The 72089-nt window shown below is 42.9% G+C and overlaps 2 protein-coding genes across 8 annotated transcripts; both read left to right on the top strand.

Annotated features, from left to right (window-relative positions):
• Nucleotides 1-26389: 26389 nt before the first annotated feature.
• LOC120951433 (uncharacterized) lies at nucleotides 26390-40275 on the top strand. 7 transcript variants are annotated; one of them, XM_049605411.1, is made up of 10 exons: nucleotides 26390-26555; nucleotides 27604-27837; nucleotides 34858-34977; nucleotides 35150-35379; nucleotides 35619-35757; nucleotides 35988-36137; nucleotides 36311-36454; nucleotides 36598-36828; nucleotides 36985-37274; nucleotides 38491-40275. In XM_049605411.1, exons 2-10 carry the CDS (start codon nucleotides 27765-27767, stop codon nucleotides 39241-39243), a joined length of 2130 nt encoding a protein of 709 aa, XP_049461368.1. In that variant the 5' UTR covers nucleotides 26390-26555; nucleotides 27604-27764; the 3' UTR covers nucleotides 39244-40275. The 7 variants fall into 7 exon arrangements, with proteins under 7 accessions (XP_049461368.1, XP_049461367.1, XP_049461365.1 ...); XM_049605410.1 differs by having other exon boundaries at nucleotides 27570-27837; XM_049605408.1 differs by having other exon boundaries at nucleotides 27191-27837.
• A 1642-nt stretch (nucleotides 40276-41917) lies between these two features.
• Nucleotides 41918-49202, top strand: LOC125906846 (uncharacterized). The gene is made up of 3 exons (XM_049607513.1): nucleotides 41918-46085; nucleotides 46869-47413; nucleotides 49128-49202. The coding sequence occupies exons 1-3, from the start codon at nucleotides 41918-41920 to the stop codon at nucleotides 49200-49202; spliced, it is 4788 nt and encodes a 1595-aa protein (XP_049463470.1).
• Nucleotides 49203-72089: the final 22887 nt, after the last annotated feature.

Below are 72089 nucleotides of genomic sequence, written 5' to 3'. Positions count from 1 at the left end.
ATTATTTTCCACGGCATTCCAGCAACCCGTACCCGTGGGCAAAAAGTTGGCAAAGCCCGCGCGAACAGAAGGAAGTAATCTCCGATCGTCAGCAAACGGTACGCCATATATCTTCAGGGTTGGGAAGATTTATAACTACTACACTATGTCGGCCACACTATCCCGTGACTGGCAAAGCGGGGTCGCATCGGCCGCGTGTTCCGTTTTCCCACGATTTTCTTCCTAATGGGAGTTTTATGGTACAGAGCGACAAACACGTTTGCCGTAGCGTTGCTACTCGTACAGCGCCGCGGTAGGATCAAGCCGGCATCTAACCCGTGTAGTACCTGTGCGACAAAACATCAGTAGCAACAGTGGTAGAAGAATGGAGAAAGTAAAGAAAAAACACCCCCCACCAAACACACACACCTACGAAGAACTGGAGCTGAAAACTTCATATCCGCCAGGCGACGAGGGTCTGGAAAATAAAACCCACAGTGCTCAAATGAACCCGCAACGCGCGAAGCCGGAGATTCGGAGGTTTTACAACTGTAATACTCGTTGGAGCACAATCATTGTCTTGATTCAGCGGTGTAGCAATGAGCAAAAAAAAAAAAACAAACAGCAACAACAAAACTAGGGAGGAAAGTAAAAAACCACAAAACTCAAAACTGTACCAAATGGTAGGACGTAATGGTGAGTGTCGTTGTGGTGGGAAGCAAATAGCTTCCCTTCCTTACAAAGTCTTCGCCGGGAGCAACGGAAGCGAAATGGACAAAACCACTGAACACCATGAGTGACCACCAGTCCAGCCCGTCCGGGCTTGACAGGAGGCGAATGCTTTCACGAGCATTTCGTCACCATGGTACAGGTGTTTCCTTTGCTGAAGGAAGATGGATTATCGTCTCCTGTGGGCCGGGACGCCTTTTTGCCTTTGAATAAATAATTTTTCTTTCCAGTGCAGTGGATGTAACACAAAGAAATGCTACGCTGGAATGGGATGGATGGAGCAACGTCAACAAAACCACGAAAACATATTGCATTCTTCTGGCATTTGTAGTATTTTTGTTCAGTCGTGACCCTTTTTTATGATGCTCGTTTTGCTGCAATGTATGTTCTTGGGAAAAAATGTTTGTCCAATGGGTCGAAATACATTTGCACAGGTCTATTAATGCTAACTACTCGTATTTATAATTGGTATTTTTTTAAGCTCCACCATGCTCCAAGCCGGTACTTACTTCACAACTTTTCTGTCTTCAATTTAAAAACGAAAGCACCCACTTTAAGCACATATTTCTTGCACAGCTTAAATTATCGAACCCTCCGTTGCTTTCTGAAATGTAGAACGGAAAAGTTTGCAAAAGATACTTTGGCTACGCACTGCCACACGTATCCTGCCGCTTTACTGTCTTTAAGGATAGAAAGATTAGTCAGAAGAACCAAAAAAAAAGAAACATTGCAAAGGGTAGTGATTGTACCATAAGTATTCCCCTGTCGACAGTTGGTGGTTCATTTGCGCATAAAACTGCACGAAACTTCTGCCGCGGTCGTAAGCTCTCGATGAGCTCGTAAATATAGCAATTAAATAATCCTCTCTAAACAGATTCCGGCTCACCCCGGCTGAAACCGTTGTGCTTAGGACTCAGACGCGCCACGTTTCTCCTCCCTGCCACTGCAGCAGGGGCCAGACAAGGAGAGGTGTTCCATCGAAACGGATCGGCACAAGTAGGTCCCGCTGCGATGCAGCATAAAGTTAAACTTCGTAATACAGGCTTGGTGGCTGTGGGTAAGGCAAACGGATATATAACGCGGTTAACCATCTGCCCAATAACGGGCATCGTACGCAGCGGACCTAACGTTAACTTGCTGATTATGGTCTAATTGAAGTATTTTTATCGGCTTAGAATTTTTATGAAAGCAGCAAAAGGGGCCTTGTTGTAAGGTTTTCGTCCACCGTTTAGGGTAAAATGTTAAGCGAATGTTTGTGAAGTTCGTTTTTAACTTCATTTAATTTAAATAATTTATCGTAAAGAACAGCAAAACATGATTCCAGCTCGATGTTGAGCAATTTTTACTCATTTGTTATACGTGTATCCTTATCACATTTAATTTACTAAATTTCAACTAAATTTTTTTTTACTACTAAATTTCAATACTTTTAATAGAAAATAGTAACTAAAAACTATTTTCCTAGCTTGCGGTCAATTGTTAATATTTTGGATTTTTATTTCGATTGTTTGAACAAAAAAGTAACATGTTATTTAATTAAACAGTTTTATCCCGTGGCTCTACCTGGTCGCGTTGGTGATCCCTTTTTTGTCATAATCGACTAAAAATTAAAATACAATATAAGCGATTAAAAATATTAGGCTTGTATATAAAAAAAAGTTCAATGTCTGAAAACCTACGCTTTCAAATATTTCCCAAAAAAAAGTCCTAACATTCAATCAAACTTTACGTTTTTGCTTCCGTACAGTACAATATCAATTCTGTAACTTAATTTCGTAACGCTCTCCTAAATGAATGTCAAAATATGGTCATACTTGTTCCTGTTGAAGCTGTACGCAGCTCCATTGTTATTCTGTAAACTGATTTCGCTCCACAGCGTACGGGACATGAAACAACAGAAACCAATTTCAATAAAAACATACTTTTGCCTTGCCGAGGTCTCATACACATTCTTTGAAATTTGCTTACGTCTGGTACTTTTCCACGCAAGCCCTTAACTGGAACGACACAGTGAAGAATGGGTTTTGCGCTTGCTCCAACGTGGAAGGTTACTTACTCATTTATCAACAAAATTCCTAAAGATCGTCAAACTGGGCGTACTTAGTTTTCGGTGGTTGCCAGCAGGCTCCCTGCATAAGATGAATTATTTAATATTTTTGAGCTCAGAAGCGGGCACCATGGTTTGAAGTATGCAGACACTCAAAGATTTGGTAGAAACTTTCTCTTGAGGTTCGCATCATAATGAATGTGTATGCTGGAAAACTTGCCAAAAATTTACTTATAGACAACATTAAACTATTAAAATTAACCAAACAAATAGTCATCTTCTTAAGAAAAACAACGAAAATTAAAATATACATTAACACATTAAAATTAAATTTAACATATTAAAAGTACCGCAATAAAAAACACCGTATGAAAAGTGAACTACACATTTGATTAGTTAATAACAACAACATAAACCGACAGACAGACGGTTTGTTTTGCAGTATAAATACATACATACATACATAAATACAGAAAACCCCTTATGTTTACCGTCCCGACCGTCATTACAGATTGCATCATTAAGGGTGTACGATTCTTAATAAATGGGACGATGTATTTTTTGCTTGCGCCTCAAACCATTCACGGCGTACAATCATAAGCGAATACGTCATGCGACAAAAAATGCAAACGAGATATAAAGCCAAAAAAATTACCCTTTAAGGGTAATGAGTCGGAATCGTAGACTGAATGGCGAACGCGCGAACGTTCGCTGCGGTTGTAAGTTGTAACGTTACACCGGAGTGTAGAAAAGCATGAGCTGTATGGATCGGTATGGGTCGTCAGTGTTTGAGCCGAGCAGCACCAGACCGGACCCTATTCAATGGTCTCCGCCAATTTCACCCATTCTATACCATTTTCTGTGATGACTGCCATATTTCCTTTGCCTAGCTTTCCGGTGCACACACACTCACACACACACACTATTTCCTTCGGTGGCCTGTTTATGAAGTACTTGTTTTGTGCTTGTCTTTCGGTTTGGAGCCGACCTGATCCTGCCTCTCCAGCGCTAATTACAAATGCATTATACTGTACTGAAGTTGAGCATTTTGTTGCTTGCTTTGTTAGTCTCATCGCTTTTGGCCCTTGCGCGCTTCCCATCCCATGAGCAGCCAGGACACGGTAGCGGCTGCTGGTCAAAAGGTGATTGCTGAAATTAAAAGCAAATGGAAAAAGTTTCACTATGAAGAACTATTAATTTTCCTTACCGAACGTATAATTAAAAGAAATTGGAGACCGGCTCGCCTCGCCGTCCGTCTCGGAAGAAGTGTTGGCTTTGACAAAATACGCTTTAAGCTTGCCTGAAGCATATTTGATACTGATGATGGTAATGATGAGATTTATATGTTTTCGTTTTATTTGGAAAGTTAAACAACAAATCATAGAAACGAAAGGTTTGATTTTCTGCAAACTAAACAGGCTGAAATATTGTTTCATTGGTTCGATTCCCAAAAACGCATAATTCTGTTCCCGATACTTTATGAAGGACGATTTACGAATTATTGATCTCATTTAAACTCAATTCGACTGAGCAACTCTCAGTGCATTAGAAATGTAAATAAATGACCATTTTTCCTGTAAGTTATGAATAATTTCATCCATACCTAAGGGCAGAATATGAAATCATTGAAGCACCGTGTCGTCTCGTAACGCTCCTAGCTGGCAATGTTTTCCTTTCCAGCATTGTTTATAAGTTCAATTCTTCTGCACCCACGTTATCGTGCGCTGTCCAGCTTCTTCGACGCTGATAGACTAGCATCGGCACATTCAGTGGTCAACCAAAAGCCCACAAGAGTTCTAGCAAAAGTTGCAAATTAAACCACACAGCTCCTTCGCATGCTGTGCATTCAACCTTCGATCCAGATTTATGGTCTATCATGTGCTGCTGGGTGAAGTTATCATTCATATTCCCCCCAGGCCAGGCTTAGAGAGTCTTACCAAAAGGACGATGGTGTGCGAGTATGCGGATGTAAATGCTGGCGAGAGGGTGAATTTAACGTGAGGAGAATATTTCATCATGCAATCATTTGCGGTGTAAAATATTGCTAGACGTTTGTGTTCGAGATATGACCATGTTAGGATAACAATGATCGGTAAAGTAAAGGGGGGGAAAAGGGGATCGTCAACTCACTCAACCTAAGAAAACTGTACATGGGTATGTGAGAAGAACTTTCTGAGATGCATCATCGTTCCTCCAGAAGTTCTTGACCGACAAAGGAGGATTAAAGCGCTGCAGAAGTTTGAGTTATTTCAACAATATTTATTGATGCGTTTTTGATGCTGTGGAACACGCCAAGCTGTGGGTGTAAAACACTAAAATTTATTTCATTTTATTGGTTATGTTAATACAATGATTCTACATCATTTGAATAATAATAAATTATTTAAAAAGTGTTTAAACTCATCGTTTTACTGCGCTGAATCTATGTACTGAATTAACCTATAACTCCTGGGGAAACTAAAACAAACTGAAAGCTTTACATCAAAAACATATTGGGTGGTGTAGTCGCGTTTTGGGCACCACCAAGCACACAAAGCCGATATCATTTAAAGCAAGCGAAAACTTGTTGTCATTACTCTCACAATTTTATATAAACAGCATCGTGCACGCGTTGTTTGTGCAAATGAGAATGAAATTAACCGAATGAAAATGAGTACTCTTTTAATGAGTGTAAAGTGGTTGGTTGTTGGCTTATCCACACTCAGCAGAACATAGAAAGCATTTTCATATATTCCTGTCCGTGTTATGAGCATACGGTTCAGGTGCGACATGTACACACGATGAGTATGTTGTAAAGTCGTGCGAGTTGACGACAGTACCACGGGACAAAACCCGGCAAGCTATTTCTTACCATCTCTTATTAAACTGAGTTATTTTCTAATTCGAGATTTCCCCTTCGTGTTCTCTTCATTGAATTAGAAGAGGAATTTCAATCCTCACTGTGGAACGTATAATATATTGTTCATACATATAATTTTACACTCATTTCAATGATTAGTAATGTACTGTGTTAGTTATAATTTGTATTTTGTATTAATTGTTTCAAACCAAATATTTATTTATCTTTTAAACAGAATAACACAGCTCAACTTGCAACATTGCAAATTGATACTCAATTATAATGTCGTATTTCAAACAAAAAACAGAAATATCAAATGCCATACAAATGCCGTAACAAGCTCCACAAATCACACCACACAAAAAAACAATTTAGTTTCCATAAAATACACTAAATACATTCGACTAATAACCACTAGATCGTTTGTCAGTACCTCATTCTGTCAGTAAACCATAACGCCATAAGCCGTACCAATGATAAATAATTATGTCAACCACATAATTCCACCGCAGTCGGTCGCCTTTTTTACCTCGTGCAAAATGCAGACTTTATGCATTAATAACATCAGCAAAGCAAAACAGAACTGGCCGTTTCTCATGAAAAACAAAAAAAAAACCATCAGCCGGTAAACATATCGCCCTTATTAAGCATGACAAATGATTGGATGAATGACAGTACTCAACAACATTTTAAATTGTTACATTGGTTTAATTGGATTTTGTGTGCTTATTATTAATAGAGAAGGTATAGTTTAAAGCATCACGGAGCGAAACATAAAGTTCACTACATGCGTGTTCAGTGATTCGCCCGTTTCTTGTAGTTTTCATGGTCTCAGGTGCTTTATGTTTGCGAATTTAAGCTATAAATAAAGCAAATAGTTTACAATTTATGAACATTTACAAACAGATGATAAATACTACTTATTAGTCTCAGGATCATTCAAATAAAGTTAACATACAAATTGATAGGATGTAAAATTCAACACAAGAAAAGAAAAATATACCATAAATGAAAAATCAAAAGCAAGCATGACCATGACCGTGATTAATGAAAGAAAGCAAAATTATGTCAACGTCACAAACGTCTTGAGACCATGGTTGACCCCGCGTTCCAGAACCCTAGGAAAATATCGAATGGAATGACCAAATAATGATGATTACGCTCGTACAGCCACCGATAATGATTATGATGATGCCGATGACGTGACGTACTGTGGAGCGTTTGGCATTCGACGGTGACAGAAAGCGGTTCACAGTGTGCCAATTCATCGTCGACCAACTAACCTTCTGGGTGTGATTTTCTGCATGATTAATTGCCTTGGTGAAAAATTTCCGCAGAATCCAATTGTCTTCAAGTCGGCGAACGATTTTACGACACTGCTGAAGCCGCACAGCCACCAGCAAACGAAAGACGGGCTGCCGAAGAAAACAACCAGCTTATGCTCACCCGTCCAAAGCTTTCTTTGCATCATGCTGGCCATTTTTGCGTAGCTCGAATTGCTTCATTCTTTTGCATTTCTAAACCATGTGATCAAGCACAGCAAACTTTCCGTAACATTTGTCTTCGGTCGAAAGAAGATGGTTGGATGGAGACGATGGCCGCCGGTACGATTTGCTCGTTTGCTTTACATTAATCATTTGTCGGACGCAGCACCACCGTGGGTCCGTGGAGGGATAGCACAGCCGAGCATTAAATCAAGCAGGAACTTAAAAACACATTCAGTTATTCATAGTTTAACGTATGTTAAATTCATGTTTGGTGGTTAAATCCTTCACTAGAATAGGGGGAAGCAAACATGCTGATCGATCGATAATGAAGCACAAATAGGTAGTGTACATACACATCCAAGGACATTGTAAAAAGGGACATACTAGTATGTAAATAATTTTCGTCTGATGCACTAATATGTTGACCTACATTGCTAACTACAATTAAAATCCTTCATGTTTTAAAAACTCTCGATAACAATTCAAACTAGTTTCAACCTATGAAATAAAGGATTCATTTTTTATAAAAAATTTTTTTAAATCATTATCATACGTATACATGAAGTGAAAACAGCACTGTGTGTACAAAAACGCGTATGTGTTTTGCGGTTACCTGTATAGCATTATTTACTCGTACGTACATTTAAATACACTCGCATGAGCCTTTATGAAATTGAACCGATGGGTCACAAATGGGACAGATGGGAATATGGGCTCTCGTTTTTCGACGTACGGCTTGCGGAAACCTTTCACAAAAACGCGTTGTCTCACTTGCTGGGAGTTTCCGGTTTTTCTGCACAGATTTAAGCAGAGGTAAACCGATAAGCTAACCTATTTTTTATGACAGTTTTCATTCTATCTACATGTTCCATCGGACAAAACCTTCGTGATATCCGTGCTTAGGTGTCCTGCATGCGTAAACAGAGCAGGACTGTATCGTCCCAAATTATGCTTTGGCAGGTAGTCCGTTCGGGTACTTCGTTCTGTGCGTTAATTATGTAGTTTGCTTTAGTATTTTTTGTTTGTCGCAATCGGGCCAGGCATAACTAGGAAGTGGGTTTCGGGGCAGTAAAATTGAATTATAAAGAGAACCTACACAAGCGCAGGATTGTTTTCAATTAACAATTCAGGTGGCTGAAAAACGTAGCTAAAAATGTTGTTTTATATGCAAAATGTGTAGAAATCTCAGACTTTTTCTAAAATCCTTACCAATTTATTATCATACTGGTGTATTTTATTTCAAACACGTAAATTCTCATCACAGATTGCCTGAAATATTGTGATTAAACATTGCATTGAACTAAATATTATACAGTATGTGACATATACCTTCCCTAACCGAGGTCAGTCAAACATGTTATTTAGACTAGTTTAGCATACCGATATTTAAGAAAGTAATATAACTTTACTTACGGTAGTAAAACGTGTTTGTAGATATGTCGTAAATGCAAATTCCTTGCGTATCGCATGAACCTACCATCCCTTTATAAATGATCCTACAATGGCAGGAAAAAAAGAAAAGCTCAGAACAACCCCGTGACCGTATAACAGTACACTCAGGGACAAAATTCTCCCGGGACCGATAAGCCACAATCGTAGCGAAGTGAAAAATCATCTTCTAAAGATCGACGGGCTCACTTCAAAGGCCAAAAAAGGGTTGAGAGTGCCGAAATGTGTTTCGGGGCGTGAACGCCAAAGTGGGAATTGATATTTCACCGAAGTCTTTCGCCGAAAAAAGGACTTGTGCTGTGCGGGCTAAAGTTTGGCGCGTAAGTACACCCATTCATAGGCAAATGTTTTGCAAAGACTGAAACCACTTTTCAAGCGGTTTTCACTAGTGGTATACAGTGCTTCCCAGAAGCCACTGGCTGACAAAGGAATATGAAGAAATTGTGCGGCACAAATGTGCCTAATGAAATGGGCACACTCACGCTAAAGAGATACTTTAATGCTGGCGAGCCACATTTATGCTGGTACGATTGGCGCGTCAGAGAAGATGGGTAAACAAAGCACTGGGCTATCTTTTCCTACTCTCTCGATGTTGGTAGTGGATAAAGTGGTGTTTGGGAAGTATTACAAGACTATCTTAACTCTCGTTCAATTTAATCCTTCAAAATTTTAACATTTCGCCAGCTGCAACACTGCTATCTGTTTGCTGTCAAGGCCTGTTGGCCTGTGCTCAACATCGATATTATTTTGAAACATCTTTCTTCGAATCTTTATGAACCATGTTTGGAAACTTTTGGGCCTTACTAAACTGCTCTGAGCTTGGACCTAAATGATGGACAGTTTTCTCAAAGCTTACTTGTTTTGACAGTATTTCAACTCAAAATTGCTCTGGTGGATGAAAGGTTTGACGCGAGTGAGTATTGTGTAATGATTACTTCAGATTTGTATCTTTTACGTGGGCTGAAATTGAAACTTTTGAATTTGAGCCCAGTTGAAAGTGTCAGAAGCAAATGGCCATTACAATATTGCGCAAGTTTACCGGAGGATAATCTAATGTAGCCACCAATAATTAAATTTGAAAACTGATGGAGTTGAAGCAATAAAATTGATTAATAGCTATTTGTAGAAACGTGTTCCATTGAAATTTGTAGTAAGAAGTATTGTTAGTAGTATTTCGAAAGTATCGGTATTGCTTCAAGCGCTACTACAAACAGTTGATGATTGTTTTTCTATTAAATTTGACTATAAAAAGATGACTTTAAAATTTAATAAGATATGTGTTTAATTGAATCCATCCTATAACAAAGCACTAAAACATAACTCTAGAATTGCAAAACATCTGAATGAATCTGTATTAAAATGCATATCAATAAATGTTATACATAAAATAACAAACATGGCAAAGTAATGCCGTTTTTATCACTTTTAGCACACTTTTCCACTTTTCCAATATTTCCACTTTTTCGTATTCTTCTTCTTCTTCTCATATGGCACCACAACCGTTGCCTTCACCACCAATGGGCTATGCTATCAGCGACTTATTGATTACACATAAGCAGCATAGTCAATGCTTTGTATGGAGGTGTACGGCCCATACGGGATATGAACTCCTGGCGGGCATGTGGTTTAGTTGGGAGAGTTGACGACTGTAGTGCTACAGATCGACTGTTTTTTTCGTATTACTGTATGAAAAGCAAGGAGCTGAAAGCATTTTTTAAATCCTAAATAACGTTTATTTGAAACAAAAAATTATTTTTGCTGTCATATATATTCCAATGGCTGTAAGTGAAATATTCCACAGAAACAAGCTGTGTTAGAGATTAAGAGCATCGTAACTTATAAATAATTTGATCAAATTTTTCAACCATAAAACTTAAAGCATCCCACCCAATAACATGATGATGCTGTCAAGGTTTTAATCTTCACATACGCCATTTCCCAACCAGGCACACTGTGCCCATACGCAAATGATGATAATTTTTATGGCATGTTAATCCTGCAACCCCGGATGTGCTGTGAAATCAGGCAAACCAACCAACACATGCACACATACTCATATATATAAATACTACGTATCTCCATCATTCACATTTGCGTAATGCGTGCAAAATGGAACGCCATGTACGTCGTAAAATAATTATCATCACGCAAACAAATTGATCTAATGCCCCGACAGAATTTCACACACACACACACACACACACACACACTCGGGGTGGAGGAATAGCGGTAGTAAAATATTTAAGACATCACTTGCATGTCATTGTTTGTGCCGTAGTAATGCATGCTCACCGCAAAGCACCGATATCACATCGTACGCTGAAGCATCATGAAAGCTCATGAAACTGGATTTAATCAAGCAGGAAGGATGGGTGGATTATCCTGTCAGCACTGTGTGTGTTTGTGTGGCATTGAGGGATCCGGTTTTAGGGTGATATGATTGATGGGCCATTTTTAACAGCCAAAAAACATCATTCGTTAAGCGTTAATTTTTGCTTCCGGTGCTGCAATTAATGTGTGCCTCGCCTCGGTCGAGATTTATTGATAGCGACAGATAATAGCGTTTGGCAACATATTAACAACCATTGCTAGACTAGTATCGATCTATTATCAGCATTAAATGGTAAAGTAAGTGGTTGTTAAAATGATGGTGGGTTAGCCGCAAAATCAGAATCATGACTTAGCTATTTGTATTTGATCGGAGTTGATTGATCCTGGTTTCAGTTTGGGTGATTGTTTTGAAAGCGAAACTGTTAACATTTTGTCGTGGTTGGATTCAATGAAATCGCAATATGGCCATCCAGTTCCCAATAACTCAGTTTGTATTCATTTTCATCCCCTTGCCAAGAAGGCACTCATTCTCTTTCAAAGGTATATCGTCACTCACGAGAGTGTACTATAACGTCGATTTTTACAACTGAATATCATTGGATCCAAAGCATTTCTGGGCAAATCATGAACAAGTTTTTCGTGTTAAATATCGTGTAAAAGGTAACAATCCAAATGACTCAAATAATAAAGAGCAATCGCAGTATCGTTCTAATTTAGGTCTAATTCTAATGCATTCTCCCATTTGCTGTGACATTTGTGACTTATCATTTTAAAGGATTTTTTGTCGCCTAAATTTCACACAAACCTACACGTAATCTCAACACGTGCACATGCATTAGTATGTCGTTGAGCAAAAGCAGAACGATCGTTTCGCATCACTTTGATTTGGCCGGTCGGAGTTTGAGTATCTATCAATTAACTACCTCTGAACACATCCGCCTCCCTTAGCAACACGACCAATGCATTTGTGTGTCGCTGAAAGCTGCATGATAGAATTTAATTTAAACCATAATTATTTCATTTTCTGCTAATACCCCGTAGAGGAACAATGTCACTACCAATTAACGTCAATGACTAATGAAGTCTTGCCTGGCGGTAGAAGACCCGGCACACAATGGGTAGAGCAAGTAATATGGTTATGTCACCTGGAATTAACACGCTGAACCCTGCACTTACTAATGACTTTTCCACAACTTTTGCTTCACAAATGGACCGAGCGTATGGAGCGAGCAGTGCGATAGCGTGCGAACAGACGGCGTCCACGGGCCTGCCCACGCCCGAATGCAGAGCCGATGGAATACGATTCTATCTTCACCATTAACATGAGAGAGGCAGAGCTTATACCACGAACGTACCCAAAAGGTGTGCATGCTTCACTCATCAGGATCTAAAGGCAAGGACAAGGCAAAAGAGACACAGAAAAATTTCTCACATTTCCTTTTGATGCGTTGTCTATGCGTCTCGCTCGGTATCACAGCGGCATACGGCAGGTAAGCAGTACAAATGCTGCTACCTGATACGCACACATGTTTATCGAACACAACTATTCGGTTTGGCTCGGTAAACTTCACGAGGACGCCGGAACAAAAGGGCGCAGACTTTTTCATGATTTTGTAAGACTTCGGCTGTTTTGGACCTCGCGTGTAGACGCAGACATAGAAGCCGTGTGCGAAGCAGTTTGGTTTGTCGCCTTTGTACTACCTGTTTTCCCTTTTCCATGTACGAGAGACGCCGTTGGTTCGTGGGGATGCTCTCCGTTTGGGAAATATCATTTTTAGGTGGAATGTGCACAAAGTTTACTCACAAAAATGAAGTTGCTAGGGTTGAATATGTGTCGATGGGAATGGCATTTTGGTGGTGCCTCGAGGGGAAGTGAAACTTTCCCGATAAGCTACTCGTATCGGCGTATCGGGAAAGAATGATCAAACATATTTGTGGCTCGATTAATGCGAAATAATCAAAGCTTTGGGCAGGAGAACTCGATTTCGTCGATGGTTTGGGCGATGAGCGTATTTAAAATGATAACGTTCAATGTAACCGTGCCCGGACATTTTCCTATCCAATATCAGTTAGTTTAATGATTCGACAATGCGATTACTTCATCACAGCTGACAGTTCATTTAATTACAAATTACTTATGCTACTCTCTATCTAGACTTACCTTCTGGTAAATCATCATTGTTCCCGTTACAACGCGTATCATGCGAGGTTATTAAGAATGCATTAACATTTCCACCCGAAAGCAATTAAACGGGCTGGACATTCTCGTCCCCCACCATGTTTGTGAATATGTATATGGTGTGTGTGTTTGTGCATGTAGGGTGTGTCGATAGACCTTTTAAACTCTAATTAGAACTGTGAATGCTCACCCGGGATTAACGAGGTCACGTAGCTCTGCATGCCCGTATTCCGGCACGTTTGGAGCGTGGCATGTGCCTCATTTCGCACAACCCCCTCCCCAACGACCCAATGATTGTCCTTCGGGGAATTCTTTGCTTTGTGTTGCTGTATTATGAATTACGAGCATTAAACTACCCGCCCCGGCAAAAGGTGCTGTCACGATGTATGACATCTGTATTACCGCTGTAATGGTAAAGCTTGTCCCTTGCCCTCTCTATCTTTCGTTGTTTCTTTCTCTTTGGTGCACAACTTCATTCCGAGCATAATTAAATTATTCTTTGTCTGCAAACTTAAACGCCCGTGTCGAACAAGCGGCACCTCTCATTTGCTGTTTACGCAAACCGCACGTAAGATCATTCACTACGGTACGGTGGCTGTGTGTGGTTTTTTATCTTCACTTTTTCCCTCCTCGTGGTAGAAGCTTTTGTAAGTAAAATGGCTTCGTAAAATCGGCCCCGTTTGCTCGATTGCCGCTGACTGAAGCTGACAGCTTTATGTGTGCTCTTTATTTTAGCTTTTCAGTATGATTAATTTTATTTCTTAAAGCTCTTGAGTCACTGCTGGCGAGCGGCCAGTCGTGCTGGCTGCAGCGTGTCCTAGGATCGTGCCGAGACGGAAAGCTCGGAAAGGCAATTTGATTGCATGTGGAGGAGGGGGAGGGGTGTAAAAAGTGCACCGCCAGCCGAAAACACAAGTGCATGCCAAACTGTTTTGTAATCCTGTCCCTTTCCATGTTTGGTTCGGTTTTGGGATGCTGTGAGCTCTCCGCTACTTCCGGTTGACTGGATGGTCTTTAAAAGTCCTAAACTTTCTCTTCTTTGTAGATGCTGGACTGTGCTGGGCAGGGCAATCGATAAGTTAGGATGATGCTGCCGGTCCGGCACAGTGTGCCTTTTTATGCGTTATCTTACGACGTTTGTTCGGTTGTTTTAAAATTAATATGCTCTGAGAGTGGGTTCGTGTGAGCGTGTTTAGCTAAAGAAAGATGGCGTAGTGCGGCTACCATCGTTCAAAGGGGTATGCTTGTTTTGGCATGAATATCCTCGTTTCGGGTCAGTGGCCAAACACAATGTGGTCAAATTTTGTACTGTTTGCAAAAAAATCGGTGGCTTTATTTTCTCTCCCACATGCCTGCCGCATGCACGATTGTTGAGTGCTTTTAAGATTGTAAAGTTATTAATTTGACCCCAGAAAGGCAAGGATGCGGAATAATTCCAAACGAAAATTTCTGGATTTCTTTCAAAAATAGGCTTACATTTTGTGTAAGCCCATGAGCTCATCTCTACACCTAAACCGGTCGCTGCTGCATACTAGAGTGGAGTAAAAAAAACCCACCCGATAAGCTTGAAAAAGCGGATTAAACTTAAAGCGGAAATTAAAGCACGCTCCACATATCACCTACATGCAAAACACAACACATATTCCGCTTCGGAAGGCGTGCTTGCACGTGCTTGCGGGAGCATGTAGTGTGACAATGAAAAATTATGTTTATTTCTCCGTGTCGCTACAGCCCCGCGCGCATAATCGCTCCTCTCGGCTTTTTTTTCGCCCACCCTCGACACGCTGCTACACACAAAGAGTGTCCTGGAACGGCACTAACTAGCGCCGTCATGGAGTCTGCTTTTGTAAACGAGCTCATACCTCTGCCAAGACACGGGACCAGGAGTGTTATGATAATTCTATGGTCACGTGCTGCGTCAGTGTATTTGCATCAGCTTCATCGAGCGTTGGTCGGAGGGCCATTGTGGATAGCAACTTTACTTTGCTCGATCGTTCACAAATACACACACACGCATCCCGATTCGCAAACATCTGCGGGACAATGAAATCATCTAAGCTATAGAGAAGGACATTTTTTAACCTAAGGTCGTGTTGATAATCCAATAATTCTGTATGATAGTAAAAAAAATCAGAACCTATGAATTTTGTATTTCTAACGCTGCAGCAATATTGCAAGAAAAACTGAAGTATATTTAATTTAATTTTATCTAATTTTAAATTTAGGACACTTTTGAATCAAATTTTACATTTTATTATTGAAGTTTTTAATACATTTAGCATGGTTTTTTACTGTTTCCCAATTACTCGTGAATCTGTGCATGGGTTTAATTGTCAAACCGAGTCTTTATTTATTGTTATTGCCAAGTTATTGGACGATAGATAACATTGACGTATTGCAAAATGTTTTTGGTTTGTCGAATTTTCTATGACATTTTGAAATACCCTTAAAATACGTCAATATAAAAAGCTCCGCAAATAAACACATTAGTTTTTACAGGACGGATTATTCATTAGCTCAAAATATGCTATAATCAATATTAAAAGTTATTAATTTATAAAAAGTTCTGATTCCGTTATACGTAAGCAATGACAATGGTTTGAATCTCATTTGTACCGAACTTTCAAGTGCAACACAATCTGTCCCGATATGTGACTACATCATTGAAAAGAGCTTGACCTTCAATACACGGCGAGTCCGGAATCAATTACGTTGTTTTAACATTTATGAGTTCAATTTTTATGCTTAATCTTATTTCAAAAATTATTCTTTTTTTACTACTAAAATATGAAATTAAAGAAGGTTGACATCGTTGAAACTCTAATATTGACATTGTAAACCAAGGATAGTTAAATGTTAAAAGCTATACACTCTTCAAGTCAATGTAAGCACAGATCAGCTTACATTTGTCTAGATTATTCCATGTAAAATAGATATTTTCAGATAAACTTTTGAACATCAAAAAAACATTTGTTAAGATCCAATTTTATATGGTAATGTATAAAAGACGTTTACCTATTAAGAGCATTGGAAAAGATATGTCCAGTTTTATTTTTAACGCCATCACACTGTGGGCTGAAACAATGTCTTGAGTATGATGAAGATGACACTGGGAATGAAAAAAATCCAATAAAAAGCACTATCCAAATCTCTCATCGAACCAACTCAATCAACTCTCTCCATTTCAAGCAACAACGGACTATTGATCTCTTATTGGCACCGTGGCCGTCCCCGTCACCGTCTGCGTCTGTTGGAGCGTAACCTTCTCCGACGAGCCACTTACTCAAGCTCTGGACTCACTGTCCCCTCTGTATCATTGACTTTTTATCATGCAAAACTAAGGACTGCATTTGTCACCGTGAAAAAGGGTTCATCCTACTGTGCTCACCCCACGATGCTTCCCCCGCGGTCTTTCGAGCTGTAACTTAGCTGCCATGCTTCAAGGGTTCCAAGTGGCTGTCGATCCATGTCTTTGGACGCAGCCCTACAGCACGTACTCGTGACACAGGTGACCCGAGACTGCTTCACCAGCTTCTGCAGCTCGAGCTTTAGTCGATACTCGTCCATTCGGTTGCGTTTAAATGTTTGAATTGAATCCATAATAAAATATTGATCCTGTCCTTAATGTACCCTTCCCTGGTAGTAGGACGGGGTCGGTCGCTGGATGGCAACAATTCTTCTCTCTAGAGAATCATTTTCTTGTTGGAGTTGTATGCTTCTCAACCCAACTCGACCCAACTAGTAACAAGAACAGCAACGTTCGAAAGCTTCAAACCATCGCAACTCACTACCACCGTTTCTCGTCTCATCTATCACTGCCTTGTCCAGGCTTCTAGAACGAGTGTGTCTGAACACTGTAAAGTGGCACGTATTTAGATTGGAGTTTTTATTACCATCATTCTGCATGTGCCTTAGCGCGGGCTAAATGAACTGAGAAAGAAGATAAATTTGCTTTCTGTTTTATCGACCCGCTAACGCTCGCTGCTGTGTTGCTTCAGCCGGAATGGCCAAAAAGACCAAACTGTAGCATTACTGTCGAGCCCAACTTCACCGATACATCAAATTGCCATAAGATTCGTCCCTCCGCACAGCGTTTGCCTTTGCTGTCCCGTGTGCGTGAGTGTTTTCCGAGACGAATCTTGTACCATAAGCTGCTTAGAGGAGAGCTGCTGATACCACTGCCGTTACACTTTCTGCCACTAAGACTGACGCTGCTGATGTTGCCTTTGCTTCTGGCACTGCCGCTGCTGCTGCTGCTTCTACCACTGTTGGTGAGCAAAGTCATATTCGAAACGGTCAAACTTTCGTCATTCAGATTGTGTACCGTTTTCGAGAGACGATGGGAGACGGGCAGCTGAACCGATGCTGATCGTTGGGGTGTCCTTCCTTCATTTCGCTCGTAATGTTTGTTTCGTTACGGTAGGGCATTAGAGATTTGGGCAAGGGCAAGGTATTACCCGACCACGATTATTCCAGCTTGCAAAAGTTTGACATGCGGTTGGTGGCCTTTTCCGAGCGTTTCGGTAGTCGTAATCCGGTCGATCGAGGATGGTTGGAAAACCAGTGAGTAGGGCCGAGAGTTGCGGTGCCTCTTGCGCAATGCATGGTGCGTGTGTCCTGCGAGAAAGTTTCGCAAGCATCGGTCTGGGAATTACAATTCAGTTCGAACGCGCGTTCCTTTATCGGTCAATATTGTGGGCCAGAAATTTCTCAACTTTTCCGTTTCCTGGTTGAATTGAAACTAATCTTTGACCGAGCTGCCATTATGCTTGGTTTTAAGCGCGTTATTCAACCTTTGCGGTCGTCTTGTTTATGATACTTTCTAATGAAAATCATTCAAGTGGCATAAAGGAACGTTTATTTTTAATAATCAACCATCATAACCTTACTGGCATTTGCTGAAGCTCTTAAAGGCTGTTCTCATAAGCAGACGAAGGTGTAGGAATTAATGAATGTTGTAAATATCGCTTTCATAAAGTATAGAATCAATGATTGGCAAACAACACTACACTTTATGTGTGTGCGTTTAACTTGGTCAAATTTTCCCAACATAGAATATCTCTGGGCAATATTTCAATTAAGCCTCTTATTTATCTAAATTATAATGACAAGACACTTCACCGTTTTAAAAATCCTTCATAATAAATTGCCGACAACCCAACAATGGCATTTGGACTACTATAATCTTTTATTTAAAACATCACACTGGAAACAAAAACGTCGATAAGATGAAGAACATTACATTGAAGAAATAGTTTTTAGATAAATTCTAGAGGAGAACGGAAAACCAAAGAACGGCCTTATTTAAGAGCTTGCTCTGAAATATCTTCAAGCAAAACTGCAAGCATTTTGAAACACATATGAAAGCATAGACGTAACACACTTCGAAACTACTTCCCGGTCTGTTCTGTCGTCTTAGGGCAAACATCTGTTCATCGAACCGTTCGCCTAGTTTTGGATAATCACATTCTACCGGCAGAGCCCGATAATCCGAAAAGCGGCATAAGCTTGCGTGCAAAATTGTCGAAGTTGACCGATTATTGGTATTATCAGCACATTTCCGGTATCATAAATATTTATGAACGAATGCGCACTTCACCAGCTACCTTGCGAGGACGATCGCCGGCAACATCTTCGCAAGCTAGGCATGATTTAGGACATGACTAAAATACGATAAATGATAACCGAGGGCCAATCAAATCTGAAAGGTTGCCGGGCACATCGTTCGTCACGCGGGGGGAGAATGTCAAGCAGGCAAGTCGTTCGCAGCCGGATCCCTGCCGATACTAACCAGGCTATTGATTATTCAAATAGATGCAGCTTAACGGTTGGCGAAACTGATTGAATTGGTCCGTGAAGGTCGATGTGCACAAGAACCACCGCACCTCAGCAGTTTGTAAGGAATGTTAGCACAATGAAGACCAGTTGGTACATCGCGTTCCATTCAAAATCTCACTCGGCATTTGTGACGAGCCGGGCGTTCGTGCTGGCTTCTGGTAGGTAGTGCTCATTTATCGAACTTGAGATGAGTGATTGGAATCTCTTACCGTTGAAGTGGATTTTCCATCGGTGTCACTCACCGAGGCTCGATACAGCAACGACCGATATGGCCGCGTTTGATCGATTCATTCCGCCCCGCCGGCTACGCCCAGGCACTCCCAGTCAGCGAATATTTAAGCACATGTCCTTTTATGAATTAATCCACTCTCAGCCATCTGCCGTACTGACCCCGGTACCCGGTTCGTCCGCCGGTAGGGGAAATTGATTTTTCAACTGCCCCGCGTCACTCACCGCGACCAGCACCAAGTCAACGTTAATTGACATAAATGGCGTGCTTGAGCTGGCAGCGCTTGCCGGCGCACGGATGTGAAGTTGCGTTAAGCGCCCATCGGATCCCTTTTGCCGCACGCACTGGCAAAGCCGGTACAGTATAAGGCCATACATAAAATATGCTCCATTTTGGGCTTCAATTTTCATCGAACCGAACATAAACCGTGAAGATGCGAATGGAAATGCCACGATGCCAACGATGACTTTCTGGCGTTTTGGCTCGGTTGAATTGAACAACGCTCGGAAGGCGGAGGTCATGGCGAGGACGCCCCACCGCGTGAGAGGCATCGTCGCACTTGCAAACCATTGCCAACTGCCACAGCTCGGAGGGAAAATTTATTGACACCATTTCTCGATGGCATTCTACCGCCCGGGTCGTACATCAATTCCTGCCATCATTTGGAAACCAACGGCCACAAAAGCAGAGGGACGAGAACAAAATAGCGAATAAAACAGAACATTGTGACCATTTTTTCCCACTGTTTATTTGCTATTTATTTTTGGTAATTTTATGACTTTTCCATTTGACTCGACGACTCGTGCTTTTTATGAGTGCTCTGTGATCGATCAACGGTTTTAAGCAACGGTTGTGCGGGAACCATCTCGCTTGTACTACATACCGAGCTGTTACAAGAAGGAAAGACACTCAAATCGTAAGATGGAAGAGCTGCTGTGTAATAAAACTGCGTATTCAATTATGGGGACATGCTGAAGAATGCAAAGCGATTGAGTATGTGTGCAATATGAAATCATGTGTAAGTGTTTGTGCGTGTGTGTGCGTGTGTTTTGAATCATCAGAACCATACACATGGTTTGTTTGGATGAGATTTTTATAATCAGATTTTCTATTGACGGTTTTTTAAACGAGTGGTGTGATTTAATATTAGCATTACGTTTCAAAACGGATGTAACAAAATGCATCATACTTTATTAAGAAGTACAGTAATACTTTATAGTTTTTGGATTATTTTTAAAACTGTACCTTTACAGTGAAACACATATAGGTTCCGTTTAAAAACCTAATTTTAATGGTGACATTTTCTGGTTCGTAACATATCTGCAAAATAAGAAAAAAAAACTAAAAAAAAAACATTTTTACCATATCTTAGCTTTACATGCAAATTTTTTTAATCAAAAATTGCTCAATATTAGGTTTTTCTAAAAAAGATACAATAACCCTCCATTGAAGCAACAATACAGGGGTTTTAAATTGAGTGAATTGCTGCACTTATTTTCTACATTGAGTAATAGTTGTCGAAGTAGTATTAGAAGTAGTAGTAGTGTACTGGTAGTAGTAGTAGTAGCAGAATTTTTAATACATCATGATGTTTGCTTTTTACGCTGTACATAAATTCGTCTTCGTATTTGGTACGATCTAGTCTTTGGCCGATCTCTTGGTACAGTCGTCAACTCTTAACAACTTAACAACAAGCCTGTTGGGGTCAGGCTCCCAATAAACCGTGCTGTCATACGTGCCGCCATAGGACTGACTATCCTGCTACTGGTAATCAAAAAGTCACTGAAATCCACGCCTCTTAGTGGTACAGACAGGCTTTGACTAACAACGGTTGTTGTACCAAAGAAGAAGAACAATAAATGAAACGTGTAAAATATATAGCTTCTGGTTTGTTCCCGCTCATTTTTATTTCTCACTTTTTGGTTTCTTTTGCAAATCAACTGATGGTTAACGAATAAAGTAAATTTTGAAATAAACAAAGTGAAATCGATAAAAACAGCAATTATTGTCACAAACTATTAGCAACTGATACAACTGAAAAAAAAGTTTTATTCTTCAAATTTATTAAAATAATCAATTAAAACACAAGTGTTACTGATAAATTAATGTTTCAGCAACCTTTAAATATACGTGTACTATGAAAAAGGGCTTCGTACTATCTCACAGCCAATTTAAGGTTTTACACATTATTTCCATTTCTCATTTTACACCTATTGTAGATTAAGCTTTTTAAAGCCGTTTCAGCTGTTAAATTTTTTCACATTTTTTTCTTACGCCCTCATATATCGCACCCTTCACAGTGCGTATAAAACTCATTTTCATCATTTCTCTTTTGCATTGTATGTAGCGACAATAAACACCTGCATGCACACTCTGACGCTAACGCTCATAAATGCGGCCACTGGCAGACCTTGCCCTTAATTCATAAAGGCATAGATCATAATTTTCAATCAGTTTTTAATTAATTTTAAGCAGAGAAGTTATTGAAACCGAGAGACAATCGAACCGAAGTAAAAAAAAATAAAAGCACGGTGACATCAGCAGTTGCAGTTTGTGTGTTATGGTTGCGATGATAAAAAAAAAAACTGTATGCTCACTCTCAGGCGACCAGCTGCAACCGATTAATTGAGGTGAATTCTGTCGCTGGTTAAATGAATTATGAGTGTATGTCACTTTTATTCAACGGCACACAATCAACGGTTTGATGAAGTTGCGCAATATTTATGCGATTGCCATTACCGGTTGGGACACCGGTGTGATGGAAGCTGACAGGTTCATCGTGTGTCTAATAACCGCTTGATGCATGTGCGTGTTTGTGTGTGTGTATGTTTTATCTCCACTACAGCACCAATTGGCACAAAACATATGCAATCAAACCGCTTTGGTAAATCGAAGGGAGGTTAAATCGTTTGTATGTGGCTTTCGTGTCTTCGCCTTCGCAGTAATCATCTCTGCTTCTTCCATCGGCACCCTTTCTTAACCGTTGCCGATCAGTCAAACGATACCGACACTATTATTTCGTGCAGTAGATAGTCCTCCGCATGTACACACGCTCTGCGCCAGCACACATTATGTGGCGAAAGACGACACCAGGACTGCAAAGGTAGAGAACGGTTCGACGTATTTGGTTTCAATTAACATGAGATGAAAAATTAATACGCATTCAATGGCAGTTTGCCGACGTGTTTGCATACCTACCCTGGTTTCCTGTTGAGTGGTTGAAGCATCCCCAAGCACGTTCTAACCGAGCCAAGGTGTGTATGGTTGTCTTTCCCTCTGCACACTAGCCACCATCTCCTGCTATGCCACACCAGGGCTGGATCTGTAATTTAGGAACGGCTGCTGTAGTTAAATTCCAGCAAAGCTTACCCTCGAGAGCAGGACCTCCCAACTACATTAGACGGTATAGTGCGTCTGCTTTTCAAACACACTTACCACTTAACGTTACCCACATACACACACACACACACACACACACACACACACACACCAACACACACCCACACACATACACGCGCACGCTCGATGGTTGTACCTTGGTTCGTGCTGGCGTTTCCCCACCGACACGACGGCAGCGAGGTTCGTTAGGCGAAAGATGCTTGGCTTGGTATAATTTCTGCCAGAGATTACATTAGCCTAACCAACCGTAAGCCGGCTTTTTCAATCACATTGTGGCATGCGGGATGTCCCCACCGACCCGGCTGGCAGTGATAGATCCTATCAGCTTCCGCCTGCCTGCCGGCTCAGCGTGAACGCATTGAATCGTGAGCGTGAAGCACGGGCAAAAATAAATCACATTCTCCGTCAACCGAACGCAAACCACTATCACCGCTCACCGCACATGTGCACGCCAATTTTTAAAAAGCTTCCTAACTCCGGTCACTGATTTTCCACTGGCTTCAGCTGCCCTAATCGCGATCTGACCCGGGTTAATCCCTGGACCCCACAGGGCGTTTGATGCTTTCGGTTGGGTTTATCGATTCATAAAACATTCACGCAAGGTTCGATACATGGTGGTAATGTGTTCAAAGCACAATGTTGGTCTATTTTGCTGCAGGATTACATGCTTTGTACGTTTGGCAATAAGGACAAAACACTGTTAATCCTTTTGGGTAGCAGATCGATACGGCAATTAACTATGAACAATCGAAATGCGGATGCAGCGCAATGTGTAAATTTCCCTATTTGTAGAACATTTTTACCCTATTTCAATTTATTGGATTTTTTACAGTTAGTTGAAGTTGACTGCCCGTTGCCATTTGGTGTCATATTCCCCCTGGAACAGAATTTCCCCTCAGCAAGAGCACATTAAATCAAATTCAACATTCGCTGGTACTCATTAGTCGATTCCGCGAACGGCATGAGATGAGCGTTTGCATGATACGTGTAAGCATGTTTTCGCACCGCCACATCCACTTATCTACAGTCGCCAGTGAAGCTCAACAAGTATGCTGTCCCTTCCCGAATTCCAGCATCTAGCCAACTATGGGTGTAACATACCCAAGCGAGTGTCGTGTGTGTGTCGAGTGCCTATTTGCGGTTTTGTGGTGACGAAGGGCACAACACTCTAGGCCTGACAGGCAAATGTTACGCGTGAAACAGCATCAAAGCGGCTAAACAGTACACGAACCACCGATTCCAGTGTAAAAATAACCGCCGGCAGTAGCCCGAAATCGAACCGACTCCATTTAATTTGGGCCCTTGTCTTAGAACGCGGGAAATGGAAAATCAATTACATTAAACCAAACTGTTGCTGATTCGTGCGTGCGGAAGGTGTGGGCTGAAATTGTAGAGGTCGAATTGTGTTAACCAGTAACCAGGGCACTACACGGTTTTCAATCAACACGGATATATTGAATTCCGAGGAGGTGAAATTTATCCCCAGCGCAACTTGTTCTCCCTGTTCCCTCCCAGTACCCGAAGTTATACGCTCAATCTAACCGATTGATTTCGCTTCGACTTCAGTCAGCAAACCCGCTAGCCAGCAGGTAAATCATGTTGAAACGGAGCGAGATTAGCTTGGCTCCGTGTCGCCGTATCGAGTTTTAAGTCCACCCTCCCTCACTACACCGCGGGATTGAATTGAAAATTCTAACACAGCCTGCGGGAACTAAAACAAAGCTTTCCCAACATGGGGTTACCAGATTCGGGTATCCGGTTGTCTTTTTTTGTGTGCCCCCGTAGGCAGGACTTTCAAAAATCTAATCTCACAGTTGCCGTAGTCGCACCTCCGTGGCAACCAGCGATGTGGCAGAATGCGGCAAGCTCAAAAGATAGAAAAAAAGCTCAGACAGCAGGTAGCATAAATAATAGTCTCCGTCTTCAAGACTATTTGCACCATCGCCTTGGGACAGTGGCACGCGAACGCACCCGGAACCGCCGGAACGAGCGCTGGGGCGCAAGTACACACCTGAATTTCGGTGGTCGGTTCCAATTCCAAGTTCTGAGTTTTCGCTCTCTTTCTCTCGCTGGATGGTCGTTACTGCTTCTGCTACGGTAGCAATATTCATTTTCCCGTGATCACATCACGTAGTTGGCTTTAATGCTTCGCACGTTTGGCTTGAAACGGTGTCACACGTTGAATGTCGGTTGCTGCTTTTTTGCCGGTAGAGTTTACTTCACTTCCTTCTGCCTTCCTTCGTACCCTTCCGGCACGTCAAATCCTTTCCGATCCGGTATTATTGTATCCTGGGCATGGATTTACTGCTCGTCAGTTTATCCTACCTTTAGCGGGGCCTGCGAAAAAAGAAGAAAAGCTTGCAGACGCTGGGTCGAGAGATTTGTGTGATCCTGCCACTGCCACTGCGTGTGATGTGCAGTACCTGAGTGAGTGTAACCTTTGTAGCCCACGGGGACACACACACCGTCCACATTAGCTGGGATGGCTCCCCTTTCCGCGCGTTTGATTGTAATTTAATGATGCAAACATAAAATATTGCTCCCGAATTCGGCACCCATCTATGGGGCTTAAGCGTTGCTGCTACTCGCACTCACACCGGCCCACGGTGGTACGTTAGAAGCATTCTGCAATGCGTTCCGTTCCCGCCCTTCCCCATGGGTATTCTTCGCTGGCGCGATTCGTTTGTGAATGCAAAATGGCTTATGCGATTGGATGCAGCCTAGAGCACCACGCAACGGTGCAAGGCGCAAGCGAGGTGTTAAACGTTATCCGGCGGACTGAATCGAGTCTGTCGAAAACTTCGGAACCCACCGTCGGGGAGTTACGGACTTTCCAGCTCATGCTGACACGTCGGAAAGCTTGTCGCGTAACTGCGCTTGCCACGCTCGAACCAGCACGATGTAATCCGATCCGGCAGCAATTACTCTGCGCCATGCGATGCAACTGCAATTAACGAGCACGTAATTTAATGTGCACGGGTACCTCGCCCACCAGCGCCCTGTGTTCAATATTTGCTGGAATTTGATCGCTGCAGCAGGTATGCTTATGAGTTCTCGGTACGCGAGCGCATCCAGTGGCAGAATGGTTGCCTGCACAATTTGCCCCCCCCCCCCCATGCAACCGATACATAATTGTGGCGTTTTGATGTTTAACTATAACGATGCTAAATCAACATATTATCGAGCAGAGCAATAACGCGCCAAGGACTTTGCCGGCGCGCACGATTTGGTAAGCAATATTTTAGCGTTTCACATTTACGAACCGTTTACGTAGCGGAGGACCAACGACGTGGGAACGAGTGTCGATTTCACCGATGAAAATTGTGAGTCGTTGGTGAGCAATCGCTTACACCAGCTCTATCCAGTAATTAGTTATTGATCGGGCAAATGAAATGCAATGTTACAACTGCGGCAGACCGAGCGAAGGTTTGCTCGAGTTTTGTCGTCCCAAAATGTCCCTAAAGCAGTTGGTTTGTTTCGTTTGCTTTGCGTTTGACCTCAAAAGAGCTTACTTGTTTGTGTGTGTATGTGTGCTGGATCTCATGAAGGAATTCCCCACCGGGAAACAGAAAAGCTTTTAGTCAGTTTTTGTTTCGCCTTTTTTCTGAGTCTGTGTAACGTTCAGCAAATCACAAAGAAATAATTCAGCTCCACAATATTCCACCACTCAACCTACTTTCGACCGACCAACCTCCAACTGCAATTGCACCGGAAGCTGCAATTTGTTCATTTGCCGACAGGTCCGAGTTCATTCCGGGTGCTCGGCATTGCTACTGAATCGCGTGAGAGAACATCTTCGCCCGAAATCTGCTCACCGCCCGAGAGTGAGTGACTCATGAGTGAGAGTCGGTGCGGCTCTGCTGGAGTGCTCCGCTCAAAGGACATCCGTACGGCCGCTGGTAGTCGTTCGGAGTGTTCGGTTGTGTGCGGTCGTATGTGCGGTTCCGGGTGTTGCCGGTAAACACAATTTCAAATTTAGGACACCCTGTGGGCACGGTGTCGCGTCGGATCGTGTCCCGGAACTGTGTTCCAATGTTGGGTGCGTCGGCGTAAGTTTGGTTGGGTCTATAAAAGGTGTAATAAAAGTTAATACCAACACACACACACACACATATGCACTCTAGCGTGTTCGTGTTTTAGCAAATCTGGCAGTGTATCTCATGTGTGTGTTTGTGTGTCTGTGCTGTCCAGTGGGGAGCCGTTTCGACCGTATCTTTCACGTGCGTTTTTATGGTTCGAATCAACTGTTTTAACCTTTGCCAAATCCCTTAAGACCAATCCGGAAGGGGGGGGCGGCAGAACCGGGCGAGCTTCGAAGCGGCGCCAAGTGCACAACATTTCCGATCCGTGCGCCGAGTGATTGATGAGTTTTCAACTTCGCTACCATAAGGCGTCAAATTGTGCGGAAACTGTTCGGCAACGTGCGGACCCTCGGCAAAGGAAAGCGGGGCCAAAAGGCTTGGCTTGTGTTTCGCGCAGTAGCATGAGCAGGTTCAGCACCCGCTGCCTTGGCCACACCGCGTGTGCCGAGTTATGGATGTAATGGATTATTCACGCTTCACATAGAACGTCTCCATCTTACGACTTATGAAAATAAAACAGAATCGCTGTTTGTGGCAGAATCCCATCGCCAGTGGTGTTGCTGCTGCTGCTACTGCTGCCGTTTGTTGTTTTTATTTGTCAGCTTTCTAACGGGCTGAGTGCGACCATCGTCGGAACGGTGCTGAAGCGTGCGAAAGGCGTAAGGTACCGGTGCAGGTGAAAGTATGGCGTTTGCTTCCCCGTGTGCGTATGTGTGTGGTTGTTTGTGTGGTACGAAGGTAGAAAAGTTGGCGAATGGAGTGTCATAAATTAAAGTTAGCTTCACGCTTCGCCCATGTGAGCTACACGCCAGTGACTGGTATACCGTGTGTGATATGGTGCGCGTGTGTGTTAAATCATGATGTGATCGTCTGCCAGAACACACCACATGGTGTCAGGGTTAACGCGTGTAGCACGAAACAGGAGTGAACAAAGCAAAAAAAAAGAAATGAAAGCCTTTTGCAACGATGTAATAATTCCAGTCACTTGGTGGTTGAAAAATTGCTATTGAAACAGGTGCGGGCCATTCGTATGGTTACCGGTGACGAGCTTTGATAAGTGGTCGGTGGTTGGTTTTATGCGCTGTGCTCAAGAAGACGTGTCGATGGTGAAGGGGAAGCGTGTAGGGTGAGCGGTGCGGATAACATGTCAACCGAGTATAATAGGAGGACACATTGATGGATAGCAAAATGTTACACGTTATTATTGGATTTATCGTTATTGTTCAACAGGCTGCGGGAGATGACCTAGGTAAGATAGCACAATTAACCCTGCTTGTTAGGCATTGTTTCAGGCGAACAGGGTACGGTCTATTCATTTTCACTGCATAGATTGTAACCATCATTGAACTCTATATGTATTTTGAACATTTTGGATCGTAAATTAATTAAATTCTATGCAATTTAATTAGGATACTTGTACGTAGCTACATTTTCAACGGGATGTTTGAACAAACAAAAAATAAACTAAATCATACCTCATATTACAGTCGTTGCCACCTAATTTTGGCTCTAAGGCACATATTTTTGACAGTGATAATCAATTTTTGCCTCTAAGGCATCTATTTTTGACTCTAGCGCACCAATTTTTGACTCTTGTAGGAATCATGATAAGTTTGCAAGGTATTTGAGTAAATTGTTGACAATTGTAATCATAAATCACATGAACAATACAAAAACCGTCTAATTTGATTGAGTTTTTGAAGAAAAAAAAATAAATATTATAATTTCTACTGCCTTTGTTTACACCTGAATATACATGCCAACTTTTTTCACTCCATTAAAACTTCCAAAATTGGCATAAATATTGTTACATTTTAAATTCTATCTATAAAAAATATTCATTACTCAACTAAATTTCAATAGTTTCAGAACACACAGTTTCAGAAATTACGTCAAATTTTGTAAATAAATCGATTGACTAACTGTCAAAAATTGATGCCTTAGAGGCAAAAATCATGACACGTTGTCAAAAATTGGTGCCTTCGAGACAAAAATAGGCAATTTCTAGTTAAAATTTAGCGGTAACGACTGTGTTGTGATGTAATATTTTTAATGATAGCAGTTTAATAGATATTAAAATGATGTGATGCTTCGTTGAAACTATTATCTATTGCTTTATCTTGTAATTCACTTATATTAATTAGTTTATACTTAAGTTGCAGTTTGAGAAGATTTAAAATATGATTTTTTTCTCATTTGGTCTATGATGGCTCTTTTGAATGCTAAATGAATAGTTAATAGTGAATAGTTAATAAACACGTCGTAACAAGTTAAGCTGACACTTACTGTCAGATCGTAGCTTGGAGCACCTATTTGAAACGATTTATGTTACGGTTATGTTACACAATTGTATTCAACTTAATTTAATAAAATGATCAGTATGAACTAGACTAAATCGATTCAATAAAGTTGTGTTTTAAATACCAAACTTTATATTTGTTCATGAATTATTTAAAATTAATCAAATTTAATATTTTCAGTTATTTTTTTTATTATCAAATCGTTTGATCATCGTGGATCATTGTTCAACAAAAAAACCTACCTAACAACATATTTGAAGTTTTGAAGGTTTGGAGAAGGTATTTTCAGGGCTAAAAGGGTTAGTTAATTTAAACTTTTAATTGTGTGGTTAAGATTTACATGATTTTTCTTTTTTATTTCGTTTTGTTTGATCCTAAAAATCTTATTACGAATCAATTAGAATATTTTGCCTCAACACAAAACAAAAAACAAAATAACCCCGATAATTCGTCCAAACCTGCCAAAGAGTCGATCGTTTGCATGGGAGAGGGGAATAAAAAGACAACAGTACGCTTCATATTTTAACTACCACGTTTCCGTGAAACGGTTCAACCTTGCCGAGATAAGGAAGGGACTTTGCCAAATGCCAGCTGTGCGTTCGATTGATCATGGGCAAGCATATTGAAACATAGGACCCAGGAGCATTACACACTGCCAATGGTGCGTTTTCTAGGGATAGCCTCGTTAATCATGATATCGAACGACAGGAGCGGAATGCGAAATGGTATCGGAAATGAAAGATAGGATATCGTTTACCGAGCGCGCTCGTTTTGCGCCATTTCCTCTCCTTCGTTTCGCAGTCTCCGTTTGGCTGCGCCAAATACTCGCTCTCGATGTTTTTTTTCTCACTTTTTCCACGATCCTCATCGATCCCTCACGCACTCATCTACGCGTGCAACGAAGCATGATGGAGTGGTTTGATATTTTATCGCCACCACCTTTCCACTGGCAGCGCGTACACTGTTTCACCCTATGAAGTAATAACGGGCGGCAAAATGGGAGCCGCGGGAGGGAAATAGAGATGGAGAAATGGATTGAAAGATTGAATATTACACCGCAAACAGGCGCACGATTGTGTACGCGTGTTTGTGTGGGAGGATGTGTGGTAAAAGCTGTTTCCGGTACGGAAGCACGCTTCCACCCCGTAAGCTGTCACATTGGCCCGGCACAATTGCATTATTGATGATGTATTGAAGCTCGTTAGAACATTTTTCGAAACACTTACCGCGACGATAAGATATTTTTCTCCCGTCCTGCTCGCTCTTCCGCTTCATAAAACAACGTGTCCCGCGCCAGGGACACGCTGCCTTCGCAAGGTCATGTTTCCAACTGGTTTGGCGCCCGCATCGGGTGGCACGACACGGTGGCGGGGTGTGCGGTCGTCTGTTTGCAGAAAGTGATGATGATAAGGAGCGATTAGCAGGTCAAACAATCGGTACATGGGTGTGGTGTGTGAGACGGAGTCTTTTCTTCTTCGCTTGTTTGTTTTGCCTCCTACAGCATAGTTACCGTCGCCGAGATATGTTTATGGTACTAATGTTGCGTTTCCACAGCTGCAATATTCCACGTAAGCTCCACCAGCCGGGGCAAACCGCTACATTTACTGGTTTGCCATTTGTGTCACGAGCGTATTTAGCTTGTTTATTTGTTTGCATCATTCTTCTGCGTCATGGTTTGTTAGTGAAGTTCGTCCCGGGAAAAATGTACGGCTTTCACCACAACCGCGATACGTGTACGGAGAATTGTATTCTTGCTACAGGGATGGCACAGTCCATACACGATGACATGAGCTGACACACATACGTAAACACACACACATACACGCAACATCAACAGTGGTACAATAAAATGACGATCCAGTGTCATTGCCGGCGGTGGGATGGAGTGACCCCAAAGAGGCGGAAGACAATCGGGTTGACGATGGCTCGTAAACATGATACGGCATAGGTAATGTTCCTGATGGTATCTCGTTTGTCCGCTGATGGATCGTGTTGACAAGGATCGTATCAAAATATCAATCAAAATGTAGCTACTCGCGCGAGCCGCAGCAAAACAAGGCAAAGCCCTGCCCTGATCGTATTACGCGGGACGCGTGGCGACGGTTTTTGTGATGAAATAAATTGGCCCACTCCAGGCCGCCAGCGGGCTGGGTTTTCGCGGAAGCGGGCCTAATTTTACAAGCCCTGGTAATTGAATGCGACACCGAATCTCGGCGGAGCGCCCAATTTGGCGAATTTCCTCTTTTCAATCACCGGATCCGGATCCCCGATCGAACGCACGCTCGCGTTCGTCTGGAGCAGTGTTCCAGAATGTGGCAGGTTCCGGCTCAATGGGAGGTGGAAAAGATGCTGAATGGCCAGTAGCCGTACGGTCATTATTCAATTACCGTCGGTACCACACTATGACCGTATGACATCAATGTTGGTTCGTTTGAAAGCAGAAAAACACATTTTTCTCATTAGGAAGCCGATGCGTGCTATCTCGCATTTACCGCGCTTCAACACTCCATCCGCTGCGGGTAAGCCTCGGGTGAAAAGTAACAGTGACTTTTGTTCAACTTTTCAGTCCGTTCGCACACGGCTAGCGAATTGCTTTTGCCGGAAGCTGGAGCTCGCTCGCCCACTCCCCCTGTCTCATCTGTCCCTTGTTTCGCGCGGCCATAAATCATCTTCGCATTCGCAGTTGAGCATCGTCGCCTGTAGTGCGCTCGCCGCAGGCCTAATGTCATTTCCAGTGGTCTTGATTGCATAATAATAATATATTCATCTAACTTGTTCCCATCGGTTTAGTTGCGTTTTTGAGCGGGCAAGAGGGAACGCTTTTCGGTGTGGCAGTAAACAGGAACGGAAAAAAGTGTAAATATTTGAAAAGTTTTCCCCGCACTTTGTACGGACCAGCACCCTCTTGTCGGGCCAGCATTCCAATTCCACGTGCTGGGGAGGGGGGGGGGGGGGAGGATTTTTGAGAAAGTTAGTACACCCGCACTAGACAGGCTCGACCGCAAGCCTGCCAGCGGGGGATAGGCTAGGGCGTAAAATAAATATAATATATTGCTCGTGCGAAGCTACAACGTCACCGTACCGTGCTTCCGGCGGCTTCGTGACCCGAAGACGCACTCCACTCCACTCCTAACGACAGTAAAATATGCGCACTCTCGGACGGCGAACAACTTAAAGTGGGATGAAAAATTCATAGACCACCATTTGCCAACACGCCCGGGATCGTTAGGGCAGGTTTTGATCGATTGGTAGCAGCGCTAGCAACAGCGACAAGCCAATCTGGATGCCGCTGCCGATCGTTATTTAACGATGGACGGAAAAGTTTTTCAATTGTCCAATGTTTAGGCGTGGGGTACGGGCCAATGAACGATTTGGAGTGCACGGGCTTTTGATGTAAAGTTCTCTGGTATATGTGAGCCATCAATAAAGGTGATTTAATTGTATGCTGTGCAAGAAAGGAACAGCATCCTATTTACGGGTGTTTTGTAAACTGTTTAGTAAACATATTTAACAATGCGTGAAGCTATTCATTTAGTTCCTGTGACATAATTGTATTTTTTGCTTTTGTAGTGTGATGAACTAGTAAGCATGAATTGGCTTCTAAACTTAATCGATCACCTCATTTTGTTTCAATAATTTCTTTTTTATTTTTTTAAATCCTTTTTATTATTCTGTTAACTAGCGAGCTGGAAGCTCCAATCAGATGTTTTTCAATTTAGACAATATGATAGTTTATTGTTATCTATTATTTTTAATTTGGTGAAACGTTTTATTTTAATATAGTTCATATTTCATATACACTGCTTCCAATGTTATACTTTTTATTATGATGCTCAATGATACCAACAAAAAAGGAAAAAAATACTTCAATGAGATATTTTGCGCAATCAACTAATTTCAAAATAAAATTTTCAATTATCTTTTATTAGAGCAACAACCTTTGTTAGCCTCTATCACTAATAGGATTGGCTATCAGTGACATATTTGATTACAAATAGCAGGTTAGTTAGTACTACGTATGGCGAACGCGATATTTACGGAACTTGATATTTACGGAACAACGGTGCTGCCTCACTACCTCCCTATGAAACGCGATTGCAGTTATTCAATCTTCACTCCTTAAGCTTCCGCCGCCAAGTGTTTCAGGCTTGTTTTATTGGTGGCTTATTACTTTCTGCTACTGATGCTCCTGATTTACTCTCGTCCATCTCGCTGTATGTTCCCTCTCGTTCTCTTCGTCCACGTGATCCTCTGTCAATTGAAACACGTCATACTCTTTATACTTTCAATGACCCTCTTCTGTCCTGTTTCAGGTTGTTTAACCACTTTTACTATCTCTTTGATTTCGACTCCTCTCTTAACTCTTTTCGTAACCGTATTTTTTCTTCTAATTCCCTTTAATTATTCTCCTTAGTTTTCTATTACTCTCTTTTTTTTGTTTTTGTTAAGTTTATGATAGTCTCTACGCTCTACTCTTGTTTTTTTTCTTTTCTTTTTTGCTAGGTCAAGACTAGGTTAGTTAGGCTTAGTTTTTCATGAATTATTTTGTTTATTTATTAGTATTAAATTAGTTTTAAGTCTATTATATTTAGCCTTGATGGCGGATATTGTATTAAATAAATGAAATGAAATGAAATGAAACCGAAAATTGATATTTGGCGTCTCAAATTTGTCAAACCTTTATATGAAAACTATATATCAACATAACGAGAGTTTTCGAAACACATATGTTCATTCCTATGATAATGAAAAATTCCATACCATAAGGCATATGACAGTGATCTGAAAAGTACGGTTCTCTTTTTAAAACCATCAGGCATTTCCAACAAATATGTTTGCTTAACTTATCAAGAAGGCTTCAATGAAATTAACTTGGTATTTTTATAACATGCAGCTCAGTATTCTGGAAAGATTGCCAGAACCTTAGCAATAGGATAATAAATTGCTTCGACTTATTCTACAACAAATGATACTAATTCTCTCATCAAATATGGCATCATTTTTTTAGCCTTTATTTAAAAGTTCAGTTGATACGTGTACATTTGAATTTATATTGCTTTTTCTTATTTTCTCAGAATTTGTTTTCTTGTTTATGATTGCAATTACGTGCCTGGCCTTTTATGTACACCAAAAACATAAAAGTTATTGTTGAGTGTCAAAAAATACACAAGAAATGTTAAAACTGAGAGGTTTTGGCGACGAGATACTTAAGAACACTTGGACTTTTCCAATGTCTTTGTGTCATACTTAGTACATTGATGTTTACTATAGCCCAAAGATCTGCAGGATCAATAAAGTTCATCAATATTTTTACCAGAATTACACTTGAATAATTACTGAATCGATATTTTTATTTCTGAATTCTGAACATTAAGCACCGCGTGTGATACGGATCACCGTAGCTAGGCTTGTCGTTTAAAAGAAAGCGAGAATATTTTATTTGAACTGACTTAAGTTTATTACCACAGACAGTTTATAGATTATGAATAAAAGCACCTTATTATATAATAACACTCAAGTACAGAACAGACACTCTGTAAAAGTGAACATTTAATGTGTTGAAATTGTACATTTTCCAATAAAAATAGAGAAAACACAATTTCGCAGGTTCAGGCTATAATGAGAGCTTAAAATAAAATTGGATCAGAATTACTGAAAATACATTGCTATCACATGTTTAAAGTTAATTTAGCCACTCTGTTTACATTATATATAAATTTACTTTTTGTATAGTTATTCTCAAATCAACAGTTTATTAATTATACTATTAAATCTCACTGATCTTCTTCACTTTTTGAAATGAAAATTTTGCTCATAAATTTCAACCGTTTCAATGTAAAATATTGCTCATGAATGATAGCTTTTATTTTTCATCGTTTCCATCATATTTCTAAAGCTTCACCATCACAACAAAGACCATAAACTCTATCCAATTTTATCTTCTATTCATGTTTGTGACTTCTTTGCAGGGCTTCTGTCTAGCACGCTGCGTGCGTTCCGTACAATTTGTTGCGACGATGAGCTGCTCACCCTGTCGTGCCCGATCGGTACCAGCATTTCCGTGGAGCTCGTACAGTATGGAGCGAAAGGTAGGTGATCTGCACGCGTTACGTGTCTTATCGTGCAAATGGTAGACAAGAACATACCGTACATCAGGTGCATTCCAATCACGATAGGTGATCAACTTTAATCACTTTGTCGATGACTTTTTTTTTTGTCCTTATCACTAAACGCAACGAATGCTCTGCTCTGTCCAACCAGAAAGCAACGATACGCTCCAGTGCGCGTACAGCGAGCTGGACAGCTCCTATTACGTTCCCGAGCCGACTCCACCCGCCCTAAGTACGATTGACTTCTCGGTGCCGGTCCCAGTAAATGCAACGACCGTTACGCCCACGGCAACGATGGCAAGTACCGAGCTGGCTACGAACGATACGTTGACCACGGTGGAGCGTCCGAAAGACAAATGCACCCCCCTTTATGTACTGCAGGTATGTAATATGAACACTTTTCCTACCACTGCTTTGCTGTCAGCTTGCGGAAAATACCATAGACAACATACTAACCATCAATATCGGGTGAAAACATAGACCAGTACAGGCGACAAAATGCTATCGAGAAACGAATCAACACACAAATGAAGCACACATCGAAAAAAGAACGCACCCTACACGGATGGCCATTCTTCATCATTGAACACGTGTTACCCCTTTTCTCCCTCTCCATGCAGTACTCGATCCTGCAGACGGTCGTCGAAGCGTGTCAGAAGAAACGACGCTGTCGGATACAGGCCACGCCGAAGAACTTTGCCACCGCACCCTGCCCCGGCATCCATCGTATGGTGGAGGTCAATCACAAATGTCGTCCATGTAAGTGATCGGCCACGCGTACAGTACCATTGGCTGGGGCCGTTACGCTGCTCAGCATCCCGCCAATGCCAGTCGTCCGAGAAATGGCATCGGTTTCGCGTTTGAACTTTCTTCGGTCGTTTCGCATTTCATGTAACTGAAAAATAAACCTACTCTACTTTTCCTTCTCCCTTTCGCCCCATCCCCTTTTCGGTCAACGGAACATCGTCCGGACTTATCGGACTGGACAGTCGAATTTCGCAGCCTGGTATCGTGCGAAAAGGACATCGTGCGGTTGACGTGCGGTCAGTACACCCGCATAGCGATTTACAGCGCCACCTACGGTCGAACCGCGTACGAAAGCTCGCACTGCTCGCAAACGGCCGCCTCAAAAGAACAAAGTAAGTGATACAAAACTCTCAAACACACACACACACACACACACATAGGTTGAAGTTTCGAGAGAACCCTTATATCAATCAAACCTTTGACATTTTACCCAATTTCAAACCATACCGATCCCATACTAAATGACCTCTTTTAACCATTACATACACTCCCAAACTGTTTCCAGCCTGTCTGTCCGAGCACACGAGCCTGACGCTGACGGAGATCTGCCAAGGTCGGCGTAAGTGCACGGTGGCGGTGGAAAGCTCCACCTTCGGCAACCCATGTCCGGAGAATATCCGGGTCTACCTGAAAGTAATCTACGCCTGTGGTAAGTGTCCCTAGGTGAAGCCGTTTGAAATGTGAGCCCGCCAGTGGTTTCTTTGTGCCCGAAACTGATTTCACAAAACTTTGTCATGGTTCGTGCTCTTCACGCGCGCCCCAACGCAAACAAAACTTCCAAAACTCCACCAGTGTCGAGGAACGTGTTCCGTGAGCGGTACATCACACCGCTGGAGGATGACGAACAGGACGAGCGGCCGTACGAGTCGAACGAGCTGTACGACGAGGAGCTGACGCCGGCACCGAACCAGATCGAGGGCTCGGCCATCGGCAAGGGTGTCGGCACCAACCACAACAAGTACGCCGGCAGCAGTGGCGAGTCGGCGGTCAAGGCGGAAAATATAGTCACATTCAACAAGGACGGTAAGTTGCGCACGATGAGCTTTTGCGGGCGGTACGGCGGCACACTGCCAAACCGTCTGAAGCGTGCTGCTGACTCACGCTCGTTACCATCACAAATTAACGCTCTGCCTTCGGTTTGCATGCGGTGCGGCCGGGCTGCTCCTTTATGTCCACCAGCCGGCACAGACAGCTCCGCTGGAAGTGACTACTCTTCGCTGCTCGATGACGGACACCTGCTGATTGTCAGTGTCGCGGTACTGTTCTTCTGCTGCGTCTGCCTGTCGTTCGGGGCGCTGGTCGCGTACAAGATGAAGCTGTTCCAGTCGGGCAACAATCGGTGCATCAAGGCGTCCGAGTCTACGGACAGCCATTCGACACCGTCCAGCTACCGGGGACCGAGCGAGGACTTCGATCTGGTCGAATGCATGCCGGACACGATGGACGCCATGGCGGTGAAGGCGGTTGAGGTGAGCCTGATCAAATGTTTGTCTCGCTTGGGTGTATTGGGTGGATCGAGAACTCAAACTGTTGCCTGTGGGTAGAGTTTATTTTGCATAGGGAACCGTTGTGAAAGGCCCAGCAGTAGTAGTACTTGATTGTGTGCGTAATTGGTTATATTCTTGGTAGAGCATAATGATATGCGAGCTGAAAGATATTTCACGTACGGCTAGAAGCATATGGATGTATTATATTAGAGGTATTTTTGATATTATTCTCGTCTAATTTCACGGAAAACCCATTAGTAAATGTACTAATAGTGGTGCAATTGACCCTGCCTATTTTTATTCATACACTGATTCTTTGGTATTCTCAAAAATGAAGAACAAAAAAACCATTAAATTTAAAGTATTTCTAGTGATTCTATAATTGCGTAGTTTGAAAGTCTCTAGCAGCGTTAAAAAACATGAATTTCCGTGAGACACAAGTTCAAATAGGATTTTTTGCAATTAGTTGCAACTCGGCATCTTTAAAATAGAGTATCTATTCAATAGTGAGGCATTTTATTTCAAATGGCTTAAAGCGAGTATGTAAATGATAACAATCTTATCCCCAATGGACACCTAGATACACTTCTTGTACTGAAAATCATATCATTATTCGAATTAATTTCGTATGCATTCCATCACTTGAAATTGCGTCCTAATCGTATTACAACATGCGCAAACTCAACCACATTCATTTGCATAGCAGACGTGTTATTTAAACACTTTAAGGACACTTATACCTTCTATCGTGAAATATTCACCACTCATACGCTCGGGCCTATCTTTGCTCCGGCTTACGTTGGTGCTGTTGGCATAAATCAAGCTTACCGTATTTCCGAGCCTCTATCACACCGATCGTACATCATACCGGCCCGACAGTGCACACAATTCAATTGCACCTGGGACGTAGGCTGGCTCTCGCCGGGCAATCTTACTTTGCATCGGCCCTGTACGTTCGTCGCTGTCCTTTGTCCCATTTTTAGTCCGATTCATCGTCATTGCAGTATACTTTGTGCGTGTTCGGTTTGTTGGTAGAGCAAAAGAAATCGCCTTCGTTTCCGATTGGTTCCCCATCTCCCGTCTTCTCTCCTTCCCGAGCCTTATCGCTAATTCCACTGTTCCGCATGTGTACACGTGTGTCTGTGTGTGTGTGTGGGATTGTCATTTTTTTCTGTTTGATTTTTCTTTCGCACTGCAGCAACCGCCGCCACCGCAAACGTTCGTGCAACCGGTCGTCGCATCCGCACCGGTCGCTCACCATTCAACCATCCTGCCCGCGTTCAAGTTTGCCGAGCCGCGCGGCGGAAGTCTGTCGCAAATATCGACCACCATGTTCATCCTGCCGAACTACCTAATGGCGGGCCCGCTGCCCGGCACCCTGTCCAACCGGCGCCCCAAGGATGCCCAGGGCTCACCGCTGCAATCGGGTGACAATCTCACCATCACACTCGCCACCACCGACATCCCCGGCAGCAGCAGCAGCGGCAGCAACATCAACGGTAACACCCCGCCCATAACAAGCAAGATGGAGGCGCCCAGCCCGGTGTACTATTCGCAACATCTGCAGCCCCACCAGCACCACCACCAGCAGCAGCAGCACGTGCCGTACGGTGTGAGCACCTCCTGTGGCCAGTGCACGACGCTCGGATGGCAGCCGGTATCCGGCGGTGTTATTGGTGGTGGCACAGCTGCCGGCCCGATCTATGGTGGAAAGCTGCTGCCGGTGGAAAACGCGCCCAGTGGCACCACGAGCAAAACGTCACACCCGTATCATCGCAATCAATCATTAAAATCGTCTGCCGGTGAGCCGGAAGGCCGTCCGGACGAAGGGCCAGCAGCTGACGGTGGCACCGGTGCGGCAGACGGTGGGCTGCGGCTGGTGGGACCGGGGACTACCCTAACACAGTCGCATCCTTTTTTATGGCTGGGCTTGAAAATCGGGCTGATGTAAAGCTGTAGGGTAAAGCTGTCAAGATCGACCTGTGCGATAGTTTATCGTGCAGCGTTTTAAACCTTATTGGCGGTGCCTCAAACGGTGGCACGCTGTCCCATTTTCCCTCGGTTTCGTCATCTTTCCGACCCGAACCCATTCGGTTTGGCCCATCCCCCTGGACCTCCGTTCATACCGTTACACCCGACACCACTGTAGATACTTTACAAACGTACCACTAAAAAGTAGATACCCCCATCCTTTGGGTTTTTTTGTATTGTTTTCTTCTCTCTCGCTTCCCCTTTTTCTACTAACGCCAGCTTGACAGCTTTACCCGTAAGCACACCCGTAACAACTTTATCGGCGATTTGTCGCAATGAAACGTAACGAAGCCGGAATCGAATCTTGGTTTCGCCAAACACAGCCTAGGGATTGCTAGGTAAATGGAACGGAAGGCAGAGATAGAAACAGAAGAGAGAAGAAGAGAAGGCAAGTCAAACGAAACCAAATAACGTAACACTAGAGACATAGTAACAAATTGTGAATTTTACCGAGGCGCTTGTACAAATTGCTAACCCTCCTCCGGTCCCCGTGGAAGTACCGAGGCTTCGTTCGACGGCATTTTTAGATTGTGAAAAGCGTTGTGACACTGTGCCGCTGGCATGAGAGGAGCGCTACGTACAGCGCGCGCAAGCTGCGGATGGAACCAGTTGACGTGCAGCCTGATTAGTTATCGGCAATACAATTTCGCAGCATACGTGGGCTCATGGCTCTATCATATAGAGCAATCAGCAATCTGAAATGCCCGGCATCTGTGGAGATTTGTTTGTTTCTTTTATTTCGTTTCAATGCAGAGTTGTTGAGTGAAAAACTGCTCTTCCGTAAAGTTGATTTAAGATTTTCCGGAGCGTCGAAATGTAAAAAAATGGCCCACGAAAAACTCATTTTATATTATTTGTTCCTAGTCTAGTGAAGTCGTAAATGTAAAAGAAAACGTGAGCACATCTAGTGTAAATATACAACTTAAATCACTGTTCAACGAACTGGCGCATGTTTTGCTTTCTTGTAAATGGCATTTTAACTTTCCTTTCCAATTAGCTACCCTACGGCGGTGTGGTAAGTATGGCCAATAGGAAACATTGTATTAAACAGTTTAACTTTTTTTTATACCTTTCCACGGACACTGTAGTTAAGGCCGCTCTAGGGACACCATCGTCAGTTGCTGTGGCTTGATGAGCTGTTGGTACTTTTTGCCTTTTCCATTCCTGCCGCAGAAAAATAGTTCATTATGCCAAAGTGCTTTTAAGCGAATGACCTAATTAATACGGCACACGGCAAAACACGATGGTGCCATAATGATGCTGCATTCAATTACGGTAGATGTAGAATGTTACATTGCAGTTTCTTAAGCATCCAACAAGGTTGAAATAAAAATTGCAAACTTGCGTAATTAATTGGACTTAATCAAACGAAGCCGCTTACCGAACATTCATATCAAGCGCTCCCTAGCGGCATGCTTTAAAATGTCTCATCCAGCTCATCGTTGCAATCATTTCGTTCGGTGTCCTGTGTCCTTTCTGTCAAATGCCGTACCTAGCCGTACTAGATAACACTTCAACGGCACTGGCAGCTGGAAACAACATTACGTCTAGTGCTGCAGACCGTTTTTCCTGGTTCACATTTCAACAATGCCGGTAACACCGTCACCCTATCGCATTCTTCTAAAAAAAAAGCTTTTTTACTCCCTTCTGTCATCGCTGGTATGTAAGAGCCAGACCAGCAACTAACCAGCTGCACGCGTCCAGTTTGTCGTTGCGTGGAGCATCAAAGCTGCTTACATTTTAGCTGTCGTATCGCGCGTGCATTCACGTGCTCGATGGGCGCCAGTGTGGCTTGACAGCATGTAGCGAAGTGTGTGATTATTTTTTTTTGTATATATACTACTATTGTACAATAGCGCAATGGGATAAAAAAGCGCCCTGAGTGATTGTATTTTTGCAATCATGAAACTTCATCAACAGGATAGGTTGGTAGCTATCGTACGGCGTTTCTGAACACAGGCGGGTTTTAACACAGAAGTTGTTTCGTAGTAACGTTCTCTGTGGTTTTATGAGCATGTCAGTTTTTAAATGACTTCGAAACGATGGCCGTCTATTAGGGGTTTCAAAACATTCATTTCGTAGCACTGTAGATTTTACTGCAGCTGTACATTTTGTTCATCATGCTACATGTACTGTAAAACAAGATGTTACGAAAAGAACTTAGGCGAGCCCTGCAATTATCTACCAAACCGGGCGAAATTTGCAGCGAGTTAGAAATGATCGGGCGAACCCGATCGTGGCCGGAGCGCAATGAACACCACACGTGTGTGTGGGTGAATGCTCGAGTGGCCGAAAAGGAAGAGGTTCGGGTTCGGGATATCGCAGGGCATTCGGCAAGCGTACGAGCAGGGAACGGGTTGGCAGAGAGCGATAGGCGAACCTTTTTTGTAGTTTTAATTTTTCATCTTTTTTCTTTGCCTAACTGGATAGATTTGCTTAGTACATACAGTTCAACTTTAGTTAATCTTTGGGTGAAAATAAAGACATTATTGTAGAGCTAACTCACAAACGCCTACTACGCGCCTCCTTGTGCTTACACTCTTTTGCCTACAAAAAAGGGTTCTTCAGTGCGTTAAGTGTAATAGTGAAGAACAATGGGACCGAAGAAAGCACGTGGTTGCAAGGCTTGCGGTAATCAGGTCGACGACACTTTGTACGTGCAGTGCGATGAATGTGATGCGTGGTGGCATTTCTCGTGTGCCGGTATAACGGCATCCGTAGAAGCCGTGGAGAAATGTGCGTGGTTGTGCGAGGAGTGTGCCAGGAAGACGCTGAGAGAGCAATCATCGCCACGCGAGGGCAATAAGGAGCCCAAGGAAGGAACCTCGAAACACGTGGATGGGGATCTCGTTCGTAACCTCAGTTTGGAAGCAGCGACGGATGGCGGGGCGCGCCCGGTTACAAACCCACAGAGGCGGCCGCTTTTATCGCTCGATGAGGCCAACGACGAGATAGCGCCAGGAACATCGACCCACGTGGCAGGGGGACCCGTACATAACCTCAACCAGGATGCTGCGACGGAAGGCGGGGTGCGCCCGGTCATGACACCAAAGAGGCGGCCGCTTTCATCGCTCGATGAGGCCGACAGAGGTAAAACGTCTGTCTCATCGAACCTCGTGCACAGAGGATCGTGTCCTAACCTCAACCTGGATGCGGCAAGTGATGACGTGGCACGTCAACTCGCCGTGCTGAAGCGGCGACAGGAGGTGGAGAAACGGCGCATGGAGCTTGAACTGCAGCTGAAGTTCGTGCAGGAGGAAGAGGCACTTCTCGGGTTTGGGGAAAATAAGTCTTTTTCAATTTCACCACAACTTAACTCTTTTCAGACTGAAAAGAGAACAGTGAAACGCAGCGAAGAAGAAGAAGAGGAACCAGACCTAACTCCACGACAAGAGGCTGCGCGGCACATGGTTTCTAAAGAGCTCCCAGTTTTCTCCGGTGATCCCGCTGAGTGGCCGATTTTTATATCGCACTACGAGTATACTACCAGGCGATGTGGATACTCGAATTGGGAGAATATGCTGCGCCTGCAAAAGTGCCTGAAAGGACCTGCCCTCGAAGCTGTTCGGAGTCGATTGGTGTTACCGGACGTAGTTCCGCAGGTTATCGAGAAGCTATGTTCCAAATATGGGCGGCCGGTGCACTTAATTAAAACATTCATCGAGAAGGTGCGGAAGATTCCGGCACCCCAAACTGACAAGCTGGACAGTTTAGTCGAGTATGGGGAAGCAGTGCAGTGTATGGTGGACCATATGGTTGCGGCTGGTGAACGTGCGCATATCACCAACCCGCTCTTGCTGCAAGAGGTGGTCGGCAAGTTACCAACGGATCAACAGTTACGTTGGTCGCATCACATCCGCGGAATGACATCGGTAGATCTGTCCACATTCAGCGACTACATGGAGGATTTGGCTGAAGACGCTGCGAGGCTGACGACAATTGACTCTCCTTCAGTGCGCGGGACCAGCAAGGGAAGGCCTACGAAGGGCTACGTCCACGCGCACGTGGATCCAGATGGAGCGACAACGTCCAGCGCGGCTGAGAGGCAGTGTGTATCCTGTAACGTCGCGGGGCATGTATTGTCGACATGCACTAATTTTCGAGGACTGCCGGTAAAGGATCGATGGAGAAGAGCGCGTGAGCTATCGGTGTGCTTTAGCTGCCTGGAGAAGCACAATTGGCGATCGTGCAAAAATCGCTCTCGTTGTGGAATCAACGATTGTGCATTCCGACATCACGCGCTTCTACACGACCCGGATGCAATAGAGTCGCCTTCTACTGCAGACCGAGAACGGCGGCACTTCCCGAGAACCAGTGGAAGTCAGACGCACCAGGTAATAAATAATTATCATCAGTCGAATCCGATGTCGGCGCTTTTTAGAATCGTTCCAGTAACAGCGTATGGACCCGGAGTTATGATAAAAACCTTCGCGTTCCTGGACGAAGGTTCGTCAATGACGCTGATGGACGAAGACCTGGCAAAGCAGTTAGGGGTGAAGGGAGATAGACGACCCCTATGTATCAAGTGGACAGGTGATACGACTAGGGTCGAGCCGGCGTCGATGATGATCGATTTACAGATCGGACCTGTGACGTCGACAAAAAGGTTCACCCTGAAAGCTGTGCGGACTGTCACCAGCCTTAGCCTCCCACAGCAAACTTTCACGATGGATGACAAGAGATGGGACCATCTTAAGCAGCTGCCATTACCGGAGTACCGGGATGCTCGGCCTCAGTTGTTGATCGGGCTGGACAACCTTCGATTGGCGGTGCCGCTGAAGACGCGTGAAGGCCTTGCAGGGGAACCGGTTGCCGTAAAGACTCGGCTTGGATGGTGCGTATACGGAAAGACGGCTGGAAGCCAAATCGGAAGGGTGCTGCATATGTGCGAGTGTGGAGCATCGGACGAAAACACCACCATCCAGGGGGCCTTACGCAAGTTTTATGAGTTGGAGCAACTCGGGACTGTCTCCAGTGACGTGCCTGATCCAGATGAACGAAGGGCACTGACGATCCTGGAAACAACGACGGTGCGGATTGGTAATCGGTTTGAAAGCGGTCTGTTGTGGAAGACAGACAACGTGGAGCTTCCTTCGAGCTTGGGTATGGCGCGTCGCAGGCTGGAATGCCTGGAAAGAAGAATGGAACGTGACCCTAAGCTGAAAACCGTGGTGCACCATCACATAGCCGATATGATGGAAAAGGGTTACATCCACAAGGCGACGTCTGCTGAGCTTGCAGAGTGTAATTCGAAGCGAATTTGGTACCTGCCGTTGGGAGTGGTTACCAATCCGAAGAAGCCAGGGAAGGTGCGCATCATCTGGGACGCCGCTGCTAAGGTACAAGGTACGTCCCTAAATGACATGTTGCTGAAGGGGCCGGACGAGTTAATTTCTTTGCCAGGGGTGCTTTTCCGGTTTCGAATGTACGGGATAGCGGTGTGCGCTGATGTCAAGGAAATGTTCCTGCAAATACGCATGCGCGACGAAGACAAGCATGCGCAGCGGTTCCTGTGGCGGGAAGATCCTGCTGACGATATCGCAACATATTTCGTGGACGTCGTTACCTTTGGGTCAGCCTGCTCCCCAGCCACCGCACAATACGTGAAAAACCGGAACGCCAGGGAACATGCCGAAAAATACCCTCGTGCCGTACGTGGCATCTTGACCAGCACGTATGTCGACGACTATTTGGATAGTTTCGGAACACTCGAAGAAGCCAGTCGAGTATCCAGAGAAGTCAGGGGAATCTTCTCGAACGGCGGGTTCGTACTCCGGAACTGGGTTTCCAACAATCCGGTTGTTTTGGAACGGCTGGGCGGCGAAAGCTCCAGTCCCGGTATGAAGAGTTTGACCTCTACGGCGGATGATGGAGAACGGGTGCTCGGATTGCGGTGGAACCCGAGCTCGGACCAATTGTCCTTTTACACGCAGGCGTGTGTGGGAATGGCGGAGATATTTGAGACGGAGTGTACCCCTACCAAGCGAGAAGTGCTCAAATGCGTGATGTCACTCTTTGATCCGCTTGGACTGTTGGCCAATTTTACCATCCATGGAAGGATCTTGATTCAAGACCTTTGGCGAGCTGGTACCGGTTGGGATGAGGCCATCAGTCCCGGTCAAATGCGAGATTGGCGTAGATGGGTGGATGTTTTTCCTCTGATAGCCCAGCTTAGGATTCCGAGGTGCTACTTCCCGGAGGCACGAGAGAAAGTGTACGAGAATGCGGAGCTACACTTGTTTGTGGATGCCAGCCAGCTAGCGTACGCATGCGTTCTGTATTTACGGGTCGTCGATTCTGAAGGAGAACCGCATTGTACCATGCTATGCGGAAAGGCAAAGGTTGCCCCTCTGAAGCCTTTGACGATACCAAAGATGGAGTTACAAGCCTGCTTGTTAGGTGCACGGATTCTGAAGTCCACGGAACAGCATCACCCGATTCCTGTTAAAAAACGGGTGCTCTGGACGGACAGCACGGTGGCGCTATCATGGATACATGCCGACCCTAGGAATTACAGGCCATTTGTCGCGAATAGAGTGGCGGAGATTCAGGAGAACACCAACGTGAATGAGTGGCGATGGGTGCCCACTCAGGACAATCCAGCAGACGAAGCTACCAAATGGAAAGGGCGTGCGAACTTCAACTGGGATGGCATTTGGTTCCAGGGTCCATCATTTCTGCTGCAGGATGAAGAGTCTTGGCCGACGAGAAGACTCGTTTCAACTACTCCGGAGGAAGAGATACGGCGGGTCAACCTTCACCGTGAGAAGTTGAATCCTGGACTTCTCCCTCTAAAAGCTGAACGCTTCAGCCGGCTGGAAAGAATGATCAGGACGTTGGCGTGGATTGTCAGGTACGTGGACAATTTGATGAGAAAGGTGGGAGGAGCCCCTCTACACCTTGGGATCCTCTCTCAAGACGAATTGGAGAGAGCGGAGACGATCGCGTGGAAGCAAGCGCAAGGGGAATATTTTCAGGATGAAGTACGAGTCCTGAGTGTCGGTGAGGGAACAGGAAGGAGTACCGTGCCTAAGGAAAGTCCTATCTATGGTCTCTTACCCTACGCGGATGAGCGTGGTGTTTTGCGCATGCGGGGACGGATTGGAGCAGCTCCGGAACTGCCATATGCTGCCAGGTACCCAATCGTATTGCCACGTGACGCATGGATAACCCACCTGCTGGTGGACAAATTTCATCGCCGGTTTCGACACGCCAATAACGAAACCGTGGTGAACGAGCTGAGGCAGTATTTCCAGATCCCAAAGATGAGACGGTTGGTTTCAAAAGTGGTTCGGCTATGCGTGTTCTGCCATATTCGACGAACATTGCCACAGATCCCCCCGATGGCTCCATTACCGAAACAGCGGCTCACTGCATTCGTGAGGCCGTTCACATTTGTGGGACTGGACTACTTTGGACCGCTGTTGGTGAGGAGAGGAAGAGCACAGGAGAAACGATGGGTGGCGCTTTTCACATGCCTAACCATAAGAGCAATTCATTTAGAAGTTGTGAGTAGTCTTTCCACAGATTCCTGTATTTTGGCAGTGAGACGCTTTGTGGCCAGGAGAGGCGCTCCCGCCGAGGTGTTCAGCGACAACGGGACAAATTTCGTGGGAGCCAGCCAGCAGCTAAGGAAGGAAATCGACGAGCGCAACGATGCCTTAGCTGCGACCTTTACCAACGCGAACACCCGATGGACGTTCAACCCCCCTGGCGCACCCCATATGGGAGGGGTATGGGAACGCATGGTGCGATCGGTGAAGGCTGCGATGAGTACGATGACGGAACTACAGCGTACACCTGATGACGAGACGCTGCTTACGGTGATAGTGGAAGCGGAGGGAATGATCAACACACGCCCTCTGACGTACATCCCGCTGGAATCGGCGGATCAGGAGTCTCTTACTCCTAACCACTTCTTGCTGGGCAGTTCATCGGGAGTGAAGCAGAGACCGGTGGCACCGACTAGCCTTCAGACGGGGTTACGGAGCAACTGGAAAATGGTGCAACATATCCTGGACGGGTTTTGGAGACGGTGGATAAAAGAGTATCTTCCGGTGTTGGCACGGCAAAGCAAATGGTTTGAGACTGTGAGAGAGATTGAGGTTGGAGACATTGTTCTGATAGTCGACGGTGGCGCAAGGAATCAGTGGAAGAGAGGGATAGTAGAACGAGTGGTTTCGGGAGCCGACGGGCGGATACGACAAGCTTGGGTGCGAACAAACACAGGGACCCTCAGAAGGCCGGCGGCTAAACTTGCCTTATTAGAGATAAGAAAGGGTGACCAATAGCGTATTGGTCACGGGCTGGGGGATGTTACGAAAAGAACTTAGGCGAGCCCTGCAATTATCTACCAAACCGGGCGAAATTTGCAGCGAGTTAGAAATGATCGGGCGAACCCGATCGTGGCCGGAGCGCAATGAACACCACACGTGTGTGTGGGTGAATGCTCGAGTGGCCGAAAAGGAAGAGGTTCGGGTTCGGGATATCGCAGGGCATTCGGCAAGCGTACGAGCAGGGAACGGGTTGGCAGAGAGCGATAGGCGAACCTTTTTTGTAGTTTTAATTTTTCATCTTTTTTCTTTGCCTAACTGGATAGATTTGCTTAGTACATACAGTTCAACTTTAGTTAATCTTTGGGTGAAAATAAAGACATTATTGTAGAGCTAACTCACAAACGCCTACTACGCGCCTCCTTGTGCTTACACAAGAAAAAGAAAGATTTATAGTAGCGTGCTTTAAAACAACTTCACAGAAAAAGGATTATTTCCCGGGATAAAAAGTAAAATTCATGCGGCTAAAATATTTTCACTGGTGAGATGACCTTCTTATACAACTAGGCCGATGAATGATGGAAGTATTTATGCGTACTTCAAACAAATTACATTTTACAAAATCCATACCAAAACCACCCATAACATGTTTAAAACTAGTATATTGCTTAGATAGTAATAATGTATGCTTTATTTTGAAGGAGCAGAAAATAAATGAACACAAATTATCAAATAGCTTGCATTATACATCTATACAAATTCTAATGTGTTCATTCACTTGATGAATAATTTAGATATACTGTAAATCTTAACAATTTGTCAGATATTTTACGTTAGCAAATAAAATGTTTTAAATATTCCAATGAAAAATAAGACAAAATAAAAAAAAAACTAACCGAAAAAAGGCTTAGGACTGCAACTGTCTGTTCAACTGTTTGTTTTAAGCTCTCTTCTAATGATATCCTCAGATATGAAGCCTAATGCATCGCTCACTCTACCAAATCGCTCTCCAAAACCATCAAAGATAAAAATGGCGCTCTCCCTACGTGCTTTCCACCAGTTTCGGATGGGGAAGTAAACAATACCACTGCTAATGGAACTTCATTCTTTCGTCAAACATTTCGCATCCTCTAGCATCCATCCCTACCATCAATCTGGCACGCGGTGCTACCAGTATGTACGCGACAGAGTAAATGTTGTGTGTCGAAAAGCTGAAGTGTAGCCACAAACACATGTCCCCGCAAGGATTAGTGCCGGATGTGTGACTAGCCAATCGCAAAGCCCATCAGAAAAACAAAACACAAAACACACAAAAAAACCAACCCAAGTCACGTTGTCTCCCAATGCGCTGGTGGGTGATTTCACTGTCCAGCGGCCAACCTAGCTATGGTGGGGTTATTTAGACAACATCCATTTGGCTCTTGGGTCCCGGGCTCGTAACGGCTCTCTAAAACGCCGGCTTCCGTAGGACACCCACCGAGCACAAGGACACATTATGAGTGTGTTTAATTCTTCCTCGCTTCCATTACAGCAAATCAACGTCCGGCATAAATGGACGCGGCACATGAACGGGCCAGCAAACTTCCGCTATCAGCTGAACAAATAGCAAGCGCCTCACACTGAACGAGCATTAGCAGGAGCGCAATGCGCATTGCTGGCTATTGTCTTCGATTTCTAGTGTGCTTTCTGCTTGGTGCGCCTTTAAAGTGGCACCCTCACAGGACGGCAAATTGATAAGCTGGTGGTGGTTAAAGTTGGTTTAGCTGAAAAATGGAATTATTTCCACCGTGTATGCTGTTCGATGAATGAGACAGCAAGAGAGAGAAAGAATGAGAGACAGAGAGAGAGAAAGCACGAGAATGGTAGTGCCAACGAAGTCTTTTGATCCAAAAGAACAGAAAAGGGCGATGAAAGGGACAGCATGCAGGTAATTTCCTGTCATTAGACAAATCCGGCACAACGTAATCAGTAGCAGTAGCAGTTCCTGTTCAGCCTTTGGGCGCTTATCGGCTACATCCGTTTTGGGGTTTCGGTAAAATCCTTTCCCTGAAGGCTTGCGGAGAAAACCGGCCTGTAGCCAGTCTGCACTCGACTCGTTTCATTACTTGCTCTGCGTGCGTTTGTGCACATGCTAATGTGTGTGTGTGTGAATGAAGGAGTGAGCTAACGCACTAAGACAGAATAGCCAGAAATGTACATCGGATTTGGTCTTGTTAATTACGTGCTGATAATCGCATTAACTGGAACTTGCGTCGTTGTTCGAACAGATCAACGAAAGTTAGGCACGATTTCCAAAAGGTATACCAAGAAATTTGCGTTATTAGAATTTCGATGGTTGACAATTCATTCATTTAATACTACAAAAATAATTGTGGTGGTGAAATAAGGGTGTTAGCAATGGCAAAGTCGTATCGTTTCAAACAGAAAAAAATGATAAAAAATGAAAAAAATGAGTACCTTTTTTCTACATTTGTAGCTATTAGTTATACACAGATTAACGTTGCTGGAACGCTACAGATAGCTTCAACAGTATAAAGAAGCTATGTAGTTTTTATATAATATTATATGATACAAAAATCGAATCGTTAGCAGTTCCTTTCATTTCATATTAAGATGACGGTTACGTAATACCACTAAAAACTGTAAAAAACAGTAATCAGAAAATAATTTTATTAAATCTAAGTAACATTACAATGAAACAGTAGGTTGTTTATTCATGTCATAATAGGAAATTTTATGCTGATATTGATGTGATTTTAATAACCAATATTTTTGAGCTGGTATTGATTATGAACAGCTTTTACGTGCGCTAGAAACTCTCTTCCTGCCAATCTCCATAGAAATCCTTTTTTTTATTATGGCGACCCAAAATCAGAGCTTTAAGATTACCTGCAGTTTATCTAAACAGCTTGGTAATTGTAGTAGATGGCAAGCTTGAAATTGTTTGAAACATCCTGTCAAAAGTAAGACGTGTTTGTGTTGACGTCTGATTTCAGCTGAATTGTAAACGTTTTGCAGAAATGTACTATTCTAAGCTGCAGCCGTGACTAAGTAGAGGTTCGATCTGACACCTTCTCAAAACAATTTATTCGTTGGAAGGGATAGTTGTGAAATCATTTATAGTTGTACATTCATTATTTTTCATTATTTTTCTAATCACTTTACAAAACAACAACAATGTGCCCGAAATTGAATGCTCTTTAAAAAAAATATATTTACATTTCTGTTTTTTCTATAACTCAAACAGTTCTTTTAATTTTTATCTTTTTTTTGCAAAAGTGCAAATAGAGATAAAAGAGGAAAACGATCACCAGGATTATGGTAATGGATGGTCTAACAATTACCTACTAAACTTTTTTTTCTTTTTTTATAGAGACTTTGTAGCGATCGCGGGTTACAATTTGCCTGTGGTTCAAAAGTTTGACATATCTTGTATAACGCTTAAAGTCATTGGAATAAAAATATATCTAATAATACTAAATAATTTTCGTTAAAATCATTAGGATATTAGAAATTCACGAATTCGGATATTCATTTCAGTGCAACTGATTGCTTTGCGCAAATAATGTCCATAACATTTGATGCATATGGATTTCATTGCGATTCATTTTTCTCTCTCTTCTCACATAACCTCTTAAAGTTTTGCACACATGGCATGCACTAAGGGTAGCTTCTCGCATATTACTTCACGCTCCCCAATCACAAAGCAACACAGAAAGGGCGTAACCAATGAAAAGGAGCAGCATTCGCTAGGCAAGTGTGGCTCGGGGCTAAAGCTTAATTTTAATTGCTTTTCCGTCAGTGATGCTGAAGTGTGTTAATTTATTAGCACAGTTTGTTTGGCAGCAGATTATTCTTTGCTTCAAGGTGCCCGCCGCTCGATGTCATGCTGCGCAGGTGTGATTCGGTACGGTGTGGCGGCGTTCGCAGCAACCGAGTCGGGTGAGCGGGTAAACTGAAACGATGATGCCTTTACACATGAAGTGTTTGGATAGAAAGGTACAGTAGATGGAAAGGTACAGGCTGGTTTGCTCGTATCTTACAAACTGGTGCTGCTGATTACGTTGCATGACTTCATTTCGAGAGCGGCTGCGAGTGGTATTATGAACTTGACGACTGCAACGAGTGCTTTTGTTTTGGGAAGTACTCTTAAATTTGCGAAATACTTCAAGTCAACAAGGTTGGTAAAGGAAAGAGTACCAGAAGTGAAACAAAAACCTGTTTCATCTGTATTTATAGCTTCACCAAATGTTTACATCAAACCAAGAAAGCAAAATGATTTAAAACATATCGCAATATTTTTGGCTTTTTGTTAGTAATATTTAGTTTACAGCCGAGTTGAAGTGTGACCTTCGCTGTCTTTCACATATGTAAGTAACCCATCATGATTGTTTAGGACAGTAAGTACACCTACAAATTAACATCTTGAAATAATGTTATAATATCATGTTTTATTATCAAATCATATTATAATATTGACTTGATATCTAATATTGTATTTAAACACACACCTTTTCAAACAAAGACAAAACAACTTGTTTACAAATGTTTACGGAGCAAAATTTATTAGGAAATCTTTTGCTGAATGCATAAAACAACGCAATATCACTTTTAAAGATATCTGTTTCTGACGCAGAAATGTACGAATTTGTAACACAAGTAAAACCCAACCATGCTTTACGGAACGATTTCACTTTTATTGTCTCAAAGCATCATCGAGAAAGTATTGCGTACTCAACAGAAACATCTCAGCGCTTTGCCTTTGTGCGGCACGCTAGGCAGTTGACGTTTTGAAAATCCAGCCCGCTCCTTTTCGGCCGGTTATGGCATACAATTATGATAGGATAGAATTCAATTTCCTACCACTGATGTTATCCATTTGCGAGCCGTCTCATATTCCGGCTCGTTCGACAGCGCCCAGAAGCTTCCTGTACAGGCAATACCGCAGCAACATACATTTCTGCTCACCGTTCGGCTTATGAAACTGCTGGTACGATCTTGCTACAAGCAAAAAGTATGCGAAAACATTCTTGGGCAGGTTTTTCTTAAAAATATAAATTCCTCAGGAAATGGCTTTTTCGTTGTAGCCATCGGCACAACACCCTCACCCGGCCTCCCGTGTGAGGGTAAAGTTGCTCCCGCCATGCTCAATTTTGGGATACCAGCCGACGCAGAACGGGACAAAAAGAAAAACTACACCACAAAAATCCTACAGCCAAACAAAGCGGCACAGCCGATGGTGTTGTTTGTGAGTGTGTGTGTGTGTGTGTGTTAGTGTTGTTTGTAGCAAAACCGCCATACGTGTTACTGGACGCGGTGTTTGTGTGCGCTTTGTGTTTGTCTGTTTGGAAACGTAATCAAGAAACAATTGTACAGCGGCCAACTTTGATCAACAGTGCCGACCGACTGGAGAGGGGCTAGCTGCACTGTAGCAAAACACACACACACACGCGCGCGTATATAATGTTACAGCAACATACATGCGTACGCACACTTTTCGGTCACTTAGCAACTAGACGGTGGGATCTTCAATTTATATGCAAATACGCGTGGTCCTGGTGCTGGTAGTTCTTGCTAGGGTTGTACATGTTCTGCCAGTTTTGTGAACATGAATCGTGTTCCACACTGGAGCAAACAATGAATATTGAACTTTTAAAGCATTATACACGGGAAGCGATATCAGCGCTCATATGTATACACCGCATACATGCACAACATGGCACAATGCTCACAAACTGGAACATGATCGATCAGTTATTAAAATGTATTTATCGCAAATAATATAAATCACACAATTATGCGCCTTAAACCTTATCGACATGTATACATTTATTGGTTTATTCCATTATGTGTCTACATTTTTAGTTAGATCATTTTGAGTCCCAAACCTTTCCTTTCCTTGAAAACAAATGGCCTTGCAGCAGTCGATACAATAAGCAAAGAGTGTTACAAAATCAAACCCGTGAATCATTATTTATACTACTCAGAAAATGTGCTCAAAGTTTTCAAACACATCTGTCCATCATGAACGTCAAAGCTTCATTTAGGATCATTGTTTGGTGTTTAATTATAAAACAAACTTTGTCGAAAAACTCGCCACATTTTTCCTGCCAGCCGGCTGCCGACTACCTTCGGTGTGCGCGTGGTGACAAATTCAGTCAATTAGAACGATAATTCATTCGCTTCATTAAAACTTGTAATTTCATCCGGAATGAATTCATTTCAAATTAATAATATCCTCACGAGGACATTTTGTGACAGTTGATGAGCCACGGTTTCGTGCCCGCCTTGCTTTCATTCACTGTCGCTTCAGCTCCTATCGCACCGGCAAGATCTAGCACGCCCGCAAAGGACTGCCCATAAAGGAGAATAAAAGGAAACCTTACTCGCAACCTTCCATCCGTTTGCCCGGGTGAGATGAAGGAAACAAGTTTAAAGAGTGCCGAGAGAAAAAGGAATAATGCTGAAAAGGAAAAGAACACACAGAATGGACCAAACCTTCAGTCCGAAACAAATGACAAATGGGGGTAGATATATCAGTGATGGAAAAGATTCACGTAAAATATTCCATTCCAAGCCATTCCATCTTTACCGGGCGGCTGTTAGCGTTTGCAAAAAAAAAGAAAGAGATGGCCCTGTAACGACTACAATGACCTAAGCATGGGACGCTTAATATCGCCCGTCATTTGAATGTTCTTAAAACGGTTCGGAACGCAATGGCGAAAAGAGTGAAGCCTTCGAATAAGCTCCCGAAACGACGGACCAGCCCGCTCCAGTCACTTAGTTTTGTGGTGGCAGGTTTAAAAAATCTTTATACAACACCACCACAACGCCCGGCCAAGTGCGAAGTGGGACGAATGACAACGTAAGCGAAACGCCAATCCTGGGACCGGTGGGAGTTGTGAGGGCGAAAAAGGTTGTAAAAAAGGATGATGAAACATTTTACGACCACATACTTAACGCGCACCGTCAAAATGGACAACTCGTTCGTGACCCTAACTCTGGTGTTTCGTTCCAGCGACGCCGGAAATCCCGCGACACCCCGAACGAATAGCAAACACTTGCACCTTTCGTGAGATGAGGGTGTAAGTGAAGGGTATGGTTCATAATTAAATTATACAAACACTTGCACCCTCCCACGGCTCGTCGTGTAAAGTGTTTCAAAAGCTAAGAGATATTTGAGGCATTTTCTTTCCGTTCTCTTCTTGCCCATTTTGCTGCGGGCTCGTAGTGACGAGGTTGAACTTTTATGGTTCCAAGATGACTTGACAAAATGGGCAAACAAAGTGTCAAAGGCAACATAATGAAGGAAAATTGGCTAAAAGCTAGTTTTCCGGACATATATGTGACGTTGCATGGGTGGAATTTCAGCTGCATTTTACTTGTGCCGTGTTGTTCTGTTTGTATTGTAGATAAAAATTAAGTCGGTTTTTTTTCCTGTGGCAAATTTTGTTTGATGTGCTCTTGTAGGAAATTTTTTGATTTCTGATTCATGGTTTTTTGGGAATAATGCCAAACTGTTACTACTCCTACTGTAGCTACAATAAGCATAATTTTAAGTCAACAAAAGCGCGATAACATTATTAAGTTTATTAGAAACTTAAAAAAATATACTCAAACAGTTCAAATAAAATGATTCAAAACAGCTTGAAGATCACAAAATGAACTATCAGTTTCTTGAAGGCCTTAAAACTCTTCAAGTAAGATACAGCACTTCAAAAATAACACACGTTTGTGTTATGTCGGAGTATAAATAAATAAAGATAATACGGTCAAGATACAAATAGAACCGAACCACACCCCAATAACATAAAAATGTATTGACTTTTTCGTGTGTGTTAAGGTTGCCATTTCTGGCTTTCCATCTGATCAAACATTGTTCTAGAGACAGGAAGTGAATTCACAATTTTGAACTGCACAGCAAACCCTCCCGTAGGCTAATTTATTCCACCATTGATAGCCATGAAACGGCAGGAACAAATCGTAAACAGAGCTGTTTGCTTATATTTGCCATTCCTATTACCCGGAGGACAATAAGGTCGTGGCATCATTGCTACTGCAAAGCCCGCTTTTTTTTAAATATAAAACTGGAGATCATGAAACGGTCCTGTGAAAACTGAGGTCCGAAAGCTTAAATAAATATTCACTAGAAAAGCAAATCCTTAAAAAATTGAATATAATAAACGAAAGCTAAAACAAAAACATTTTACTAAAAACAATGTGCTTCTTTTATTTGGTATGTACACTTTACAACAAATATATTTGAAAAATATTGCGCAACCTAAATTTAATAACAATCGCTTGAATTCCCCACTGAAATCTTCTACCTGAAATAAAAGAAATTTCACAGCAACACAACATGAAAAAGTTATAGTTGCACAAACCATACAATATCCATCGGGACCGATACAGTTCATAAGAATAATGTGGTGGGAAATCAAAGACGGGTTAGCACAACAGTTATCTCACCATCGATGGATTAATGATGAACCAGTTGACTGATGATCCTTGCCGTCAAAAGCTCACCAAAGGCGTATTCGTATCAGTTGCCGGCGGTTGGTTGAGTGAGTGATTGATAAAGCGCTGTGGAACAAAAGGGGAAATCCCATGACAGAAATTCAATACACCTAGCCTTAATTGTACTAGTGCATTCATTTCACATTGAGGAAGAACTTTGCTGCTGAGATGTTTATTACTATAGAAAGTAAAAATATAAAATTATTGTTTCTGCTAGTAAGTTTCATTTCATTGTAAATAAACTCCACCTTTTACAAGCAAAACTGCATAACATAACTGCATAACACTACGTAATTAAGTGTGATAAATGAAAATGAGGCAACGTGTAGCGTCTACTTCGTGCAGCAAATATGTTGCTGCTTAATTTGCTGTTATGGTAATGAACAATACACAGGTGAAGCTGCCGGCACCTTTGCCTCACCTGTGATGATATTCAACATATTTGCACTTTTGCCGCAGTTGCTGGGGCACGCTAAACATTTCAAGCGCATGGCACCTTTTGTGGCCTGTATTAAGCGTGAAGCTATTTTTTATACGGCAAACGAACACCACAAAGAACATCAACTTGGACCCGCACTGCTGACATTTTGCTTGTTTTCCTAGAAACAAATGCGCGTGTGAAGATTGCATTCTTTTCCCGGTATGAAAGGCATTAAATTACAACCGTGTAGTGCTGCTACCACGCTAGCAGGAAAATGAGCCCGGAACGGTTGAACCTTTTACCCGTGTAGGGCTACGAGTAAACGCGTGTATAGTAGAAAGGAGCGTGTTGGCTTCAAGTTTTTGCAACCCATTATTTTAAACACGTATATGAAATAAGGGGTTTATCCAATAGGCTCTTATATACAACTGAACAAACATATTCTTTCTGAGGAATATAATCAAAAGGCTTAAAGTATTTCTCAATAGAAAAATTCTTCACATTAAACCATGTTTGAAATGATAAAACACACATACACACTTGACACTAGTTCATCGTACACAAGTATTGCTGCCAGCGTTGCAAAAGGAAAGCTTTGCCCTTGTTCCTGCATTCTTCCTCGTTCAACATAAATTTCCAACTCTACCGCTGACGTCTACGGGGCTGAACTTTTTATTATTATTTTTCTTGCGGTAAACACCCGTCTAGCCCAAAGGATTACCGGATTGCTGCATTACACTTGATTACATTCCATCCATTATTACCATGGTGCCTGCTGGCGCCCCATTTCCAGTGCTACCGCAAGCCAGCGGTTAGGTCTTTCCCCAGCATTCGATGGTAGATCAGTTTCGTAATTGACAATAGGTCCGCTTACAGCTAGAAGACTCTCTGCTCGCTAGCAAAGCGCTCGAGCCCGTCGCTCTTTGCCTTTTCTTTCAAGACAGTTCAAGAGTGGCCACTCACTGGACGGGCTTCAACGGTTTTGCGTGCTTTGGCATGAAAGGTGCGGTGCTTTCTTATTCCATCCCGGGCATGCCCAATATAGCGCCGGAAGCAATATGCGAGACGAAAAATTTGTTGCTCCATCAGTGCACGACCGCCCTTACCACGGCATGTCCCTGTACGCCAACCCCCCACCCGGTGTACGGTGAGGGTAATGATAATATCCATGAGAGTAATACTTACAATCGCGGTTGTGATCCGCACCACAAACACGTACATACACACAGATACACAGAAACGTCCGGATAGTAACACTTATATGATATCCACGTCAGCAATGTTGGGGTCGCACTGCTCGTGGCCAATCTGACAATCTGTGCAAAAGATCAGATCCCTCCGGACGTGTTATAAGTGATGATGATCGAGAAATGATGGCTTTCCAGCGATGGTGTGATTGTGATTCGACGAGAAGACAAAGAACAGTGAAGCAAAATTTATTAAAGTTGGTTTGTGTATGAAGGCTTCTGGGGGATGGAAAAACCACGATAAAGTCATGTGCGATTATTCCTTAAATCAGCGCTCATGTTCCACATTTAAATAAAAAATCTCTCTTTTCGCAGCGCTGATGGTCAATTTTAAATGTAAAACGATCTAAAATTCAGGCAAATAAAAAAATCAGAGCCAACCTTACGGTACCGAAGATAAAACATGGCATAGAAAGAGAGCAAACTGCATTGTTCGTCTTTTGTTTTCACGCTTCGGGCAGACGTACATAATGAGCAGCAATTTGTAAAAAGGTCGAATGACGTAGCGTTGCGGATAACTCAAGATTTTCCCAGCATCGTACTGACGCTTGTCGATAGTTTTCTTTCATATTTTCCTTTCCCGCTGCCAACTTCTAACAGTTTCAGCTCGTTGAGCGTAACTGCTCGCCGCGTTACCTTTCACTGCCGGGAGCCTTTTGGCAGTGTGCATTTTGTGGAAATTTAATTCAATATTGCCAACCATGCGCCGTCAAACACCTGGTGCTTTGGGAATGGCCTAGCCAAGAGTGAAGTGTAGCGCAAAGGATGGATTTGGTTTTCCTTCCGTTCTTTTTTTTTTTTTTGAATCATAAGCTCTTCACTACTACACACAGCATATGCCGCTGGAAGGGTTGTGTAATTATGAGTTTTTTTTAATGACAGGCTGTACTTTAATGTGCAGTGCTTGATAATATCATAAGCTCTGTGCGTTTTGCAGCACAATCTACACAGTAATGTCCGGATTCCCAAGCTTGCTACACTTTACAAATCTAGTCAGAGCTTCGAGGGTTATGGCGAGGAAAGGAAACGAAATAAGTTTATTTTTGTAAGAGTAATTCTACATTCAAGCTGAATAATCTACATCTTTTTAGTGTAATGAACTACGGCATCAAGCCAGTCATAATCAAGTTGTCAGTTCATGCTTCGCAGAGACGACCAGGCTAGGAATCTAATTAAGTTTGATTTTGTTCGAGTATAAGTGTCTATCAAATTGGTTAACATCCCACAATGATTTCATATTTTAACTTTGTTAAAAGTGTTCATCGAACAAAAATAATGACTTGATCAACTAAATGGACAAAGGCTTATACGCTGTTCATGATATTGCTAGAAATAGACGCACTAAAACCTCACGGAACGTAGCCTGGAATATACTTAATTCATATCAATTGTACACTTGACTGAAGACGACTCCCATCACGATACAACTAACCGAAGCAGATGCGATAATATGACTCTCGGATTTTTTAGTCAGGCCAAAATATCCTGGACGGGGCAGATCAGTTTACAGTATTGAGTAGTTCAGGTGCGTTAAGCTCTACACTAATTGAACATATAACGAAAATACTTTCATCGTTAGCTCGTATTGATGGGGGCGGCTGGGGATCTAACAAAAGGTATCGAATGGCATTATCTAAATGCATGGCACTATATCTCCATCGAAGGAATCTAGTAGCAAATAGCGTTGCTTAAGGACACAATATAAACCAAGTATAATCTAAACCTTCCCAGTTACCGGTTCTGGAAAGAATAGCGTTTATTGTGCTGCGTCTGCCTAATAAATGACCCTGAACCAAATTTCTAGCATTCGATAGCTGGGCTTAAACAAGCTTGGTTCAAAATAGTTTTTTACGTCAAACAATACCAAAAAATATTTCACAAATACAATATTATGTGTCAGAAGGTGTGCGTTTTGATAAATATTATCATTACATGTTATCAAAGTAGTAAAAAACTCAAAGTTATTAAAAGATTTCTGAAAAACTTATAAACAAATATTTCAAGTGCCAGCTCAAAACCTTCACTGTAATATTTTTTTTTAAATCGTGTGGATGTATTTTAAAAGTGATTTGAAAAAAATCTACAAATTACTTTATGATTAATTAATTATTGAATGCTACTATGCTGCTTGTGCTAATTCATGTGAAATAAAAATAGCCATATCGAACTCTTAACTACGCAAAATAATCCATCCATTTTCGAGTGAAATTCACTGTTCTGTCAAATATTGGATCATTGCAATCATTCACATGGATCTAATGAATAAAAAAATACTTACACTGGAGCGCTTCAAATCGAAACTATCTGAGTTTGGCACGATCCATCAGCAAAGATTGCACTTGGTTTCAGCAGGTATATTGGAAACTGACAACTGAACCGTACGGAATGCTATTCGGCTCGTCCCGATCGCATGCCTGTACTAGTTTAGTCTAGTTTCACCCTAGGGTACGAAAATCCTGGCAAAACAAAAAAAACTTTGCATGGGTAAATTCATTCATCGAGCGGCGATACTCGTGGCGTTGGCAGATTCAAGCACCTAGCTGGCAATCAAATTCGTCAAATAGCGTTGCAAGTATCCCGAAAGCAATCGGAAACCTGGTTACCGTAGTGGTGGCGTTATCTGGCATCAACTTCATGCCCGAAAGCTCCCGGTCCTCTCCGGGGCAGAAGGATGCACTGGGTTTGTTGATTTTTTCGCCAAAATTGAAGCTCCGCTGTTTTGAAAATAGGGCTGACGGCGGCTAAAAATTGCACTACAACAAACGATCCATAGCAGCAGTAGCGGTTGGTGGTACCGCTATCAGCATTGTTTTTCAGCAGAATAGAGCGCTTGTTGATTAAACAAACAGATCAACTGGCCTAAAACTATTCGCAATTGGTGTCCGGTAACAGGAAGGGACGTGCTTGACGCTACGTTTGAGAAGCGTTGAATGGACACGCTTGATATGTGGTTGAACGTATTGGTAGAGGTTGTATAAAATGGTGTTAACGAATTTGAAATGTGTCGTAAAATTTGATAACCTATGTTTTACTACTAAAGTTAAATACACATTCTGCAAGCTTTTAAAGGTACTGGCACAAAGTTTGCTGTTTCATTCATTCACTTATTCAGTACCAAATCACTTCAATGTGTGTCATCAATTGAAGGGCAAAAATATAACACTGTCGGCTGTTGAAGCTCCCCTCTGCAAGGAATAATGCACAAACATAATACCATAAAAGCCCTCCGTCTGTCTAGCAGCTCAGCTAGGTGTCAGCCAGTCACCCAAGCCATCCGGCTTAGGTGTAGTGTCTTTGCCTTCCGGGAAGACAAACATGAATCTGAGTAGTTCAACCTTACTAACGGATAGACGATTCATAAGTGATGAAATCTTAAGATGATTGCCGTCTTCTTGCCGTGCGATGATGAGTTGGCACAAAATGCTGGCAAATGATAGTGACGCTTTCACCAGCGACTGGGCGAAAGCAGGCAAGAATCGCGAACGTGCTGCAGAGGCAGGCGAGACGTCTAAGCGGGATAGAAGCCTTATCGTACCGTTCAAACTTACCAATCTCAGCAGCAAACAGACAGTGGACCGTACTGTATCGCCAGGAGTGGTGAGAGCGCAAGGAAGGAGAAAATACATTTCTACAACAAAACGTAGTCTTTTCCTTGGAGACATAAATCTGCGCTCGAGATCCTAGCGAGCTACGAATGCTTAGAAGAATAATTTTAGGTTGATGTCGTGGAAAGATTGCTAGCTTCGTATTTGATATATTTATTTCTTACCACTAGCAGCATGGAACAAATGCTTATAAGTTTGTTTGAGAAATTCTATCATTTTTGTTTTGTTTAAAATATACTCAAACCAAATGCAGAGTATTTCACTCATTTAAAGAATTGATAATCCGATTTTAACTCGTACAAGCATTTTTTAGCTACTGAGATATGAATCATTAATAAAAACACAACAAACTACAAATTCTCAATAGCAATGAATAAAATAAAAATTCCTTAACGCCGTGAAATCGCCAATCGTAAAATAAATACCATGCTACAGTGTTCGTGACTGCTAAAACCAATGCCACTCCGCATTTCAATTAACACAGTGACGTTCAATTTGCGATAAAAGCTGGACATTTTGCATCTTGGATTTGAAGGAGCATAAATAGGAGCATCGTGGAAATACGCGGCACGCGATTATGGTTAAAGAAAGAAATGCTGCCCAAAAAACCTGCAGAACGGAAAAACTCAATTAAAATTCATAACACAATTTTCGACTTGTTCGCCTTACCACAGCGTTGACAGAGAACGCCAGAAACCTGACGCAATTAATTTGTGAAGTTGAGTTGTGCGCATTTTTCTTCGGAATTTTGGGTTTGTTGGTACGATCTCAAACCAATTTAATTCATTTCCTTAGTGTTTCAGCCATTTTGTCATTTATGGGACATATCGTTTGGGATGAATCTCACGCTGGGAGAAAATTGGGATGAAATTCTTAGGGTTCTAATGACAAATTTGAAGTACGATTAACATTACTATTTTAAAAATTTATGATGATATCACTTACACGTTATTTATTTAGATTCATACCCATCTTAATGTTACGGATTCTCATGTATTGGAAAATATATACATTCATGTGATTTTGTTGATTAATTACATTTATTACAATTTATGTAATTGCATTCATTTATGCAAGTGTAGGTTGGGTACTATGTTTAAGATGCACCCAAATCTGCTATCTTAATGCTTGGTGACTCACAAACCCGCCGAGCATTTAAACTTCAAAGCATTGTTCTAATATAAGCTGTTCCAAAAGTCTACCGTTCCACGGAAACATTCGCTGCAACACCACCATACGATGCTGTCTGCTTTCTTTTCTTTCCAGCACCAAAGCTAACGGCTTACCCAGAACAAAAAAAAAGTGTCGTCCATCTCCATTCCAGTCTCCGGTTTTGGTTTCGAGCCACCCTGGGATCAAGTTTTCGTTTGTATATTTTGCGTACTTATACCATTCTTCGGAAATCCGAGCAAAAGTAATCAAACAAAGTGCAGCCACTGTTGCCCGGAAAAGCTTGTTGCAAACTTGAGCGGGCAAAATTGAAACTCCGCCGAGTATGGTCCCGGTGCTGCACGGTCGGTGCTGCACGGACGAGAAAACACAACGGTGGCCACAATGGCGCGCGCGCTCCGGACGCTGGCGAACCGTCAAGGTGCTTTGGACGGTTTATGTAGGCTCGATAGGGAATTTGTTTCGGTCTAATAGGATTAACTCTTCGAAGCGCACTCACCCGCATCCCGGTAGGCTTTTGTTGCGTGTCAGAAATTTATGTTTTCCACATATCAAACAGACCCGTCTGGAGAGCGGAGCTTCAGCAGCAGCTCATGTGTGGGTGTGTGCATGTATGCGTGCGTGTGTGTGTTTGAATGTATGTGAAGCTGAAAGGATAATGCGACTTCAATCATTTGTGCCAATAGTATATTTTTCAAAGCTTAGGCTTGGCACAATGAACAGGCCCAAGAGTTACGTGACATAAAGAAAATGAGCTGTTACACGTTGAGCGTTATCGGCTCTACAAAACGTTCCGTTATTATGTTTCTCTATTACAGTATGGTTGACTGTAAATCGCAGGAACGCAAGAAAAAAATCTATAAACCAATGCTAGACTCTGCTCCGAAAGAAGAGCTTCCTTCTTTATAACAACGACCACAAATGTCATGTTGAATCGTATCACCTATTTACCACGATCGCATGCGGAGAAGAAGCTGATGGAAATCAGATTTCAATCTACCACACTGCCAACACTCTTTCCAATTCATCAACCCGGACCGGATGGTCTAGCTGCATATCGCTGGCTCCGAAATTCCGAGTTTCCGGATGCCGCTTGACTCCACAAAGCACAACATATTACCGACCCCCGTGCCCATGGCGAGATACGGTACCCAGCAAAAGGACCTGTTGATGTGTCCGGGTGCACCCAACTGAGGTGTTGATAGGTGCCAGGCAAAAGCGATAAGCAACAACGGATGGGACGACGGAAACCGCTCACCGTTCGAAAATCGAATCTACCTCAATTCGGTGCACAACTATAAAAACCCACCCTCTAGGATGCTTCACTGCTGCTCCAGTACATCCGGAATAGGTGCGGAGGATCTGCCGCTTTACTCGGAAGCTACGGGATTTTATCGCATTTGGTCTAAATCATACCATTTTGATTACACAGAAATCTCATCAATATTGTACGAGAGCGAGAAAAGATTGAGCACACACACACACACACACAATAGGAGGCGGGGGGACACAAAAAAGGTAGCTTGCGTTTTGTCACAACCATCAGCCGATGGGGATGAACATATTAAATAATTCCGATCACTTCTCGCCCCGAAATGTGACGCTTCCAGCGGTAGGAAAGCTCTTCAAACCGTATGTTATTTCCTCTCGCTGGTGGAAGTAAGGAGATTAAGGTGAGATTTGTTTGTTGCTGCACGTCACTGTGGAGTGGTTAAAGGGAAATGCGAAATTTTAATCAACGGAGCCTTCATTCACTACCGCCGGGTGACATCAAACGGAGCACTGTTACGCATACGAATACATTAGAATAATTAAAATTTGACTGATTGATAGACGAACGGCTGGCGCTGACACAGGTATGTATCAATCACATGAGGTTTCTGATGAAATGAACCATTTTTTTTTTGCTTCTATTTCCAGCACCGTCAGCAATCGATAATCGAAGAAACGATATGTAAAGCACATCATCAACAAATAGTCGCCGGCTGATTCACGTGCTGTCTTCACCATTAGGACTGCACTGTTACGCTTTTCCCATGATGCCAGAAGCCAAAGCGTACCAATGTGGTTCTGCAGCGTGCAAAGCGAAGTAGAGAAACGAAGCACGAAGCGAAGGTGGAAAAATATGCGCCATTTTTTGACATCACAATCAGCGCCTGTCGCAGCATTCGTCGTGGCATTGATTTTTCTTTCATTCCACTTTTAAACCGGCGCACCTGTAAATGTGTGTAACTGCGCACAACGTCACTGTGCCGGGCCCATCATCGCCGCCCGTGCCTGTGTTAACTTTATTATGATAATAATAATTTTCTCTCATAAAACATGCAAACGTCGTTTGGGAAAGCGACACTTTTGGGGTGAACACGGTAAAAAATATATTTATTGCTGTAATACAGCTCACACACTCACACACACACACGAAACCGGGGGCTTCATCATCTCCGACGCTTTGTAGGATGACGGCATGAAATACACATTTACCATCCCCTGTAAACAATGGTATGTTGCTGTGTCCCGATTGTGTAGCAGCATTTTGCAAACAGTCGTGTTTGTTTTTGTTTGCTTGCTGTTGTGGTGTTTTTTTTGGGTTTTATTGCTCTTCGTGCTCATCCTGCTCCCATACACACAAACGTTTAACGGGGCCCACTCTGTGGAATGCACATACACCACTATGATGCATCCACTGGCTGCAGTGGACGGTACGGCTAATAGTAGGGCCAGCCTTGTGAACGCGCGAGTTCGAGTTTGGGTTTATTTCTGCGCCTGATGGTTACCTAGCCCGCGTCGGTCGGTGTGTCTGGTGATTATTTATGGACTCCCATTTAATCCTGTCCAGTCGGTTGGCACCGATTCGGTTCGTTCGCGTCCCATCCACCCCACGGTACCCTCCCACTCCAAGTGCGGACGCTTTTGTATGGCTATGCGGATGGTTTTCTTCCCACTTTCTTCTACTTTTTTTTCGTTTGCAGCTCATAGCATAGTGCTGCAATTAATGACGCGTTTCTCCAGCAACGTTCAATTTCTTTGCATACCACTCGGGCACGGGAATGAAGCAATGGATGAAGCGCGCTTGAAAAGCTTTATTGTGTACCATGCAGCCGAGGATGAGGAAGGAAAGAAAGTGCAAACGAGACTCACAAGCTGAAAGTACTGTGTAACTGTTGCAGATGAGTTATTGAGTTGAACAAGATTATTCAATCGCATTTTTAATGTATCGTTTACCTAATGGATTTTAGCCCGCGTTATCATAACATAGGAAATGTGAGTACATTTTTGAACAATCTATTTATGAAAATTATCAAAAATAAAGATAACATTTTATTGCAAAATATAACTTACACTTTAACTTTCTAAGTGCCCGAAGTTATGAAGTAATGCATTTTTGCTAGTTTTGAAAACTCAAAAGCGAACATCTAGTCATGCAAAAAAAAACATGAAACAAATGAATAACTCAAAACTGTTCAACTGTTTTTAAACTTCGTTTCGTGGAAAAAGGCAAGTAATAGTTTTACAGCATCGCATGTACGGCGAAAAGTCTGAGCAGGTCTTTTGAAAACGGTATGAAAAGTAATATTTAAAATAAACATCAAACGATACACTAGATTTTACTTCCATACCGGGAAAATGGGAAACGCAATCTCAAGCCACACTATCTAACTATCTCTCCAACTTACCATAACTCCACAACGGGCACAGCAAATGAAATACAAGTTCGGGGAAAACTGCTTGACCTGCTCTATTGCAATGAGTAATTCATGCTTGAACACATTCACTCTTGACCATTTCGAATTAACGTACGCTACAAGCTCACAAGTACAGCAAAAAATAACCGGATAGCCTGGATCAGATTTCGGGGCGAACGAGTTGCAATGACCCAATCCCAGTCGGCTACAGCACGTCCGAGAAACGGAGGCAATAAGGTTGAACGCAGTTGCTACAATTGCACAAAATAATGAAAGCTTAGGTACGCAAAGTATGAAACGCCACACCGTCTGCTTGGATGGCTTCGGTTGCATTTTCACTTTTCTCATCACTTTCTTCAATTAATTTCCCTCGCTCGCCAATCAGACCGTTGCTGCCCTGTGGCTGACCTCGGGGCAGCCCGTACTTGCGGAACACCAGCTGTCCCTACAGCTATATAGCATCAGCGTTAGAGCTTTACGCCGAGCTTTCAATGCACTTTTTTGCCTTTCTTTTTTTGTTTTCTTGTTCCTTTTGGCCGTTTCAAGTTGCTGCTTCTAATTCGATACACCGTACACCACTAAATGGCCTCAAAGTTTTTGCACAAGAAAGCATCGTACCAGCATGCTTCAGGCTTCCGCCGGACACATGGGTCAGATCGGGGAACAGGTGTTCCGGTGCCGTTAACGAATCCTGAACAAGCAAAGTGTGTATTGTAGCGTAGCGAGAAGATTGTTACCATCATTTCAGGCTGAGCGTTGAAGAGTTTGGTTTGGTTACTGGGCGTTTGTGGTGGTAGCGGTTTGTAAGGGAACAAAAACTACAGCTTTAAAACTGATGCTTATGAATGTACAAACCTCTAAAAACCTTTCAAGCGGCTGAAGCTAAAGCTTTACAGCGATGCTCAAAGCTGACTTTGATTTGCAAACCAAACGATTGATACGGTTTTGAAGTTCTTTGTTCAAAGCACAATTTATTTAAACTACACCAACTCAACGCTCCTTGAACACATCAAATAAAGTTATGCAGGTGTAGCAAAGTTTATGCAATTTCCTTCACCTATCACGTGCACGTTCTATTACATCGAAAAGCGAACAAAGGCAATAGTGTTCCATAGAAATCTCCATGCACAAAAGTTTAATTGTAATGTGGTGAAGAACTGTTCCGGAAGCGATGAGTGTAACACAATCCAACGCAACGCACAACAACCCAGTCAAACGACATCGTTTCTCCGGCCAATCGAATGCTTACTATTGCCTGCTACAAGCTCTGCAGAAATCAAACAAAAGTTTCCCCAGCAGAGCAAAGCCAACATGAGAACAGTAAAAAACAAGTTTAGCATAGTACTGTTTGCATTAACATTGAAGCTGTTGTCAGGGCTGTGGTTACGATGAAGGTAAGTTTTCCGGTTTCCCTGCCATTCCGTATCACATCAGCTGTATCATGTTTCCACAGAAAACTGGCAATTGTTTGCTTTGCTCCCGTTGTGTGGCTGCCATTCCCTAGCCGCTGCTGCAACTTTCAACCTGAAATGAATGATTGAAATAAACAACAATAGGAAACTGTTGCTTAATGTACGCAGCATAATCAGTACGTATCGTTTAACGTGCCAAACGAAATCAATAACTACCGTGTGATTTTAAAAACAACAATCGAGAAATGGACAAAAAATTACTGAGCACCGTGCTGCGACCGATCCGGTATCCGGTGTCACGGTGACACGGTGAAGAGCGTGGAGCGGGCCTTGTTGGTGGGGCCGTCAACTCGTTAGTGTTGACAAAATACCTATAATTATCGTACCGATGTTTGATGCAAACGACATCAGTCTGCCTCGGTATAAGGGGAATGATTAATGATCGCTGCTCGCAGAAAAGCAGCAGGATGGCCCATTCAAAAGCGAAACATTTATCAACATGGTTTGCTGGCGTTGGTTAGGAAATTATTGCTTCGACGCTATTTACACAAACATAATACGTCTCGAAATAACGCAACGGATAAACAAACGCGACTTTTTCAATCTTTTCTAAACCAAACAGATTCCATTTTGTTTTGCAAATTTAAAGCAATTGTAAGAATAAACAATTTTATTTCATAAATTCGTAGCATGCTGAACATGGGCAACGCAGAGAAGGTATTCAATTTAACGTTATTACCGAACGTTATAAATGTGCGCAAATTCAAGCGTAACACAAATTAATGCAAGCACTTTAGATTGATAACGGTTCACGTGTAAGTACCCTTGTCCCATCTGATTCTAGTATCCGGCGGACCGTTTTAAGGATGCTTGTACCCGATGGGTCACCAGTACCAGCACTTGAAGGTAGGTAGACTCGTACACCCATTGTACGCTCATTTGCATTTATATTGAATCGATTTACTAGCCTGCGTATCTCAAGCGCTCCATGCATGTTCATGATGATCGTCCTGCATGTTTTACTAGCCATTTTTGTCAACAGATAGTTTAGCGTATGCTGCAGCAGGCTGATCAGCAGTAGACGTTCACACAGCATACGGACTGTAATGAGGGTCTAAGGTCCTCACTCAGATGTGTCATGGTTTGTAATGTGTATGCGAAAATATGCAAAGTGTTGCTGTTACACAGTGATACGAATTAATATTTTCCTGAAAAGGCCACGTATTGAAATTAAGAAAAAAAATAATAATACAATAATTGAGCTTCAGCGCATAAATTTTCAACCAATTTCCAACAGTATGCGAGTTTCAAAGAGGCATTACTGTCAAACAGGCACATAAATCATGAATGGCCTTCTGGTGAAGAATGTACATCCAGCTTGTCTTTTGAAAGAGATAGAGAGAGAGAGAGAGAGAGAGAGAGAGAGAGAGAGAAAACACTATTAAGATATTTTCCTACGCTACAGTACCCACCGACGAGAGGGTCGCTCTATTCTAAACGTTAAAAGGTTTGAAATGCCTTTGAAATAAGCAAAACCCTCCAGAACGGTAAGCTCGCTCATCAAAGATTTATCATCGGCGTAAAGGGATTCCTTCCTTCCCTTTTTTTGATCGAGGTTTGGGAAGCGCCAATCCCATGATAAAATGCCGGTCGTAGTAAACGGGGTGGATCTTAACAAAAATGCAATCACGATAACACTATTTCCCCAAGATCAATCGATACAGCAGTTGCTGAAGTGGATAGAACGCTGTACAGAAAAATCCTTTGATACAATAATACCCGCTTCGTTCGGGCGGCTCGCAATCGGTGTTTCTTTTTTTTACATTTTGTGCTGACTAATCTTTCTCGGAAGGATTCGAAAACGTTTCACATGGTGAACAGTCGCATACAAACTAATACGTAGTGTAATGTGAAATTGTGATGGCTCGTCAAACACAAATTAGGGTTAAAAATTGACAAACAGGTAGGATGGGGAACTAGTTGTGTTCATTTCGATCGTTTACGGTTGCTTTTGTGCTTTGCAAGCATAATGTATTGTGGTTTGAGTAGCTTTACTGTTGTTGACAGTACACTCAGCCGGCCTTGCTTGGCAATTAACTAACAAAACTTTACAGTGATACTACGTTATTTCAGGTTTATTATCTGCTATGATGATAACTGATGAAAACTCATGTTTATCTCAACTAAGAACATGGTGCATGCGTCGTCGTCCAGCCGTTTCAGCCCACATAAACCACCACCACCACCACAACTCCCAGCACATAAACACAGCCTTATCGGCCATGCTCGTTAAGATATAACGAGTGACCATAACTGGCATGGCCGGTGGCTTGGCTTTATGAATGTTGGTATCCCTTTTTCGGACAGTACCAGCGCTTGCAGCACTGTACCCGGTCGAGTGAGTGCCTGCTCCCCCAAGCGAAAACCCCGTACGACAGCACACGTGTGTTAATCTAAATATATTCAAAACCATTACCCCCATCAACGGTAACGATGCCTGTTCCGGTGCATGTGAGCGTACCTGGTTCTTCCGGTGGAGTGCCCAGGTGTGCCATAACATCCCTGCCAAAGGCCAAAAAAGCCGGTCTCTGGTGCTAGCTAGAGGTTTGTTAAACCAGTCCGACCATCACACCTCCCATCCTCTGTCTGCCTCTGTCCGCCACTCGTGCACCATGGTAAAACGTGCCAACTACCCGTACACCGGTACGGGCAAGAATCTTCCACCATACGTGCCGTGGTCGGAGAGAAAGTGGCTGAAAAATAGGCATCATTATCCCCGGTACGGAGGCTGGCTACGGCGACTCACCAGGCCCACCAGGCTAACACGTACGTGTCCTTAAATCCTTCATCTGGGCAATTCCTCATCGGTCGGGGGATTGTTCAATTTAGCTTTATGATGCATGTACATGGTCGCGAGGGCAGGCCAGACCGCTCCCGGACCCTGGCTTAAGTTCTGGGACCCTAATGTTTAAGATTCTGCTCTTGTTACACTGATCCTGCTGCTTCTTCATGTCGTTGTTGGTGGTGTTGCTGTTTTCGTTGAGTGAATATATCTCATTCTCGAATCGCGAACTGACGGATTGGACACAGGAGACACGGTTTCCCTGAAAAGTACACACACACACACACACACACACACACACATATCAAAACTGATACCATCAATTGAATAGACAGTCTTGATTTTATGAGCGACATTAAAGCAAAACAAGAGAACTCAACTCACACCGGGACGGGTGCTGCCTTTGAGTCGCTCGGCAAACAGATTATATTTCTAGCTGAATGGATTCAATTTTGATCTATTTTCCGCACGCTTGCAGCGTGTAAAACTAACGAAAAAGCTGTGCCCGGAGATTTTCACAGGAACGAGCATTAAAAGAAAAACATTAAAAATCAATCCCGCCCGCGGACGGCTTATCGGGGGAGATTAAACGCGATTGAAATCGCAAAATTGAAAAAGGATGTAATATAGATTCTTTGCCTGAGCTTATAAACCATCAAACCCCCGGGCGAGGGTATTTTTTGTTTTGTTTTGTTTTCTCTCTCATCTCTCTGCGATCCGTTGTGCGCTGCGTGGCGATCGTATTTCGAGCGCTCGCTGCAAGGCATCATTTCGCCGACAGCGGCACTTTGCACTGGACTTTACCGAAGCAACAAAAGAAGAGTAAATACGCAACGAAATAATGAGCAGTGTTTTGTTTTTTTTCCTTCTTCTTGTGTTCTCCATTTGCATCGTTTCACTTAGCAAACTGACGAGCGCAAGATGTTAATAAACATTTGCCTAAAAATGCAAATGGAAAAATGATGCTTGCGCTGTTCTGGAGCGAATACTGATGAGACGCTGGATAAATTCAATTACACTGTGTCCCTGCCAATCGAACGGTATTTGAACAACTGATCCATGTTTTATGAGCGTCAATCGTGACGGAAGCGATGATCGAACGTTATTAGCATCCTCGGCCACTGTCACTCGGAGCTGTGACAAAATGAAGCAAAAAAAAAACACAGAAGCCATTCTCGAAAGGAGAAATCACTAGCGCGTGCGTGTCGCTAGCGAACTGTCAAGACGTGACGAACGATTATTACCTCGATGAATATTATATCGTAAACTTCTGCTCCCTAATCTGACTGGGTGTGATGTGTTTGCCAATCCGGGCGCACAACTTTCACGGCCAAACTGTCGTCCGTCCGTTCGTGTGCACCTGGGGCTCTTGGGCTGTAAACGTAGCAAGCGATGCTGGGTCTGCTCGTTTGTCGTCGTTCCACATAAATACCGGTCCGATTAATTCAGCTCAGACAGAAAACACGGATACATGAGACCCGGATATCAATGGAAAAACTTTCCCCATAAGCATGCTTTGATTTATTTATTCTGTTATTCGAGCTTGAAGCAATGGTTAAAGATGTTTAAGTAGTTTATTAAAATTTTATAGTACGA

Source organism: Anopheles coluzzii, chromosome 2 (genome assembly GCF_943734685.1).
Source record: "Anopheles coluzzii chromosome 2, AcolN3, whole genome shotgun sequence".
Classification (NCBI taxonomy): Eukaryota; Metazoa; Arthropoda; class Insecta; order Diptera; family Culicidae; genus Anopheles; species Anopheles coluzzii.
This window is presented reverse-complemented; position numbering and strand designations above follow the sequence as displayed.

Excerpts from the sequence above, each read along its gene's own strand:
- LOC120951433 (XM_049605411.1), top strand. The coding sequence starts at position 27,765 with ATGGATAGCAAAATGTTACACGTTATTATTGGATTTATCGTTATTGTT. Across the intron at positions 35,380-35,618 it reads CCCCCCTTTATGTACTGCAG|TACTCGATCCTGCAGACGGT; the intron begins GTATGTAATATG and ends CTCTCCATGCAG. Across the intron at positions 37,275-38,490 it reads TGGCGGTGAAGGCGGTTGAG|CAACCGCCGCCACCGCAAAC; the intron begins GTGAGCCTGATC and ends TTCGCACTGCAG.
- LOC125906846 (XM_049607513.1), top strand. The coding sequence starts at position 41,918 with ATGGGACCGAAGAAAGCACGTGGTTGCAAGGCTTGCGGTAATCAGGTC. Across the intron at positions 46,086-46,868 it reads ACGGCGGGTCAACCTTCACC|TGAGACGCTTTGTGGCCAGG; the intron begins GTGAGAAGTTGA and ends GTATTTTGGCAG. Across the intron at positions 47,414-49,127 it reads AAAGCAAATGGTTTGAGACT|CAAATCAACGTCCGGCATAA; the intron begins GTGAGAGAGATT and ends CTTCCATTACAG.